This window comes from Beta vulgaris, chromosome 5, assembly GCF_026745355.1.
Source record: "Beta vulgaris subsp. vulgaris cultivar EL10 chromosome 5, EL10.2, whole genome shotgun sequence".
In the NCBI taxonomy this organism is placed as follows: Eukaryota; Viridiplantae; Streptophyta; class Magnoliopsida; order Caryophyllales; family Amaranthaceae; genus Beta; species Beta vulgaris.
Genome location: NC_079206.1, coordinates 22076362 through 22148450, shown reverse-complemented (window position 1 = coordinate 22148450; position 72089 = coordinate 22076362). Strand labels below are relative to the sequence as shown.

At 34.9% G+C, this 72089-nt stretch overlaps 6 protein-coding genes and 1 long non-coding RNA gene across 8 annotated transcripts; 4 read left to right on the top strand and 3 right to left on the bottom strand.

The window, feature by feature from the left end:
* Nucleotides 1-7526: 7526 nt before the first annotated feature.
* On the bottom strand, nt 7527-11972 carry LOC104893102 (B3 domain-containing protein REM16). Of its 2 annotated transcripts, none has more exons than XM_010679176.4 (6): nt 11807-11972; nt 11555-11682; nt 8910-9390; nt 8698-8778; nt 8406-8563; nt 7527-8077 (listed from the first exon to the last, which is right to left on the bottom strand). In XM_010679176.4, exons 2-6 carry the CDS (start codon nt 11666-11668, stop codon nt 7796-7798), a joined length of 1116 nt encoding a protein of 371 aa, XP_010677478.1. In that variant the 5' UTR covers nt 11669-11682; nt 11807-11972; the 3' UTR covers nt 7527-7795. The 2 variants fall into 2 exon arrangements, with proteins under 2 accessions (XP_010677478.1, XP_010677479.1); XM_010679177.4 differs by having other exon boundaries at nt 8698-8775; nt 11807-11971.
* A 2102-nt stretch (nt 11973-14074) lies between these two features.
* LOC104893303 (uncharacterized) lies at nt 14075-16170 on the bottom strand. The gene is made up of 3 exons (XM_010679402.2): nt 14938-16170; nt 14625-14850; nt 14075-14547 (listed from the first exon to the last, which is right to left on the bottom strand). The coding sequence occupies exons 1-3, from the start codon at nt 16168-16170 to the stop codon at nt 14075-14077; spliced, it is 1932 nt and encodes a 643-aa protein (XP_010677704.2).
* Nucleotides 16171-23962: 7792 nt separating this feature from the next.
* On the top strand, nt 23963-24332 carry LOC130591663 (uncharacterized). The gene is made up of 3 exons (XR_008969677.1): nt 23963-24002; nt 24103-24186; nt 24275-24332. It is a non-coding gene; the product is annotated as an uncharacterized LOC130591663 (long non-coding RNA).
* A 2119-nt stretch (nt 24333-26451) lies between these two features.
* On the top strand, nt 26452-27889 carry LOC104893100 (uncharacterized). Its single transcript, XM_057394597.1, has 7 exons — nt 26452-26739; nt 26823-26915; nt 26999-27094; nt 27169-27303; nt 27384-27490; nt 27587-27659; nt 27755-27889. Exons 1-7 carry the CDS (start codon nt 26659-26661, stop codon nt 27854-27856), a joined length of 687 nt encoding a protein of 228 aa, XP_057250580.1. The 5' UTR covers nt 26452-26658; the 3' UTR covers nt 27857-27889.
* A 9511-nt stretch (nt 27890-37400) lies between these two features.
* Nucleotides 37401-48491, bottom strand: LOC104893301 (protein FAR1-RELATED SEQUENCE 6-like). The gene is made up of 6 exons (XM_057394662.1): nt 48450-48491; nt 46427-47756; nt 45438-46087; nt 45091-45387; nt 44922-44990; nt 37401-37700 (listed from the first exon to the last, which is right to left on the bottom strand). Exons 1-6 carry the CDS (start codon nt 48489-48491, stop codon nt 37401-37403), a joined length of 2688 nt encoding a protein of 895 aa, XP_057250645.1.
* A 724-nt stretch (nt 48492-49215) lies between these two features.
* On the top strand, nt 49216-53607 carry LOC104893099 (hypothetical protein). Its single transcript, XM_010679175.4, has 3 exons — nt 49216-49495; nt 50248-50421; nt 53189-53607. The coding sequence occupies exons 1-3, from the start codon at nt 49430-49432 to the stop codon at nt 53408-53410; spliced, it is 462 nt and encodes a 153-aa protein (XP_010677477.2). The 5' UTR covers nt 49216-49429; the 3' UTR covers nt 53411-53607.
* A 1901-nt stretch (nt 53608-55508) lies between these two features.
* LOC125497823 (protein FAR-RED IMPAIRED RESPONSE 1-like) lies at nt 55509-57384 on the top strand. The gene is made up of 4 exons (XM_057394661.1): nt 55509-55556; nt 55817-56035; nt 56223-57009; nt 57233-57384. Exons 1-4 carry the CDS (start codon nt 55509-55511, stop codon nt 57382-57384), a joined length of 1206 nt encoding a protein of 401 aa, XP_057250644.1.
* Nucleotides 57385-72089: the final 14705 nt, after the last annotated feature.

The window sequence follows — 72089 nt, the reverse complement described above, 5'->3', positions numbered from 1 at the left end:
CCATCACCTTGTGAAGGCTCTCGTGAAAGTTCAGGCGACACTCAAAGCGAGGAACCTCATCGGGCTTGGCTAGCATCTCAGAGGCCTTTAGCGTCCAGATCTTGAATGTGTCAATGACTTCATTAAGAGCCTCCTTGGCATCATGGAAGACATTGGCCGCCTCCTCTTTCAAATGATCGTTTTTGGCTCTTAGAAGGATGTTTTCCCTTTTAAGTTGGATGCCGGCCACAAGAGCATTATTTCTCTCTTCCTCTAGCTCAGCCGAGATGGTGTCCAAGTCCAGCTGCCATTGACTCTTTCTCATAAGCAAGTCATTGATTTTGAGGAGATATTGCTTATTGCTAGACTCCAGCAGACCCGACCGTTTATCCCAGGCTTTCGGGATTGATGATGAAGAGTCTCTGCTAGATGAATGTCATGTATGGCCTTATCCCCAGCCGTGATCCATCTCCACCTTCCTACCAGACGGACTGGGCTCAGGACTTGTGTCGAAGTTTCTTTCTCATATATGGCCGGGGAAGAAGACCCGACCAATGGCTGAGCACTTTAAGTTTCTCTCTTCTCTTTTGGAACTCGACCATTAGGTTCCTCCATTTCAGAGCTATAAGAAGGGAGAATTATTCTTCGTCTGAGACGGGATGTTTGCTTGACGCGCGCCAGATTATCATGAACAGGTAAAGACTAGGTCGTCTGACTTCGTCGACCAAAACCATAAAAATACACATATGGTGAAATCCCCTTTTAGGGGCAAATGAGGTAACTTCCTCAGATAAAAAAGTATTAACCGTCTTGGGGCCAATGGTGAAATCCCCTTTTAGGGGTAAATGTTATAGCCTAAATAAATCAACGGCTCTTCGGGAGACACGTGGATCCATTAGGAGCGTCCACGTGCCCCTTCCAAAGGAGTAAAAGAGGCTTAAACTCTGCGTTCTACTAAGAAAAGAGTAAAAGCCACCTTTCGGCTTGAAAGAATATTCAGGCTCAAATCCCAAAAAATGGTTGCATGTGATTGGCTGGAGTTTACCATCCAATTATTGCTTGCCACATGCCGATGTCTAATTGTCTGAATAATTAGGTGCCCCTATATTAGGGGTGACCTCAAATGGCAACATTCAAGACCCCAACATTATAAATAGCCTCTAAAAATCAAGAAAAAGGTAATTTTTTTTAACAGTGTGCCCATACTCTGCAGAAATTATCTCTCACTTCCTCTTTCTACTTTTCGTTTACACTCCTGATAACCGACTTAAGTTTCGAAGGGAGAACCACCACTCAAACCTCCTGGTTTGGTCCCTTCTTTTGCAGGTTTGGGAACGGACTTCATGTTCGGATTACGAGATTCAGACATCACTGCACAAGTTTCCATTGAAAAACAGTGTGAAGGATAGGAGTTTACTTGCCGATCAAGTAGCACTAAACACATATGACTTCACATTTGAAAATTGTTTACACCAAAAACTCAAAACATGCAGCGTTATTACTTACTACCACTTACCAACTAGCCCTTAAAAATTGGTTCAATTAAAATGTTAGAAGTTTCGAAAAATTAGCTTTGAAAGACATAAATCAATAGTCCCATTAGTGTAGTAAGATCCCAAATCACTTAATCTCCTTTATGATTCCTTCACCCCAAGGATTACCTTGCAAATCAAGATATAATCATGAATGAAAGATGACCAAAAGAAAATCTCTATATAAAATTTTATTTTATTTCCTCCATTCAGAATTATAACGAATTTTAAGGCGCGGGCTATACCACATGTAATTATAATTTTCATTTATTAACATTTTACTTTATAAATATAACATCAAAAATTACTTGTTTTGTTGGTTAAGACTTCAGTGTATAAGCTTGAGGTCATGGGATTAAATCTTATAAGTTGTATTTTCTATTTCTAAGGGATAGTGTAAACACTCTAAGGATAGTGTAGTTCCTTGCTTATGAACGCCTTTTAATATATTAGTACTAGCATTTTTTGCACACTATTCGTGTGTGTCATATTAATGTTTTTTTCTCAATTAGTTATTAATCAATGTTACAAAAAATTGATTCAAACATACATTTATAATTATTTTTAATTTTTTAATATGTTTTTCTTAAATCAATTTTTCATTGTTTTTAGTTATCTAATTTGTTCATCATTATTTTAAATATGTACTGAGAGAAGAAAGCTTGTGATCAAATAAAAAATTTGTATATCTGGTCCAATAGTAGAATATTAATAAAGTGAAAAAGTTTGATTTATATAATAGAGATTACCGAATAATAATCAACATTAAGATTTTAAAATATTATCATTATAATTATTAATATAAGACTCAAGTTTTATATTTTTCTTCTGATTCTGTCAATCAAGTTATGTTGTCAATTCAATTTTTTATCAGAGTTTTTCACATAATATGTAAGAAGAAGAATCATGTAAGAAGAAGAAATCATTCTTCTTAATTTAATATTTAACTGAAATTACAAATTCAATTCCATTGTTAAATTATTCAATATATATGACAAGTAAGAAGAAGAAAAGATTATTTAATATATATGACAATTTAAATTCATTAAAGATATTATCAGACTTTTTGTAAGGGGACACCATCTTCCTCCCCCTTCACTTATATAATAGATATATATATATATATATAATAATAATACTCACACTTTATCTTGTACTTAACTCCTTAATTAATAATTTAATTCATTGTCCAAATTCTAGCGCAAAACAATAACAAAGAGTCTAAATTAAACTGCATTAGGAATGCCCTCATTTAATTTCTTTGCGGAACAAGGGATCAAATCCCCCTTATGAACTCTTTATTTTTCCTATTTGAAGTCTTTTTGCAAGAAAAAATTATCAAAGTAGGAAGAACTTTTTGTAACAAAGGGAGTATAAACAAATATGATGTCTAACAAAGTTTATCAGGACTATATACTTATTAAACTAAAAAAAGTCACCATTCTCTTTTATTTTCGGAACAGGGATATCTGCGTATTTGCTTGAACTTGTGTGTGTTTTGTTATTAATGCAAGTGTAACTGATGAATTACAGGCAATTAGCTAAATTGGGATACCGAAAATTGCATCATGTAGGCATCTATCTATACAAATATACTAAAAGTCGTGTCTAAGGAAGTCTATGTCCCACGTAACACTCTACTCAAACTTCTAATGTGAATGCTTTGTGTCCATGTGTACTCCTCAATTAATAAAATACTAGCTATATATGCACGTGATGCTTACGCAAAAATATTTTTTCTAGTCGGACTTCCGCATTCTCACATAACTAACTTTATGTGATGCGGTGAAAACTTTTTATGACAGCGCACATTGACAATTGTTTTTCAATGTGATAAACAAATAAAGTATGCACATACAATCAATATATCATTTTAAAAATAGATATAAGAACACCGAGTATTTTAATTTGTTACGTTTGAATTTTATTTTATTTATTTCTTTTTCAAGTTGATTTTTTTTATCTCTTTATTTTATTGCTAATTCAAGTTTATTACATATATTTTGATCATATATGTTCCAAAGATGCCTTCTATATTTGTGGGCTAATTCTTATTAGTTTTGAGTTTTTGAATTGGTTTGTAGAAAAAATTTAAGTAGTTTTATTTTTGTTAAGTTACTTAGGGTGCGTTATGCTCAACTAAAAAAATTAAGTTTTAGGTCCAATAAGTTCAGATAAGTTCAGATAAGTTGCAATAAGGTCTAATAAGGCCATAAGAGCAATAAGTTCCAATAAGGTCTAATAAGGTCCAATAAGGTCTAATAAGGTCCAATAAGTTCCAATCAGGTGCAATAAGTTCCAATCAGGTGCAATAAGTTCCAATCAGGTCTAATAAGGTCCAATAAGTTCCAATCAGGTCTAATAAGGTCCAATAAGGTCCAAATAGTCAATGTTTAATAAACATTTGTATTATTATCCATTATTTTGTTATTCATAATTTCATATCACTATTAGCTGATTATGTTATTATTAGAATTTTGATTAAAGTACCACAACGATTATATAGTATTATACTTGTATTAGTGTCTATTATTTTATTATTTATTTGTATTATGTCTATTATTTTATTATTTATTTGTATTATGTCTATTAGTATTTTATCATTCATATTACTATTATCTGATTATGTTATTATTAGAATTTTTCATTAAAGTACCACAATGTATAGTATTATACTTGTATTATTGTCTATTATTTGATTATTCATATTGCTTTCATATTGCTATTAAATAATAGTATAATCATGATCAAATAATTAAGGTTAACAATAATAATAATAATTATAATTACAATATTTTGCAATTTCTCTTTAAATAACTAGAGATAACATGTTTTCGTTACTAATAACAATGAAAGATATAAATGTTATCAATTGATTGCTTCATTATCATCACTGGAGTATCTTTCTTCATCAGTGATTTTGACCATTTTTTTCTCTTTCTTTTTGTTTTCTTTTTATTTTCTAGTACATTCACATAAATGAAAGGAGAAGAAATGAAGGAAGGAGTTAATGCTATATATCTACTTACCTTGACATTAATGAAAATGAAGTGCGAATTTTTTATATGTGCCAATTTTAACTTGTTAGCAATAAATGTTAATTAACTTTTGATTTTCTACTAGTGCTTTATAAAATCAAAACAAGAGTATTAAATATATTAGTGGTCAAAGTTATGTATAGGCAAATATATAAATAGTAAATATTTTTTGTTAAATTAATTATCATAAGAGATAATTAATAATTTTTCTTTAAAGGACTAATTTTAGTAATTATTACATCATAATAAATTTTGAGAGGTAGTATTTACGTTAGGGGTAATATTTATGTTATTAATAGTCAATTTTTTTGTCTAATAAGGTCTAATAAGTTTCAATCAGGTCCAATAAGGTCTAATAAGTTTTAATCAGGTCCAATAAGGTCTAATAAGTTTCAATCAGGGCCAATAAGGTCTAATAAGTTTCAATAAGGTCAATAAGTTCCAATAAGGTCCAATAAGTTCCAGTCAGATTCAATCAGTTCCAATAAGTTCAGTTCAGGTTCAATAAGTTCAGTTCAGGTTCAATAAGTCCAGTTCAGATAAGGTCCAATAAGTTCAGGGCCAATAAGTTGAATAGAACGCACCCTTAATGTGTGTTGTGAATATTAAGAGGTTTATTTTAAGTTTTACAAAATCATGAGGGTTTATGAGTAATTTGATAGGTGAACACATTACAAAATCATGAGGGTTTGTACAAAAAAAAAGGGATAGATATTGTGTAATTGCAAGGTCTTGAACACTTGAACTTTGAAATGAAAGATAAGAGTTTAACCATTAATACACTATGACTATTGTATGATGTTTGAAATAAAAATACGATAAAGTCTGATAATAAATATACTTGACTAAAAAGACTTAAACAAGTATATATATCTCTAGCACTCTTATTATGTAACTAACATGAGACTATTGATGTCAGATTTTCTTACCACAATTCCTTTTAAGATATTATTTTCAAATTTAAACCTTTTAGATTTTTTTACTTATCACGTCATGAACTCATGACGTAAACTTTTTAATTTCTTAATGGACAAAAAATATGAAAAGTGGCAAAAGAAATTATTAAATTAAGAATAATAATATATTTATTTATTGTAACTAAACTGAAGTATCGTCCAGGCCATAATACTAGTTTGATACTAAGAGATGTCAAATAACATTTGAGTATTAAAAAAACGGTTATTTCACCAAATACCCCCGACAAATCGCTAAATTTACAATATACCTTCAATGTTTCAACAATTCACCATATACCCCTGACTTTTCATTTCTGTGCAACAAATACCCTTTTTTAACTGTCGTTAACTCACCGTTAACTTTATTTACCATTTCGCCATAATTAACTCATAACCCTAAAATCTAAACCTAATCTAAATACTAACCCTAAACCTTAACCCTAAGCCCAGCCCAACCCCCCTTCCCCCTCCCCCTCCACCATCACCCCACCCCTCCCTCTGCCCCCACCCTCCCCTCCCCCTCCCCTCCCCCTCCCTCAGTCGCAACTCCCACCCCCTCCCCTCCCTCTGCCGCAACCCCCACCCTCCCCCTCTGCCGCAACCCCCACCCCCTCCCCCTCCCTCTGCCGCAACCCCCTCCCCCTTCCTCCCGCAGCCCCGTGAAGCTCACAACGTTCTCCCCTCTTTGCTTTCGTCGTGGAACCCCTCCCCTTGCTAGCCAAATCTAACCCAAATCTGACGAAATTCGAGGGTGGGGGAGATCGGTGGTGTGGGGGAGGTTTGGTGCTCAAAGGTAACCGGTGTTCAAAGGGGAGGGGTGGGGTGTTTGAATGTAGCCGATGTTCGAAGGTAGCTGGTGTTCAAAGGGGAGGGGTGTGGGTTTGGTGTTCGAAGGGAATGGGTGAGGGGTGGTCGGCGATGAACGGACGCGCAAGGGTGGGGAGGCCGGCACGCGCAGCGTCTGTGGGGGTGGGGGAGACCGGCAAAAGCAGCGACAGTGGGGGTGGGGGAGGTCGGCACGCACATCGGCGGTGGGGAGGGGAGGGGGGGGGAGGGGTTGGGGCAGGGGTGGAGGGGCAGGGTGGAGGAGAGAGGGTGGGGGCTGCCAAGGGGTAGGGTTAGGGTAAGGGGGAGGGTTTAGGGGTAGGATTAGGGTTAGATTAGGGTTAGGGTTAGGTTAAATTAGGATTAGGGCTTAATGATGGTAAAATCGTAAATAAATCCAACGGTGGGTTAACGACAGTTAGGAAACGAGTATTTGATGGACAGTTTTCGAAACTCAAGGGTATGCGGTGCATTTTTAAAACATTGAGGGTATATGGTGAATTTCTTGATTTGTCAGGGGTATTTGGTGAAAAATCCGTTAAAAAAATTCAAACGATGATATATAAACTTACTTTCGGAGTCGATAAAATAAGGTGCTCCTAGTTTATTATTTCTTATTTATCAATGGCTTTGACTTGAGTTTTACGTCTATTTGGAAGAAAATTTGCATAAAAAACTCAAAATATCTATAACGATTGTAAGAGATGATCAAAATCCATTGCTAAGGTTTATCAAACCTATTGAAGGTTAGGCATGGACATTTATCCAAACAAGCAATCGAAAAATGAGGCTGCATGAATCAGAACAACCTAAAATTTAGGCTATGTTTAATTCACCTGAAATTTTCTGATCTGAACTTATCTGATCTGAACTTATTTTTTCTAATCTGATCTAATCTGAATTTATTTTTTCTGAATTGGTCTGATTACAAGATCTTATCTTTTAGATTTCTCTCAATCTATAAGAAAAAATATAGTCATGTGGGGTCTTGTTTGATTCATCTCAATGAGTACTTTATTAATATTCAATTATTATAATTTTTACTAATATGTAATGAAAGATATTTAATAATAATAATGAGTTTTTAAAACTGACTTATCTGATCTGATCTGAACTTATTTTTTCTGATCTTATCTGATCTTATTAGATCTGAAATAAGCAAAAATAAGGTGAACTAAACATAGCCTTAGGCAAGATTAAAAGAAAACGGATTATTCATATACAATGATCAAAAAACAAAATGATCCAACCAGTGTGCAACAAAACTTGTGCGTAAATCAAAATCCGTAACTAGACGATTTTTTTTTTGAGAGGAGACGATCTAATATAGTTAGCTATATAAGTGCATGAGTAGACCTACTGTGTAAGTCAAAACACAAAAGATTTCAGGCAGATATCATCTTTGGTACGCCTACTTTCCAACATCTACAACTTTGTGATCAGATTGAAGAACTTAATTCAATCTCTATGGAAGCATAGCGCGTATGATTTGAACTTCCAAGGGAATAAAAACACAGTTTTCTTCCAATGGCTTATCGATACTGAAGACACAACAATCAAATTCATACAAGGAATTCTTCTGAACAAAGTTTTTCCAGCCAGTAGTGATTGTTCCACTAGAATTCGACCCATCATAGCAGCAGAAATACAACTGTGGGTCATAATCCAATTCATCCTTCAGACGGAGTACCAAATGTTTACTACTCTTGGCCTTGACAAAGTCACTCCACCATTGTTTTGGAATACCCTGCATATATACACCCACCAGAAAAATATACTTAAGAATAAGAAAATTAACTATATTACAAATATTGCACACATGAACCAGTCTTGTGACTTCAGGGTCCAAAAGGGTCAAATTCCACCATCAAAAAGTTCTTCGTGAAGGACCCTTTAGATTGGACTATATAATTGTAAGGGTTGAAGTCATTTGTCCAGTTGGGTAAACTAACAAACAAAAACATTGCTACATGATTTTGTCGCACAAAGTTACATGTGCAGCGGGCAAATGGGTCGAATGGCCATACCATAAGTCATAAGTGCAAGTATTTGGGTTTTGCAAATGAAGAACTCACCAACTTCATCGTTCCAGAAACATGTGAGCGTGATAAAGCTACAAAAAAGCTATTTTTTGTGAGCCTTTGTATCTCTTTTGCTTGTTGCCTGACCCTTTCTATCTCCTTCGCTGTATGTTCCCTGCTTCGCAGAGGATACATATATCCCCCTTCTGGTTCTAAGATCACATTAGAAGAGCACGAATGCATAATAAAAGTAAGAATTCCAAGAAGTGGTATTAAGTTTTAATCCATTAAACTATTATAACAATTAACAACAATACACAATTGGTATTATTTAAGAGCAAAGTACCTATTTTTGGTATCACTCTTCTACTAAATAGTAAAGGTGGGTCGTCTGAGTCATTGGATTCCATCTCTTTTAAACCTCCTACTATTGAAAAGAGCACGAATGCATAATAAAAGTAAGAATTCCAAGAAGTGGCCGGTATTAAGTTTTAATCCATTAAACTATTATAACAATTAACAACAATACACAATTAGTATTATTTAAGAGCAAAGTACCTATTTTTGGTATCTCTCTTCTACGAAATACCAAAGGTTGGTCGTCTGAGTCATCGGATTCAATCTCTTTTAAACCTCCTACTATTGAGCTATAATAATCATTATGTCTGATCTTTTCTCCTTCACTTTCAATTTCCTGCTTAAAGCTTTGGGTATTCTGAACTGGTGAGCAACTCTCTTTTGTTCTGTTGGAGACAGATTTTATGACGAAATGAGATGATTCCTTCTCACATGATGTTTTCCCATCGAAAATTCTGACTTTGAAGTAAGAGTTGTTTTTGTATTTAAACACCAAACTGTCGTTCTCTTCCAAAGAGAAAGCAGTCACAAAGTCTTGCCAACCCTCTCCGACAAATCGAGTTGTGTCGTCATTCGTTTTAAGCTGAACATCCCATGTATCAATATCGGCACTCGGCCCCTTGAGAACCACATTATGATGTAACTTCCCCTTCACATTTTCAGAGAAATATAGGGGAATCTCCTGATCATAATTTTATCCAAACAAATTTTCCACATTTAGTGTTGGAGAGTAAAGCCCATATTAGAATGAACATTGAAAAATAAAGGAGTACATAAGCATAGGTCAATCATCCACATAAACAAGTTAGAAGTCAGGACACATAAGTATCATTTTCAAATATAGATCTGAAAGCTGAAAACTACTCCTAAATCCTTTTCTCTAGTAAAGATGAATTTGCCCAAATAGTTGAAGGCCAAATAACAAGGGTGATTTATCCTCAAATCACTTTCATAATTTTATGAGCAAACTTTAGTTAGACTTTGTTTGAAGGTACTCTTTTTAGGTGATTAGTTGGCTTCCTTACATAAAAGTTTACCATCTAAATTCAGATCAGATGGTTATGAGAAGATTACTCAAACAATCATTGTACCATGTAACAATAATGCTAGATTCATTGATCGAGATTAGAAAACTATTTACAAGATATATTTGCTGAATATGCTGTTCTATTAAATGCAATTCTCTCACAATCTTGAGAAAGAAAATATATCCACTGAATATTCTATTCTATCAAACAATCACTTCTTTTTATGGGTGTTTCACCTTGTAAATCAATATACAATCATGAACCAAATATGACCAAAAGAAAATCTCTAGAATGTAGTTTTTTTCCTCCTTTTAAAGTTATAATAATAATAATAATTATAATAATAATAATAGTAATAATAATAATAATAATAATAATAATAATAATCACACTTGCTCTAGTACTAAACTCCTTAATTCCCAAGGAGCGGGAACCGCCATTCTAACCCTTCTTGGGGGATTTCATCCACAAACGCAAACTTTATGGCTAAATGATATTGCTCATCATCATTTAGCTATGAATAGTATAACATAGGAGGCTATTTTATCCATACTGAATCCAACACAGATATCTATTTAGCGAGATGGTATGCCACACGATTTCTTCCAAACATAAATGAAAGAGCCCTAATGTATATTTAATCAAATGGTCAAAATTCTAGCACAACAATAACTAATAGTCTAAATTAAACTACATCTCTCAGTTTCTTTTTATTTTTCCTATTTGAAATCTTTTTGTAAGAAAAAATTATCAAAATAGAAAGTTTTTTTTTGTAACGGAGGGAGTATAACCAAATTTGATGACTAAGAAAGTTTGGAAGGAGTATATACTTATCAAACTAAAAAAAGTCACTTTCTTATCTCTATTATACTCCCTCCATTTCCTAAAGATCTTCCTACTTACTGTTTCTACAGATACCAAGGAAAATCAAGTTGTGTGGGGCATGGTGTGAGTATAATAGGAGAGAGAAAGGGGTTAAGATAAATAAACAAATAAAAAAGGGTTAAAGTAGGAGAGAGAAAGAGAGTAAAATTGAATTAATAATGTAATGGTGGGCCATATGATAGTGACATGAGAGGGTAAATAGGTAAATTTATTTTGCCAAATAAAGAATAAAGCAAAAGAGGGAAGATCTTTTGGAAACACCCTTAAACGGAAAGAGGGAAGATCTTTAGGAAACGGAGGGGTATAAGGGAAGGGGGAGCAATGTTATCCTCTTTTGAAATGCCTATTTTGCCCCACTTTCCTTTCTAAATTACAAATTCATTTACAAATCAAAGGGGACTTCAAACAAAAATACCAAAAATATAATTATAATAATCACTCACAAGTCAACTAGAATTATAAAATTGCATAATTTACAAAAATTTAAAAATTCACTTACAAACTACAACCTATTAAAAATTGACTTGAAATCAAAGTGTCAACTTTCTTTACAATTTATATTACTGTACTTAATTCAAAAATTAACTAAAAATTATAATATTAGGAATCATAAATAAATTCAATAAAATTTCTATTTTGTTCAAAGAATTTAACTTTGAAAAGTAAAAAAAAAAAAAAAAAAAAAAACAAAAGGAATGGTGAGAGACTTAAGTGACAGAAACTAAACCAATCAAATTTTGCAACTAAAAACAATTATACTCGTATGTCTAATGTTCAAATTTTGACTCTTATGCCAAAGAAAATCGAGTTTCTGTTTCAAAAACAATTCAAGCAAAAAATTCTAGTTTTTCTTATAGGAGGAGGGGTATCTGCGTATTTGGTTGAATTGTATAGACTATAGTGTACATGAAAATAAAAGGAAATGATTTTTACCAGTCCAGAACGAAAATCTGCATGAAGATCAACTTTAAAAAAAGGATTCAAGTTTCTCCAGTACAAAATTTCCTCCCTTGTTCTTGCGTTGGTGCTACTTCCCCTTCTTAGCATTTTCTGAATTCTGCCTACACAAATTTTATCAGATACTCAATACAAGCAACACTTCCAAAAAGAATTACAATTAATACAATAATTATAATGGAGATCTTTTATTTGGAAGAGAAACAAAAGGTTCTTATTAGTTCTTACTGCGGAGCTCAGGCAACTTTACATAAATCACTTCATTTGGGGAGTGGGGACTCCTTGGAAAACCTGACCAAAGAAGTTGTAGGCCTATTTTACAGAATACTTGCACACTCAAATTTATCTCTCATACCTAATTTTTCGAAGTTCTAAAAATTATATGAGTGTATTTGTATATGAGTATATATGCAGTTTTGTCCTTATGAATACGAAGCGTTTTCTTGTTTTATTTTCCAAATTCTAGCATTAGGCTATATTCAGTTCACCTTATTTTTGCTTATTTCAGATCTAATCATATCAGATTAGATCAGAAAAAATTGATTCAGATCAGTTCAGATTAGAAAAAATAAGTTCAGATCAGATCAGATCATGCTTATATTTAAAAACTCACTATTATTACTATTAAATATCTTTCATTATATATTAGTAAAAATTATACTAACTGAATATTAATAAAATACTCATTGAAACGAATCAAACAAGACCCCACATGACTATATTTTTTCTTATAAATTGAGAAAATCTAAAAGATTGTCTCTAATCTCTATTATATAAGCCAAGGGGTAAGCTACGGTGTCCTCGTGTAACATTATTTTTTTACCCTTCACTTATCAAAAAATGCTAATTATAAAATATTCAATTCCTTCTTAATCTATATTTTTGTGTAATAAATAATAAGAAAACTTAAGATTACCTAACTTATAATAAAATGTAATGTACACATAATATCTTTCCCAAAAAAATATGCTTAAAAGAGATATTTTTGATTGAAAATTAATCTAATCTAACTAAAACAATTTTCAAACAATTAAAAAGTAAGAACTTACAAAGTTTCTTTCTAACTAAACTTCCAATTGCAATCACAATTTCAAAGAACATACATTAACATAAACATACCAAGCTTCCTTTTATAATTGTCTTATGTGTCGATTAGGATAATTTATCATTTTATTTATTTAAAGGCTCATAGTGGTTGTTTGTGTTAGTTGGGATAATCCATCTCATCATTATTTAAAAATATATTCGTAATTCAAATATATCAAAGAAATAGGCTTATACCATTCAATTTCTCAATATAATGTTACACAATGAATTACACATATATTAAAGATATTAGCATATACGGTTTTTTCACCAAATACCCCCGAGTTTTCACAAAATTCACGGGGTACCCTCGCACTTTTGAAAATACACCGGGTACCCCTCAGTTTTCACATAATACACCCAAATGCCCCTACTGTCAACCATCCGTTAGTCCTCCGTTAGACAAAACTTATAATTCATGAGGTACCCTTTAAACAAAACTTATTTCACCAGGTACCCCTTAATGTTTTCAAATACTTGAAGAAATGTAACGGTCAGAAATTGATTTAAAAACTAGCCGTTATGTCTTTTACCTATATATTGTTGATCTCCCTCTTAACATCCTTACCTGAACTCTCTTCTTATCATCTCTCTACATTATCCTAATGAATTCTCTCTCAAAAACTTCTTCTTCAACACAAGAATCTACAAACCTTAGAGTACCAAATCGAATGTGTAAATGTGGCAAGAAATTCGCAATTAGAAGTTCTGATTCAAGTTTAAACCCACATCGATTGTACTTTAAGTGTGATGTTTGTGAAACTTTTAGGTGGTGCAAAGGTTGGGTGGAGCAAAGTGGAGGTTCTAAAAATGAGGTACAGAGCATGGGAAGCACAGAGGATGAGAATATGCAAGAAGAATTGAAGCATTTGAAGAAGAAGATTAAAGAACAAAAGAAGTTAGTTAGGCTTATAATTAAATTAGGTTTACTTATGTTTGTATTGCTCCTCTTTATAATTTGGAAGTAGGTTTTGTATTTGTTCTAGGCACAACATTTGGAAAATAAAAGTTGCTATTCATGGTAATCGTTGTAGCATACATATGTATCCACAACCAAAAAAGTTATGTAATGTTATCTTCATTTACAAAAACTGACTTCACTAAAACACCAAAAAATGGAGGTTAATCATTGTTTCTTTACAAAAACTTAAATCACCTAATCACCCAAAAATATGAATATTCAATTAGAACCCACAAAATATGTTTAAAACCAAGGTTCTTGTTGTTGTCAGCTTGCTTAGGTGGCCTTTCTAGCTCTCTTCTGTGCCTTGGAAGTACTAGCCCCACTAGCATTGTCAGCAGCTCTCTTTCCACCTTTATCACCTCTGCCACATGTCCTTGCATTGTGACCCAGTTGCTTGCACTTGCTGCATTTAACAGAGCTGTGTCTCTTGGCCTTCTTTGCTTCATTTACTCCTCTTTTCCTCTGCTTTGGAGGTCTGCCAGCACCTCTCTTCCTATTTGGAGGGTTGATGTAAGGTAGATTGTAAATTTGTAATCTGGCCACTGAGAAGAATCAACCATGGGATGGATGTGCTCACCATAGGTGGCCTTGTAAGCTGCACCCTTGTAATAATCAGAAACATACTCAATAGGGTCAATCCTTTGATTGTACATGACCCTTAAGGCATGCTTGCAAGGGATCCCACAACCTTGCCACTTGCCACAGCCACAACCGAGTCTTGCCAAATTGATTGGAAATGTGACATTGTCATCTGTCACTTCAAATTCTCCTCCTCCACATGGTGTAGCATGACAGAACCTTGATTCTCCACTCCTAGTTTCAAGGACCTTTGTAGCATACTCAGTCAACTGCCCTGGCTCCATGTCAATGGCCTTGTCAAACCTTGCACCAATTCTCTTCATGGACCAAACTCTAATGGCTGTGAAATAGAACATAAATATTAGACATGAATAATATAGTAAAATTAAAAAAAAATTACAAAGTTATAATGAATACCTTCAAGTAGATTCAGTACAGGTAAATCTCTGTGAGCTTTGGTGCAAGCATTGAAACTTTCAACAAAGTTTGTGGTATTGTGATCACAGGAGATGGATGTGTCAAACATGTACCTAGACCACTGCTCTGAGGTGGTGTCTAAGTAAGCTGCAGCATCAGCATCAAAAGCCATAATCTTCTCCATAGCCTTGTTGAATACATAGTTGTTGTAAGCATTTGCAGCAATCTAGAATAGCTTAAGGAAGGCTGTGCCACTCCAGCCTAAGTTTTTGCAGTTCATGTAAAGGTGCTGGCAGCACACCCTCCTACTTGCCTTGGGGAACACCCCATGAACAGCAGCATCAACACCTCTCATCCTATCACTAATGAAGCACCAGTCATCCTTGGTGCACCCTTCCTTCTCAAAGCAAATCCTTAAATTCCTAAAGAAGTACTCCCAAGATTCCAGACTCTCAGTGTCAACTATCCCATAGGCAATCAAAAAAATCTCATTGTTACCATCCACACCAAGAGCTGACAGTAAGATACCCTTATAGTATCCACTCAAATGTGCCCCATCAATGCCTATCAAAGGCCTACAACCTCTTAAGAATCCTCTGACTTGGGCAGCAAAGGAGAAAAAACAAGACTTGAACCTAGGTGCCACCTGGCCTGTGCTCCCTGTCCAACTTATCAAGGCATATGATCCTGGGTTGGTGGCTTTAATAACCTCTGCATACCTAGGCAGCAAGCTATAAGCCTCAGCAAAACCCCCATAGATCTGCTCCTTGGCCATCACCTTCACTTTGTAAAACAGCCTTTTCTTCACTATCACCCTAAACCTCTCTTGGGTGATCTTTTGTAATGCTTCTACTGGAATTTCAGGACTGCTTTTAATCACATCCAGTAAGTGCTTGCACAACCAACTTGAAGATATCATGGGGTTCTCCTCCAACCTTCCACAGGTTGTGTGCTCCCCCTTGATAGTCTTTATGGCCCAACTTATCTTGTCAGTTAACCTGGAAGCATGTATTCTCCATTCACATGCTTCCATGATACAAGCAGCAGTAAATCTCTTGTTGTCAGCCTTCAGAACACAAAGGCCAAACCCCTCTTGAATGCAAAAGTCTCTCAAAACCTCTAGAAAGACCTCCCTAGTTGGAAAGAGCAACCAAGGCTCTAGTACTATACTACCATATGGCTGCTCAGTCCATATTTTCCCATTCCTGTACACCTTGTCCATGGTTGAGCTTCCATCTAGGTAGTCCTCAAAACCAAGCTCACTGACATCATCATCTAGGAGGTCATGCTCCTCTTCCACCACAAAATCTCCTAACAAATCATCATCCTCAGATGATTCTTCTTCCTCCCCAACAACAAACTCATCATCATCACTGCTCTCAGCATCTCCAACATCACCAAAATCTAGCCCAGACTGTCTTCCTCTTCTTCCAGTACCTTTCCTCCCTGTCCCCTTAGCTTTTGGAACATAGCTTCCCTGCTTTTTAGCTGTGGTTTTAGGGACTTTGTAACAAGAGGGCCTACTCCTTTTACCCTTCCCTTGCATTGATGGTGGTGGTGATGTAGGCTGGAAAAGTGGAGGTGAAGATGCCTCAGAGGGGGTAGGTTGTGATGTGGTTGGCTGTGAGGGAGTGGGCTGTGAAGGGGTGGGCTATGAAGGGGTTGGCTGTGAAGGGGTGGGCTGTTCTTGTGTGGGTTGTTCTTGTGTAGGCTGTGAAGGGGTGGGCTGTGAAGGGGTGGGCTGTGAAGGGGTGGGCTCTTCTTGTGTGGGTTGTGAAGGGGTGGGCTCTTCTTGTGTGGGTTGGGAGTAAATGGGTTGTGAGGGGCAGGTTTGTTCTTTTTGGGCATTCTTCTTCTTGGGCCTTGGTGTGAGTTTTTTCTTCTTAGGGGTTTGGGGCTTAGTTGCTGTTGTCTTCTTCCTAGGTGTTGTTCTTTTTGGGGTAGTCTTTTCTTGGGTGGGCTCTTCTTGTGTGGGTTGTTCTGTGGTGGGCTCTTCTGTGGTGGGCTGTTCTTGGGTGGGCTCTTCTGTAGTGGGCTGTTCTGTGGTGGGCTGTTCTGTGGTGGGCTCTTCTTGGGTTTGAGGCTCAGGTTCTGGTTGAGAAGTGCCAGGAAAGACCTCATCTGCTCCTTGGGTTGAATACACCCTCATGTACTCAACCTCATCAGAATCAACTGACAGTACAGGAACCTCAACAGCAACACAGAAATCCTTAGCATACAACCTCTCTTCCTCCAATCTCCTCTGCTCCTCCTCTTCCTCTTGTCTCCTAATCTCCTCTTCCCTCTCCTTTTTTAAAATCTCCTGCACTCTCCTAATATTCTCAAGCTTTTCCCTCTCTTCTACATCCTTCTTTGCAAGAACAGACCTAAAAACTTGGCAAGGGTCTATAGTCTCCTCTACCCATACCTCAATGGTATCCTTGCCCAATCCCCATACCCAAACATTCATCAAATCAGAATCAGTCCTCAACTCTATTTTCTTCTTAGTCCTAGGATTTTGAACTAGCAACTTAAACAATTTAGGCAAATACACATTTTGCTTCACTGATTCCTCAAGACAATCCTCAAATAAACCCATCAAATAACACAAATCAGTGTCCTCCACCCTAATATCAAAATCATGGGTACCATAATGTACCAACAACCACACAGCAGTCATCCTAATAAAAAGATAAACTCCACATCAAACACAAAGTAAACTAAAATTTCAAAAAACTTGAAAATAATACAGTTACAAAAAAAAATCTAACCCTAACATCACACAATAACACAAAACATTATACATGCAACTATCAGATGTTAAACAAGTTTGAAAACACTTTAGAATGAACAAAAGTAAGTAAAATTTTACCTTTTGAAGAATTTGAACCGTCGTTTAAATTTTTTTCAGTTCTTCGCGATTTCAGTTGCTTTTGCTTTTTCTTCACTCTTTTCTTCAAATCTTTGCACTCAAAAACAATCGCACCAAAATATTCCGCAAATGCGCAAGTACTAAAACAAGATTTTTCTTCAATGCCTCGAGTTTTAGGGTTCCATGGATGACCCAGAACAGAGGAAAGAAGTTGATGGGGTGAAAAATTTTCGAACAGACTTGAAGATGTCTGACAGGGGGGGTTATGATTCTGGCGCCACAAAATAATGGCATTTTTGTAAATAACAACTAACGGAACACTAACGTCCGTTAGCTGTAAGGGCATTTAATGTTATTAAACAGTAACTGAGGGGTACCCGGTGTATTTTCAAAAGTGCGAGGGTACCCCGTGAATTTTGTGAAAACTCGGGGGTATTTGGTGAAAAAACCGTAGCATATATCATCCAATAATATCAATTTATAGTACATTCTGGTACAAGTTCATTTATCACATTGAAAAAAGTATATTGTGAATGATCAAATTAAACTACAATAAAATAGTATAAGTACATTTAGTGCTTTCAATGTCAATATTAATGTTAATATGTTTTCGCACGCATCGCGTGCATATGAGACTAGTTGTGAATAGTGTCAAGATTCTAAGTGAGAAAGATAAAAAAATACAAAGGGACTATTATTATTTACTAGTACATTTGTTCAAAAGGATTATTATTGTTGTTGTTGTACTTATTAATTATTAATATTGATAATTATCATTAATCTTGTTGTTACCATTATAAATGTCATTGTTATCATTATATTAAGTTATTTTTTTGTTATTAAATAATAGAAAATTAGCAGCCACGTATTAAGAACATAAGATCGACGCAAAAATAAGAAATATATATAATATGATAGCTCAAATCCATGACAACGAAACTACTAAGTTCGGATTACATTTCAAAATAAGCTAAGTGTGAGATACAAATTATAAATTTAGATTCGGTACACCTCTTCCTACCGAATTCCGAATCTCTCTAGCTATTTGAAGTTGCACGCTATTTATTTCTTTTATGCGCAAGTCATAGTTGTTTGTATATCTTATTTTATTTTATATGGAAAAAAAGAGTTGAGTCTGCTGACTTCTCAAGTGTGAAACATTTTTTTAAGGGAAAGTGTGAAACATTGTATAAGTGCTCTTATAAATTAATGACTTGAGTTATATAATTACTTTTAGTAATAATAATTATTATTATGATTATAATTATTATTTTTGTTCTTATAATAATATAATAATAATTATTATTAATAAAAGTTGTGTAAAAGTTGTAATAGAAATAAAATGATAATAATAGTAATACTGTAAAGAAGATCTTATAATGTATTGCATAATACTCCCTCCGTTTCCTAAAGATCTTCCCACTTACTGTTTCTACAGATACCAAGGAAAATCAAGTTGTGTGGGGCATGGTGTGAGTAAAGTAGGAGAGATAAAGGGGTTAAGATAAATAAACAATAAAAAGGGGTTAAAGTAGGAGAGAGAAAGGGAGTAAAATTGAATTAATAATGTAATGGTGGACCATATGATAGTGACATGAGAGGGTAAATAGGGAAATTTGTTTTGCCAAATAAGGAATAAAGCAAAAGTGGGAAGATCTTTTGGAAACACCCTTAAACGGAAAGTGGGAAAATCTTTAGGAAACGGATGGAGTAATGAATTACAAAGTAATAATATAATAGTAATAATCTATTGGGTAATATATTTTATAAAAGATAAGATCTTGTAAATCAGATCCGTTCAGATCAGATCAGATCAGAAAAAATAAGTTCAGATCAGATCAGATCAGAAAAAATAAGTTCAGATCAGATCAGATAAGTTCAGATCAGAAAATTTCAGGTGAACTAAACATAGCCTTAGTTGTTACTCCACCCCTCAGGGCCAAGTTTAAGGTGTTGTTTGGTTCTCTCTGTTTTTTTTTTCTTTCTCACTATTTTGTGCACATTTTTTAATGTACATTTTTGAACTTAAATATTTTTATTTTATATTAGTAAAAATTATAACGATTGAATATTAATAATATACTAATTGAGAAGAATCAAACAAGACCCCACACGACTATTCTTTTTCTTATAAATTGAAAAAAATTTGAGAAGATTCTTTCTAAGGGTCTGTTCTCCCCAGCTTATTTTCAGTTCAGTTCAGTTCAGTTCAGTTCAGTTCAGATCAGTTCAGTTCAGACCAGTTCAGTTCAGCTCTTGACAATACTTTTACTCTCACATATCACTATTCATTTCAGTTCAGTTCAGCTCAATTCAGTTCAGTTCAATTCAGTCCAGTTCAGTTCAGTTCAATTTAGTTCAGTTCAGCTGTTTTATGCCGAAGAGAACAGGCCCTAAGTATAAACAGCGTCAAGATTCTAAGTGAGAACGATAAAAAAAAACAGAGAGAGTAATTAAATATAGGATGTAATATTTTTAGGAAATTGTTTTTTCCCATAAAGTTTCAATTTATAGGAAGTGGCAAAACTTCCATGATAATCATAGATGAGTAAAACTTCCTATATTTTTTGCCAACAAAACTAACTTATTACTCTCTGTGTCCCAAATATAGTTCTCATTACTCTTTTTTCACGATAATTTATGCAAGTAGAATCTAAGAAAGATAGTAAAGATTTTTTGTTTATTTAAATAAATATTGTATGGGAAAAGATGATTTTAGGAGAGAGAATGGAGAATAATTGGTGAAAGAGCATTAATTGTAACATTTTGGTTGAATAAACAAAGGAAAAAACAAAATTCAATAAGCAAATAAATGATGGGACATGATTTTTCTAGACAAATTATGGAAAAATGTGAAATTAATTATGGAAATGAGAACTATATTTTGGGACACCCAAAATGAAAATTTGAACTATATTTTGGGACGGAGGGAGTATTTCCTGAGACGTTCCACATTCCGTATATTATGTATGTCAACCAAACAACACGTAAAAATATCAGATTTAATGTTGAAATATTAAAATAAAAATGACATTTTAACCCCATTTATCACCTTTCCCTTTCCATCGCGCCGGGATACCAACATTCATGATTCATGGCTGTAATAGCAGCTTCAAAGAGTGCTATTATTAACTAATAACAAGATAAAGAATAAGAGAGAGAGATAGACTGAAGATTGTAGAGAGATAGAAGAGAATAGAGATAGAGCTAGAAAGAGATAGAAAGGAAGATAGGATGTGAGATTGTTATTAATTTTTTGAATGAATCCCAAGTATAGCTACTGTTAGCTACTTATAGTGAAAAATACAAGCTAACAGAATTTCCTAACAGATTGCTAATAACAGAATAACTGTATTAACAGATTGCTAATAACAGAATAACTGTATTCTGTTACAATGGCTTACACTACTACGGGTGCTAATAGAGTTTTTTTGACCAATTATTTCCCTTTGTTTAACCTGTATTGTTTTTCCCAAAGCTCATGAACAGCTCGATTAGTATTTTATACTCAAAAAAATATTTTATATTGGAATCATCAATGATAATAGAATCATTGAACTCACTTTATATAGACTTTCGCAAAATAAATTTCCCCCAATGAGCTCGAGCCCATAATTGAACCCGAGTTTGAGCCGAGCTCGAGCATGAAAACGAGCTCAGGAGGCGAGCTTGAGCAGCTAAAACTAATCACGACTCACGAGCTCGAGCCGAGCCCATGAAAAGTTAAACGAGATCGAGCTGAGCCCAATGTTTTTTGGGCTCGGCTCGTTCGCTAAGCACCTCTATGTCAAACGGGAAAGGAAAATGGGAGTTCCAAAAGAAGGACCCAATCTCAAGGCTCCGCTCATCCAGCTTATATGGAGTTGGTTTATCTTCCAAAGCTCGAAGAGAAAGCGATAGTCTTTAAGAAGGACCCGAAGATTCCCAATTATTATTAAAATTGCTATTTTGAAAACGATCTTGCTATTTATTGCCTGTATTTAATAAATATCATCCGTATTTTTTATACATATTATGTACCTTTTAAGCAATGATCCGAACTAAAATTTAATTTGGCTCTACCATGATGGACCCGACCACTTTTTTTGGTTCTACCATGGAGGAAACCAAAAAAAAGGGAGCCTCCAACATGTTGGGATTGAAATTTTGGTTAAGTTTCATGAGCAGTGAAAACAAATTTTGAAGAAAAAGCTGTGAAAATTGAGGAGGATGAAGACGACAAAGGAGGGAGAAGAAGAACTAATTTTTGGGTTTTTTATATTTCATTTCAGGAGAGGAGGAAGGAGATCAAAAATGATTTTTTCAGTTTTTTTTGCTGGTTTTTCGAGGGCAAGGGTGTGGTGTGGGTTGGCCGGGGGTTGGTGGCAGTGGTGGGGCTGGGGTTGGGGTTGCAGGGGAGTTACGGAAACTAGCAGGATAGGAGGAAGGAGAAGAATGGAGGAAGAGGAAGGAGGAGGAGGAGGAAGAAGAAGGTGGTTGCATGGGAAAGGTTGCAGGTGGTGGTGGTTATGGAAGGTTATAAAAGAGGAAGAAGAAGTGGAGGAAGGAGAAAGAAGAATATTAATACGGTATAAATTCAGACGATGTTTGGGTAAATCCGGGCGGCAAATAGCGTGAGTGCGTGACATTTTGAAAATATTTAGTGAGAGATCTAACAAAATAAAATATAATTATGTTTTTCCTTACACATTAATAAAAAAGACGATCAAAGTAATGAATATGAATTCATTTTTTCTTTTTTTAAGAAAAAAGTCAAGTATAAGATAGAGTTAAATTCTATATATAATATTTAGGTAAGTGAGATAAAATTAAAGGTTCTACTGAATAAGAACCACGCAGGTTAATTAAAAATTCTACGGAATAAGAATCACTCGTAGGTTAACCTAACTTAATTTAAGGGATGTTGGTGGTCCTTTAGTGTAAGGTGAGAATTGTAAAAAGGATATGGGAACAAGAAGGGGAATAAGAGTAGATGGGATCATCCTGTATTTAGGACGTATTAGAAAATTTTAGGATGAATTTAGTCATTGAGATGATTTTTTAGTAAAGTATTTGAGGGCCTAACTTATTTGAAATTCATCTTAAATCAATTATCATTTTTCATTAGAGGTGGCCATTAGGAGGACCTAACCATGCTCAACCCTGAATCGACCCATGTAAAAAGTGGTTCGAATCGACCCGCTAGATGGCTGGGCCTGAAACGGTCAGAAACAGGACAATCAAACGAGTTTTCATAGGCCAAATTGATGAGTGGGGAAACTGGCCCGACCATAGCCTTGACCCGGATTGTGGACATGATTCCATCCTAAAGCGGTCCGTTAACTGTACCCAACCTTGAACTAGCCCGTCAAATCAGTCGAGAAAATACATAAAAAGGCTTCATCCTCAATCCAGTATTCAAAAACTAGTGTATATGGATGATATTGAAAATTATTTATTGTAGATAATAGTGCATATATAATTAAAATTTTAAAATCAAAACGAATTTTCATTCAAGCAAATAAGAAAAACACCGAATTGATATGTCAAACCTAAAATCGCCCAACATAGACTCAACCCTAAACCAAAATGAACAGACCGAATTCAAGTTTGAGAAAATTCAACCCTAAACCTGAATGGACCGGACCGGTCATCTGACCACTCCAATTGAGGTACACGCTGAAACGGGAAATCGGTCCAGCTCGTGGAAATTGTGGGAAGGAGTTTCCTTAAAGTTGGGTTTGAAAAAAAAGAAAAAGCATGAAATGACAGAAACTCTGGCATAAAGTGACGGCTGAGGACAAAAAACACTCTGTGTATTTGTGTGAAAGAAAACGGGAGGAGAGAGAATTATCAGTACTCTTGACTGAAAGATAAAACGAAGAGAGAGAAAGCTTTGGAGAAGGAAAAAAAAATCGTCGGAGAAGACAAAGAAGAAACATGCGCCGATAATGTAAGTAAAATTTGTGATATATATATAAATTATTTAAAAGTGGTATTATTATATATTTACTGGTGGAAACATCTGAATTCTATATTTATATTGATTTAAAAAAATTCATGTAAAAATAGTGATTTTTGGTAAATTTAAAAAATTAAAATTGTATAATTAAGTGCGCGAATAATTGAATTTATATTTATATTAAGAAAAAAGAATTTGTAGTAATGCAGTGTGAAAGATAGGAGTTGATGTGAAAATAAAAAAAGTATAATATTTGTAAATATAATGATGGTTAAAATCAAATTTGAAATGTTGATAAAAGTGTTGAGAACTTGTGTTCGAAATTTTGTAATCTTCATTTTAGAATAAATTTCAATTTGTATGGTGAGAAGAGAAATCATGTCATGAGAACCTGGAAAAGAAAAGTATGTTTAATTATGATTTAGAGGTTAAATATAAATTATTGTGTAATTTCTGCTGGTACTAGATATTATAGAATCTGCTAGTAGATAGTATAGTTTGCATTCCGACTATGAATCTGAATATAATTGTATGTATTTTGTTAGTGTAATCAAGGAGTATTGCAGAAATGGCGAAGAAGCAAAAGGTAAAAATTGTTGTAATTTGGAGTTATGAGTGCTTTTAATTTATAATGTGATTATTGTAAGTTTGTAACTGATATAGCTATTTAATAATTTCAAATGGAGGTGTCTGAATTCGATGATGTGCATGTAAGTGATGACAATGAAGAATCTAGTACCGAGGATCTTCATTCAGACGGGGAAAGAGAGGTACATTTGATGTTCTTATTGGCATATATATATATATGATTTTGTTATTTTTTTTGTAATAATGATATTATATAGAAATGGAAAATAGGTAATAGGGAAGAAATCTGGAAGAGCGTATAAAGAAATAGAAGTACGAGTGTATCGGGTAAGTAATGTTATTGAAGTTCTTATTATTGAAGTTTTGATTACACGGTGAATAAATGAAGTATATAATATGTAATGCATGTAACTTATAATAGGAGAATGATCTAAGCATAGGTGGATGCTTGAAGGCAGAAGGCAAAGTAATTGCTACACAACTGCCAGGAATAATAAAAGAGTAATGTTATATGATGATTAGATTGTGTTTTGTTATATATTTAAAAAGTTGATTTTGATATGTTAAATGCTCATATATTGTTTATTTTCATGTAGGAGAGTAATATGAATTGTAGAGTAGAGAAATTTGGGAAGGTTGTGAAGGGATTTGATGAGAGGAAGCGAAAGCTAGTGACGGAGATGGGCTTTGGTGGTCTTTTGTTTTTCGCTGGTAAAAGTTTGCCTAGGACCTTTTGTTATTGGCTATGTACAAGGGTTGATGTTAAGAATAGGGTGTTGTTGATGCCCGATGGGCTAGAATTCCCTCTTAGTAAGACACAGGTTTATTGGGTTATGGGTATTCCGGCGGGGCCGAAGACTGTACCATTCTACGGTGATGATGATGAGGGTTCTGATGAGGTAATGAGGTTTTTTGATGTATATGGGTATACTAGTCGTTCTGGTGTTAGGGGAATTAAAGCTAGTGATTAAACAAATTGTTGAAGGTGAAATATCTTCAGATGCTGAATTTAAGAAGGCCTTTCTGATGATGGCCTTAAATGATCTGATATGCCCTACGACATGTCAGAGATTGGCCGTGAGTATGTTGTATGCTGCATTTGTAGCAGAGAGAGCTCATGAGTATGATTGGTGTAGTTTGTTACTGGATCATCTCATGAATGCGATTGGTGGATTTTCAAAAAGATTCTACCTTGATGGATTTGCTAAGGGGTCTGGTGGGTGCACTATGTTCTTAGCGGTAAGTCAATGTTATAATATTTGTAGTATTTATGATGTAGTAGAAAAATGTTTTTGCTTTAGTAATTTTGATCGGTTGATGTAGATTCTATATCTTGATCGGTTGCGCCGACCACCATTGATGTGGGGGGCTTTTCCAAGGATACGGGCGTGGAGTACCGTAGATGTGAACAAGGTGAAGAAGGAAGATTTGCTGGCCACTGGTGATTATGGCAAGCTTGGGGTGTGTATATTATGAATCCGTATTGCCTATTTGGTTGGGTTATTTTTATGCGTTTAGAATATTAATGTAGATGCTGAAAATGTTAATTAGGGTATTGATGTCGCTTATGGGGGAAGACATCATCTGGAGGCTCGGGATGTCATGCCAACAGTAGAAGATATTGAGGTACTTTTATATCTAGCAATTGGTTTTGATTGAAGACATCCTCTTCAATAATGTTTTTTGAATGCAGGAAATGAGTCGTTGTAGTGCTGGCATTAGCACGAAGAGTAAAAGAAGGAGAATGAAGAAGAAAGCTCCAGTGCATGAAGATCCTATGCATGAAGCTCCAGTGCATGAAGGTCCAGTGCGTGGTCCAGTGCATGAAGGTCTAGTGCATGAAGCTCCAGTGCATGAAGAAGTTGCTGAGCAGCGGCCGGAGTTGGAAAACGAGACGGGCCCCAATGATGGCTTAGGAGAATATGGTAAGTAATGGGTTTAGTAAATGTAAAATTGGATGCATCTTGGTGAAGTAATTAATAAATATTGGAAATGATGTATTAATGTAAATGTTTACTAATTTTCCCAACCCCAACCCCATACAGAAACATTGCATCTTCGTGAAGTAATTCATGTTATTGGTCAGAATAATAATGTCGGTGAGGATGACCCAGTTTGTGGAAGTCAAGGGGAGGGGTCAAAATACTGTTGGGAAGGTTTTGGTGAAATGTTTGTGAATAATGTTGTTGGTGGCAGTGGCAGTGGCAGTGGTAGTATTGGAGCTATAGGTGAGCAGGTTGGTGGGAGTGGAGTTGTAGGTGAGGTTGTTGGTGGCAGTGGCAGTGGAGCTATAGGTGAGCAAGTTGTAAATAATGTTTTGATGAGGATGAGGTTGGTGGAAATGGTTCTCGAGGTATAGGTGAGCAGCAGGGTGTGGGGTTGGTGGGTGAACGGGTTGGAAATAATGAGGATGAGGATGAGGGGGTAAGGGGGATAAGGGGGGTGAGGATGAGGGGGGTTAGGGGGATAAGGTAATTGAGTATGAGGATGAGGATGAGGGTGGTCGAAGTCGCAAGCAACGAAAGACTAAGTGGTCGATTAAAAGAATTGAAGGTTATAAGGAGACATGGCGGCCATGCCAATACAAGCAATACAAGAAAAAGCTAGGGAGGTTTGTAAGGGATAATTATCGGAGTGCGCTGAAGACAACAGATATGATTAAGTGTGACGAGAACTACGCGTCTTTACAAAGTTGTGCTTCTGTCGCACGTCCTAGGGGGTGGGTTGACGATAATGTAAGTATTATATCGTATTTTTGAAATGTATTTGTGTATAAATAAACATGTTAAGATCCTTAATGCTACACATGTGGTTGCAGTATGTTAGGTTGGCAGCAATTTTATACACGAAAGTGTGGGAGAAACGTTTTCCAGGGAGGAGTAGGAGGTTTATGATTGACCCGACATTTGCGGTTAGATTGAAATTAAGTGCTTAAAAAAATGCAAGGAATGTTATAATTAGGAAATAAGTCATGTGTGTTATGTTACCTTGTAGATACGAGTACTCCAGGATGGTATAAGAGATGTAGAGAAACTTGTATCGTCTTATGCGAAGCAAATGGTTGGAACTTCTTGGAAAAGGATAGTACACGTAAGTACTGAAAGTTGTGTATGTATTTGTTAATGGGTATAGTACAATTTGAAATTAATTGAACATTGGTGAAGGTATTTGTTCCGGTTCTTGAGAATAAGCATTGGTGGTGCACGGCTTACTCTCCAAATAGGGGAGAAGTGTTGGTGATGGATTCATTGGAGCCAAAGAAGGCACCAGATTGCCATCATCTCAGCCTCACAACATTGGTAAAGTACCATTGACCTTTTTAAGAGAGTATATATTTATAATGAATGTGGTAACAATGAAGGAACAAATATCATTGTAGGGGTATGCTATGGATACGTTATTTAGTGCTTTGGATCCATCTTGGAGAGTAGGGCGCATACATACTTGGCCGACTGTGAGCTTGGACATGAACATCCAAAATGACACGTATGATTATCTTAAGTTATATTTCGTGATTGAAAATTTAAATATTTATACAGGTTACAATATAACGAATTGTATTTTTTTCATGCACACGGATAGACATAGTTGTGGTGTCCATATGCTCATTGCGATTAAAGCTTGTGCGGATCGTTTTGTGGAGAGAGTTGTTGTGGTATTTGTTTCTTTATCCAAGTACTTAAGATATTTTTTTATAAGTAACATAAGTTTACTCACACTTAAATTCCTTTGTATCCCTAATTTATAAAGGATAATATGTCGAAGGAACGGGAGCGGCTGCTATGTGAAGACGTTATGTCAACGGAGAACGAAGCAAGAAGTAGTGTTATTGATCTATTAAGTACATTGTGAGTTGGTGTTTGAAATTTAATTGTAAATGGCCATTGTAATTAACAACATTGGGCCAATGGGCCCTTTAGTAGTATGGGACCTTTGTTAGTTGGTCTTCATATTACTATTATTAATTTATAACGAGGAAGAGCTGGGCTACTAAGGAGTTGGTCATTGTAATTAGCAACATTGCAATTACAAATTGGGGAATTAGTATGCCATAATCATGTATTACTTGGATTTTTTAACGAGTAAGAACTGGTCTACATATTCGACCCCATGAAATCATTATTCAATCCAGTCCAGAAGAATTTAATATTCAGTTACAATAAGTTAAGTGATTTATTGTCCATTACACCATAATGAAATTTAAAACTTAACACAGACCACTTTGTGAATTGACTATATACTCGAACTTCATTTATGTATTTCAATTGTTGGGAAGAGAAAATCATACGTAAATAAATCTTCATTACGTATTTAAATTGTTGGGAAGAGACAATCAATTAGTGCGGAGAGATCATTATAATGATAGTGTCGACGAAAAAAATTTATAATGGGGAATTATACCATAATAAGGATTCACGTGATTGAGAACACAAATATTTACAGCGCATATATTATACAGTTGTCCAAATTTTTAGACATATCATAGTGGTTGACAACAGAAATTTTAAATATATACATACAACTATATTAGGATAAATTAAATATAAAGACGTATTAATTACACCACTTGTCCAAATTTGATAATGATAATGATCATGTAAACAAGTTAAAATTAGGATAAATACTTACATACTACTATATTTATGTCTTTATGACAACAACAAAAACCAAAACAAAAAATTTAGATTAAAGAGTAGTGAACAGTACGTTTTTGCATCATTCAATTTTGTTACAAAAATATGTAGAATTAAGGTATATTTTAGTAACTAAAGAACGTAAACTACAAGCACACCCAATCTGTTGACATGGTTGCATGTAGTGTCACAACATCATGACGTATAATATGATTAGCCATATCCGCCCTCTTCTTAATGTCATACCTTTGCCATGCAGGTATATCTTCATGACGAGGACGGGAAAACTCCCTCCATAACCTGCATGTTCTTTTGATTGCTACTTGTGTATCCCAATCACACCTTGGTAAAATCAATTCTCTCATTACGTGTTCTACGGAGAACATAGGGTGGGCTAAAGGTTGATCATTTCCATTTGGTCCCTCCATTTTTCAGTTTGTACAAAAATATTATGGTAGAGGTTTTTCTTACTTTCTTTGTTCTTGGTTTAGAAATGTAAAAATAGAGTAACAACCGGTGTTTGGTATTTATAAACTAATATATTATTAGCTGGTGTCTAATCAATAGTCACTCTTCATTTCTTACTCTACTCTACTGTGCGTCATTATCGTCCACAGTTAATTTCTGCAATTTCACGCTCTTCAATGTTAATCTGTGCCACTTGATCTGGGATAATTAATCTGGACCATTTAACAAACTGGTAATTTCTTATGGCCAGAAAATTTAGCCAGAGATTATTAATTTTTTTTATACAGTAATTGCAAACAAAAAATTGACATATATTATAATGAAAACTCCATTCACAAAAATACCATGTAAACAATTATAAACCATAATTCCATACAAAAAAAAACTATATATATCATAATTCCATAAAAAAAAAAACTCAGATCACCAACTACAATTATATTTATCTACGTACTATATACTATATAAAAACTTAAAGTAAAGTAGAATAAACTTATATTTACGTAAATAACTAAATAACATACTATATAACTACACCCGGTTCTTTTTGCTGCATCCTTCGTCTTCAACCAAGCAATCTGTTGCCTTCCTTTTCCCCTTCCCCTTCTTCATGTCTGGAAACATGTCTTCCCCGAAGAGAAGCGGAAACCCATCACAAAAATCACCCAATCCCTTGACATCCTTGCATGCAGTTGTACGGCGTCGAATCTAATGATATCCCTAGCAATTTCCTCCCTCCTCTCCATTTCAACACTCTTCCACACATTTATAGGGGGGTCTTCAGGACGGGTAAATTCATACCATAACCTGCAAGTCTGTTCCATTTGATCTATTGGAATCAAGATGACATCTGGGATAATATCTCTTTCTGAATCCCAGTGACACTTCGGAATAGTATGTTCTCTCATTAAATATTCATTTGAGAGAACAGGGTGGGCATCCGGTTGATCAGTTCCTCCCTTCCACACTAATTTTTTTTTTCTTTAATTGATGCTCCGTCCCCAACGAGCATCTGCCTCTCTTTGTTTGTCACTCAAGTTTTCTTCTGACTGTGGGTTTTTTCCATCCATTTCTCCCTTCTTTCTTTCTAGTAGGTTTTTCCAACTGGTGTCTTACTTTCTTTCTTTTGTGTTTGTGTTTGTGTTTGGTGCAAAATGAACAAGTTTCTTGGTATTTATATAGAGACGTAAGGTGACGTTCCAAAGTATGACATTTCATTTATTTTTTTGTTGGGAAATGACGTTTCATTTAATTACGTGACTGTTAATTGTATTTCCCCACTTTGGGCCATATAATTGTTTAGTCATCCATAAGTTAATTAAGAATTATAAGAATTACAGGCCCATTTTATTTAGAACCCCAATTTTTATTGATTAACAGGCCCAATTACTAACTTAATTACATCCCCTATTTTTAAATTTAATACAGGCCCATTTATAACTTAATTAACGTCATTATCATTTGGTTCATATATTTGTTATGTATGGGGTTTAACTTAATTATGGAGTTGTAAAAATAGGGACATACATTTGTCATGTAGTAAATTGTCTTGTTTCTTGTTTATTATATGCACATACTTGTTGTTTATTATATGCATATACTAGTTTGTAATATGCAAAAACTTGTTTCTTATATGCATATACTTGTTTCAATTATGCAAATACTTGTTTCTCATATGTACATACTTGTTCCAATAATGCAAATAGTTGTTTCTTAAATGCATATACTTGTTTCTCATATCCACATACTTGTTTCAATTATGCATATACTTGTTTCAATTATGCAAATACTTGTTTCTTATATGCATATACTTGTTTCTCATATGCACATACTTGTTTCAATTATACATATACTTGTTTCTCATATGCACATACTTGTTTCAATTATGCAAATACTTGTTTCTTATATGCATATACTTGTTTCTCATATGCACATACTTGTTTCAATTATGCATATACTTGTTTGTCATATGCACATACTTGTTTCAATTATGCATATACTTGTTTCAATTATGCAAATACTTGTTTCCTATATGCATTAACATGTATTTATATGCATACACTTGTTTATTATATGCATAAACTTATATCTTATATGCATACACTTGTTTATTATATGCATAAACTGATATCTTATATGCATACACTTGTTTATTATATGCATAAACTTGTTTCTTATATGCATACACTTGTTTATTATATGCATAAACTTGTATCTTATATGCATAAACTTGTTTCTTATATGCATACACTTGTTTATTATATGCATAAACTTGTATCTTATATGCATAAACTTGTTTCTTATATGCATACACTTGTTTATTATATGCATAAACTTGTTTCTTATATGCATACACTTGTTTATTATATGCATAAACTTGTTTCTTATATGCATACACTTGTTTATTATATGCATACACTTGTTTATTATATAAATACAATTGTTTATTATATGCAAATACTTGTTTCTTATATGCACATACTTGTTTCAATTATGCAAATACTTGTTTCTTATATGCATATACTTGTTTCTCATATGCACATACTTGTTTCAATTATGCATATACTTGTTTCAATTATGCATACACTGGTTATTATATGCATTAACTTGTATTTATATGCATAAACTTGTATCTTATATGCATAAACTTGTTTCTTATATGCATAAACTTGTTTCTTATATGCATACACTTGTTTATTATATGCATACACTTGTTTATTATATGCATAAACTTGTTTATTATATGCATAAAATTGTTTCTTATATGCACACAGTTCTTTATTATATGCATAAATTTGTTTCTTATATGCATACACTTGTTTATTATATGCATAAACTTGTTTCTTATATGCATACACTTGTTTCTTATATGCATACTCTTGTTTATTATGCACATACTTGTTAATTATATGCACATACTTGTTTATTATATGCATATACTTGAAATATATTTAGAACTATGTTTTAATTAATTACATGCCCAATTTATAACTTCATAACTTTAACTTTAATTAATTAGCGGCGCAATTTATAAATTGATAACTTTAAATTTAATTAATTACAGGCCCAATTTATAACTTGATAACTTTAACTTTAATTAATTACAAGCCCAATTCATAACTTCATTACAGGCCCAAATTTTTTTTTATTGCATGCCCTATTTATGACTTTATTGAAGCCCCCATTTATAACATAATTACAAGCAATGTCATTATCAGACTAACGAATCCATTCTATTACAAATGGGTAAGAAAAAAACCATATAGTTCAGTTTAGAAATCTTGGCCCGTATTATTGTCATGTAGTAAAGTGACAGTTTGGCCCATGTTTGTTAATGTAGTGAAGTAATACATGTAAATTTGGGCCATTTCATAAAATGTGGGCCACAATGTAACAATGAACTCAATATGGGCGGACATTTGCTTAAATAGATAATTTTTTAACAACAACATAATACTAACTACAATTATAACATAGAAGTAAATAGAAACAGGGAGGAGAGAGGTACAATTATAACATAGTACTAAACATGGACACTCCCACTCCATTTGTTCGTTTTCATTGCATGGGGAACAATACTTGGTGTTTTGTTAGTTTGACCATTAAAAAATCGCTATTCCACCTGCAACACCATCTGCATCGGCCATTGAGAAATTTTTCACTTTAAATTTACGCAAAGCAATTCTTGCCATTACCTTTGACGCCTTGCACTCTGACAAAATAACTATATCAGGTGTATGTACACCCAATATTTCTTGTAGTTTTGCTGGAAATGTTTTCCGACCTATACCACGACAATTGCACACCGCAAAAGTTAGGAACTTCGAAATGTTGACTTTTCGTCGCTTACAAATAGTAGTAGAATTGTTTAATTTCTCCAAACTCAAATTAAAAGTACGACCATCTCTAACATCATTGGTCGTTTGGTGAGAGTTAACTATTACTCGTAATGCTATTTCATCACTTGTAAATGGGATGCGTATAATTGTTAACCTGTATTGGAAGCTGCGGATTGCCATCGTGTACTTAGTGGATTGAAGTACAATAACCTCAACACGTGGAGTGAGAGGAGAGCAAATGTCAATTAAGTGTAGGTTACTCATGACATCTACTCTCTTTGAATTTACAAGGAGCCATGTAAGTACACATTTAAGCCACTTCGGATGTAATGCTATGTCCCCAACGTCTGGACAGAAGTATGGCGTGATGACGTCGTCGCTGTCGATTTGAACTAGATCATGGGCATTGAAGTTCGTATTTGGGTGGAGGACACCTTGAAGAACGTCGTCTATGGAGATGCATTCCATGGACAACAAGTTGCGTGCTGAACTACATGGCTTTACAGCAGCGACACTTTTCGACACCCCATCGTGCTCGACATTATCCATGGTAGAGTGTAGTGTTCGTGGGTGGCTTTTAATTTCATTGGTTTTTATCAGCACATTATCCATGGTAGACGAAAGGAAAATTTTAGTTTGGAAGGTTATGTGTGGTTGTGAATAGAAGATTATGGGAGGCCTCCCACTATTTATCACATGGTCTTCGCGCGCAACAATAGAAAATGAAATTTCCAGTTTTTGTTTTCTAATTTTCGGCTCTATTTGGCGGGAATTTTCCAATTGTAATAAATTAACAAGGTTCCTAGTATATATGACACTTGGCAACTTATGAAGGATTGTTACATATTGTTTACTGCAACACACTTGTTAAAGATTAATAACACAGAATGTACGTTTCAGTCACGTCCAACAACATCTAATAAGTTTCAATAATTTCCAATAAGTTCAGTTTAGGTTCAATAACTTCATTTCATATAAGGTCCAATAAGCTTCAATAAGTTTACTGCAATAAGTTCAGTTTTCTGCAATAAGTTCATTTTAGGTTCAATAAGTGCAGTTAAGCTAAGGTTCAATAAGGTCAACTTAATTTTAATCAGGTCCATTAAAGTCAAATAAGTACCAATAAGGTCAATAAGTTCAAATAACGTCCAATAACTTCCAATCAGCTTAAGGGTTACCTTATCTGAACTGATATTAGTGATTGAACCTAAACTGAACTTATTGGAACTTATTAACGGTGTGTTTTGTTGAACTTCTATAATTAAGTTTCAGGTCCAATAAGTTCAGGTAGGTTTAGATAAGTTTAGATAAGTTCAGATAAGTTACAATAAGGTCTAATTAGTGCAAAAAGTTCCAATAAGGTCTAATAAGGTCCAATAAGTTCGCATCAGGTGCAATAAGTTCCAATCAGGTGCAATAAGTTCCAATCAAGTCTAATAAGGTCCAATGAGTTCCAACCAGTTCCAATCAGGTCTAATACGGTCCATTAAGGTCCAAATAGTTAATGTTTAACAAACATTTGTATTTTTGTCCATTATTTTGTTATTCATATTTTCATATCACTATTAGTGGACTATGTTATTATGATACTTTTAATTAAAGTATCACAATGATTATATAGTATTATACTTGTATTATGTATATTATTTAATTATATATTTGTATTATGTCTATTATTTTATTATTCATAATAGTATTAGCTGATTATGTTATTATTAGAAATTTGTACCACAATGTATAGTATTATACTTGTATTATTGTCTATTATTAAATAATATTATAATCATGGTCAAATAATAATAATTGTTAATTAATTTATGATTATCTACTAGTTTTTTATAAAATCAAAACAACACTATTAGATATATTAGTGGTGAAATTTATGTTTATGCGAATATATAAATAGTATACTAGTGATTGAAACTTATTTGACCTTATTAATAAGTGTTTGTTTTAAATAGATTTAAATAGGCATAACTTAATTATGAAGAGGCACACTATAAATTTAAAATAGTGAAGAGTCGCACCACTTCAATACTAAACTTCATTATCTAAAGGGCACAATTGAAAAGACACGTTTATGTCGCACCACTTCACAACTAAACTTATTATCTAAAGGGCACAATTGAAAAGACACGTTTAAGTTGTGTATAAATAAGGCAAAATAATCATTAGTCATTCATAATTGACATACAAAAGAGAAAGTATAAGAGAACAAACAAGAAAGAAACATGGAGCGAAAAAACGAACAAGATAGAAACATGGATAGCGAAAACAAACAAGAAACGAATATGGATGGAGTGAACGAACAACAAATTAATGTTGTGGACGATACTGAAAATGTTGATGTCCCTAACCCTCGCCATCCTTTGCTGTCAATTGAACACATCATGAGACATGAAATTTTTGAAAGGTGTTCGGACGATGACAGAGGCGCACTTCGTGGCACATGCAGGCTATGGAGGCTATTCAATGATGAGTTCCTTGAATAATCTAACTGGATGAAGAATTGCATGAGGAGGAGAGCGGAGATGGCAAGGGACATTGTTTTTTTTAATGCCATTTCTCTCTACAACACACTTTCAACTGACTGGGCAGACTTCCTTGACGGGTTTCCTCTACTCTTCGGGGAACAAATGTTTCCAAAACCTAACAACGGAAAATCTAACAAGGGAACCAGCAAAAGGAAGCGTAACGATATGGACGAGGGAACGAGCAAGAATAAGAAAGCAAAATGTACCCATTCCGATGAGGGAACGAGCAACAACAAGAAGAGGAAGGAAACCGATTCGGACGACGACGGAACAAACAAGAAGAACAAGAAGAAGTGCGTGTAAACTAATATAGTTTATTCAATGAATATAATAAGTATATATTTTCTTAAGTTTGATAAGTTTGTTAAGATTCATAAGTTTGTTAAGTTTGATAAGTTTCTTAAGTATCATAAGTTTGTTAAGTTAGTTGATAAGTTGAATATAAGTTGTATATATGTATTGAAAAATTGTGTTCCTAAATTGTGTAAGTTATAAATTGTGTTTTGAAGTTTAAAAATTGTGTTTTAAAGTTGTGTATAAGTTGAATATCAGTTATAAATTGTGTTTTAAAGTTATAAAATTGTCTTCATGGATTTATAAGTTGTGTTCGTAATTTCACTTACATAATCATTTCATGCCCATCCAATTACATGTGATATGCGAAGTGGAGAGATTGCACTTAAAGCTATCTTCAAAACGTGACTATTAATTTCGTAATCAAACTTAACACATTACTACTATTACGTAACTAATAATTTCATTCCCATTACACTAGCCTAATAAAACATAAATAGTAATTGGTAGATTCCCATAACCCTTACATGTTTGGGGGACTATTAATCATGCACTTATGGGAATGCATTCAAAATAACTTTAGGCATTGAAAATAACTTTAGCGTTCATAAAGGTTACATCGTAAATGCTATACTTGTGGCCTATGCATTACTTGGGCATATATGACTGCCCCATCATAAATTTTTGCCTTTTTAACTCGCATGTTTGGGTTCAACGGAGTTGCATCCAACCACATGTGAACTTCTTGTATATCGTATCCTCGATTTCCGGCCTACTCATCCATGAATGTTCCAACAAACGACTCTTTCTGAACCCTAATTTTTTCAATATTAGGGTTCGTGCGTAAATCTTGAATTGTGAACACCACCCAATGCGACGTAGCCACAAGTCGTGGGTTAACGGACACAGCAACAAAATCCCTACCCTGTACATATTAAAAAAACAATTATTTTAGAAACTATAGTACACACTCATTTTTATTGTTTAATTAGTTGTATTTGGTAATAGAAGATTACTGACCCTTAAATATGCGAGAACCACGTCATTATCTCGCATATTCACCTTCAATGGTGTGGCAATTGGGCTCAAGTGCTTTGACCTATACTCCAAGAACAAATCCCCCACTTCGACCCCCGCTCTCCTTGCGTAATCGACATAAACAACACTAAATTTTTTCGTTACGCATATATCGTACACTGCCCAAGGTCATCAACGCGACCACCCTTGACGGTGAAGTTGCAGGTTATAGCATCTGCCCGACCTTCTTCTACGGTACTCTTTGAGACCTCACTCCCAGAAGAGCCACTTTCAATGGCTGCAACATCGTTTGAATTCTCCTGGCTACCTTCAGACATGCTATCTTCAGACATATTATCTTGAGACATTTTTTCGTTGAGTATAATTTTTGATTGTATGAGAATTGTGTGACACTACATTAGTTTTATAGGCACAATTGGTTAGTAGCATTTAATGCCCATGTCATTACTTTAACACTATCACTTATTTGATGTATATTGAATATTGTGGTTGATATATTAAGTAAACACACAACCTGATGTCAGCTGCAATTAATTGTAAAGGGTATAATTGTCTCAAACATAGTCGTTAAGATAAACCGAAATATAAATTACTTGGAACTGGAGTACATTAAACCTACAATAACGCATATTAGGCCCAAAATAACACAAGATTTAATGGCGTCCTTCCATGCTTTCGTTTTATCGGCGGTCTTCATATCATGAACTGCAATTTTCAGATCTCTCACTTCCTCCTTCAAACGATCTCTCTCTTTCTTCAGTTTTGCAATTTTCTTCGGATGATTTGCCCGTTCGACTTCAATTTCGAGCAATATAGCTGCCTTTTCGTTTGTCATGGCACCGGAGTCGACGACCTCTGAATCCCACCGGAAAAACCCGCAATCTTTTTCCTGCATTATATGTTTGACGAATTTACATTACTAAAAAAATATAATAAATCGTGGGTTTAATTTTAACAACTTACAGGCCACATTGAATATCCATGGAACTTTTTCCCGTAGTTTGGACCATATTTTGTTACTCGAAGAACAACATCCAAATTGTGATTGCATTTAATTCGTGGACTTCCCTTCGTGAATGAGGTTGACTGAGAACCAGATGAATGTGAGTGTTCGCGTGCCATAGGCGCTTTGGAACCCCAAAATTACAAACCGTATACTACAATTATCCAAAATATATAGGTTTCAAAGAGTCCATTAATAAATTTCGAAATATTACCGTTGAAATATTGTACAAGTGTAACAATACATTTAAATATTACCGTTGAAACTTACTTGCCCAAAATTAGGGTGGTATGAGGAAGTCCTCGGTTAACACGCAACACATATTCTTTATTAAAAAACATGTGTAATATCATCCAAAACAAGTGTTTTTTCATTAGGATACAGTTAAACTGTTGCAACAAACCATGGCAGCACATAAGAAACAAGTTACTATAACAAGGCAGATGTATATTTCCCTTAACTAACATGTGTTGTGTGAAATTAAACAAGTTCTTGTTTTAAAAGAACACTAAATTCAAACTGTGGCATAGTGTTGCGTACAATATTGTAGCTGGTTATTTATTGACCGTTGACGAAGTCAACATTCACTGCATATATTGCCTACAAATAGCTATAATTCTCACATTCTAATTGAAATTTCAAAAACAACACCGCTTTCATTTCCTTTTCTTATAAATTATATCTTTTGCCTATTTTATCAGTGATCCAGCATTTTTTAAAGATGTCAGAGATGTAGTGAGTGCTTCTATAGATTTATTAGAGCAATTAGCCGAATATCGAGATAGTATCTACACATCAGTGGCGAAATTGGAGGAATTTGAGAAAGAAGGAAAATACCACCCACTCCCACTATACGTAAAATAACCAACTGGGTAAGGCAACTTATAAGCTTGAGGAAATTATGGCAAAATTGTTGAAGAATTGGAATTAGATTCGAAGGATGAGTAGAATCATATACTTTTAAAAGTTCATTTATTTTGTGTTTTAGTTTTAACTTAGTACGTTATTGTGACCAATGAATTTATTTGAATTACAATTGTACTCTACTTTAATTTATTTGAATTACAAGCGTACTCTAATGAAATTTTTATTTGCATGACTGGTGTACTCTATTAAAATGCCTGCGTTTTGTAGTATAAAACAAGTGTATATGAATGACAAACCAATGTATGGTATATGATTATATCAGTGGGATGATAAGTGTTCAGAGACAACACTTATTTAACAAGAAACAAGTGTCTATGACTAAAGTACCAGTTCTCTTACATGCAGAACAAGCATCTTTTAGACTAAACAAGTGTTTTTGAACATATAGACTAACAATGTTTATATTGAATTTGGACAAATTCCATAATTTCAAATTCCATACCATACAACAATAGATTTCATCCATTCAGAATTTGAAATGAAATCTTGCTATCCAAACATAGCATTAGGTTTATTGAACTAGTAGTGATGACAATCGATAGTCTATTGTTCTAGTAATGTTGAAATATATATGTGATCACAATAGAAACTCTATTGTTTTAAATAGAGATGTGATCACAATAGAAACTCTAATGTTTTTGTAAATTTCAAATATAGACATCATCACAACACCGAAACACTATTGTTTTACTAAAGATCTATTAGAAACTCTATTGTTTTAAATAGAGATGTGATCACATTAGAAACTCTAATGTTTTTGTAAAATCCAAATGTAGACATCATCACGACACCGAAACACTATTGTTTTACTAAAGATATAAAAGAGATGTGATGACAATAGAAACTATATTGTTTTAGTAATGTTCAAATATCGACTTCTTCACGATCGAAATGCCATTGTTTGACTTTATTCATGTTTCTTTCAAAAATACTTTTTATCTTCCTACATAATTAAATTGTTAGTTCATTTTTTTATCGACGCTATTACACTTGTTTCTTAATTAAATACACTTGTTTCTGAATGTAGAACACTTGTTTTGTTATTTAACACAGTAGTTTGTATTTCGAAGACAACTGATATTTTTATATGACATACAGTTGTTTATGTTCATTTATACTTGTTTCTTAATCAAATACACTTATTTCGAATTCAAAACTACTTGTTTTTTTTATTATGATTTTAAGTAGTAATTAGGATAAATCTTCTATAATTATTCTGTTGTTAATTAATTGCAAAATATAGTACTTATGCAAATATTATTTATTATGAAGTTTTATTGTTTATGATTGTAATTAGTAATTAGGATAAATCTTCCTAAATTATTGTTTTGTTAATTTATTGCAAATCTAATGTTGCAAGGTACTTTATTACTCCACTTGTTTATGAATACAAATTCCATAATCTATAATTTTACTAATTAATTAGGCAAAGCCACCCATTGCGTATCGCCGGAGAAGACTCTATGGTGCGTAGATAGGTGCATCCCCCTACTTATATGTAAGCGTTATATCTAATTTCTTATGGACGTTAAATATTCGGTTAAGACATTTGCATTGTAATGGATATTAATGATTTCTTATCATGTTTTAGAACTGTTGTTAATTGTTATGTTCTTTATTTGCAGTTTCGTTATTATGTGCACATAAATTTGTTATTTAAACTTATATAATTTATTTGCAACGTTTTGTAATAACTGGATATCGAAATAAACTTTGGTAGTGAAATTAATTGATTATTATATTTATAAAATTGTTCATTATATAAGGTTTGAATGCAAACTTTAAAATGCAAATAATAATTAATCTTATCTTAATAGAGATTAAATAAAAAGTATGGGAATTCTCAAAATTATTAAAATATAAAACAGATTGACAAATTCATTTTTCGAAATCTTCTACATATTATTCAAAATTCAAACTTTCATAAAAGTAACAATTTAAAAATTTTATACAGATCTAATAACAATTTGGAGGGAAGAGGGGAGAATTTGGGAATTAAATCTTTTATTATGCTCCTCTTTTGCCGTGCTGTCAATCACATCATACCTTTTCTTCCTCTTTTGCCGTGTTGCAGAAGTTATAGGCAGCCCATCAATCTTTCCTAGGCCCTAGGCCTTCTGCTGGACACAACACTCTTCCACACTCTAATTTATAATTTTGTGCGGGTCCGACACTTTTTGTTCACCTAACATTTTCAATTCACTTATATATATGGGCATATGACATGACAATGAAGCCCACTCCCAAATTAATTTAACACGTAAACACTTTTTATGTTTCAAAGGCTCAACACCATTCCCCTAAATAACGTGTAACAACATTAACCCTTAACCCTTAACCCTTACAATCCCATTTTCCTAAATCTACCCAAATTAAAGTAGTCCTAGTGTTTTAATGGCAAGCCCACAACCAATCCTGGCAGTCAACCTAATTGGTTCGCAAAATAGATTGCAACTTAAATGTGCAACGGTCGACAATTTGTTATTGGGAGGCTTCCCAACTTCTATGATATCTGAATTATGTGGCGAGAGCGGATCAAGTAAAACACAATTCTGCTTACAACTTGCTTTGGTTACTCAGCTACCACCAAATCGAGGAGGTGTATTCGGTTCAACCATATACATTCACATAAATAATGTTTTCCCTTCAGTTCGCCTCAATCAAATGCTTACAAGCATGAAGGCGAAATATGATGATGAGGCAAATAACTACATGTCACTTGATAATGTTTTAGTGAAACGAGTTGACGATTCCAAACAATTGTTAACTACACTAAACACAATAGAGCAAATGTGTGACGCACATTCGCATACTTCAAGACATGTGCGGGTACTAGTGATTGACTCAATAACTTCGTTATTTCAATGTGACTACGGCAACACCGCAATTGATATGCGTGCAAGATCAAAACTGTTTTTTACTATCTCAGCTAAACTAAAAAGTATAGCGAATGCATACAATGTAGCCGTCATTATCACAAATGACATTAGAGATGCATTTGATAGTACCGGATACACAACAAATAATTTAATATTAACATCTTCCAATCGCTCAGTTGTTCCTGCACTTGGTCTAGCATGGTCGAACTGCATCAACAATCTTTTTTTCTTGGTAAAGAAATAAAAATCGATGAAACTTATAGGTTTTTTAGAACTATTTTCTCACCCTACTTACCAAATTTAGAGTGTACTTTTTCAATTACCACATGTGGAGTTACTTAAAATATATGTTAATCCAATTTATCTTTTGTCATATATCTATTTCTCCATTTAACCCACAACCTTCTCACCAACTACGTATTAAATAAGGAAAACTATTCATACAAGTGGGTATTAAATAAGGGAAACTATTCAAGGTTAACATATAACTAGGGATGGAAATGGATCGGATTCGGGGCGGGTGGAACATCACCCGCATCCACCACCCGCAATTGTTTACTCCACCCGCATCCATCCATCCGTCATCCATCGGGTGAAACGGGTGGGTCGGGTGCTAAACGGGTGATGATATTTAGTATATTTTTAAAAGAAATTAGTGACACAATATGAAATAATTATATCAAACACATACAATATAAGTAATTTACACGTAAAATTTAATAATTGGGTAATGAGTTGGATGTTAAACGGGTGATGGATCGGGTGACGGATGAAAAAATTCTCACCCACCACCCACTTTCCATCCATTTAAATTCGGGTTTTCATCCATTTAAAATACCGGGTTAAGCGGGTGATGGATCATCCATCACTCATTTCCATCCTTACATATAACAATTAATAGATGCCTTAATTTCACATTAACCATCACACCTCCACAGCTCATTTTTATGTTCTTAATATCTTCTCTCACCACCACTTCCTCTCTCTTAAGCTTCTACACATTCCTAGAAGTAATCATCTTCTTCTCAAACATGGCATCCATCATAAAAATGATTCAACCACTTAGAGATGCTGCCAACGCTGCTAAAACGAACGAGGAAGCTAATATTTGCAGATTACTTGCAAATTCAATTGCCGACTGTGGCCCTTACGCATGGAGTTTTTTCTATTCCGGCAAAACAGCTATTAAACTCAGCAGCAAATCATACGAAGCCTTGCAAAAAGTTATGAAGGATGCGGAGAAAATGTTCAATCCCCCTCAATGTAAGTCCCCTTCACCCCCTAAATGTAAGTCCCCTTCACCCCCTAAATGTAATTCCCCTTCACCCCCTAACTCCCCTTCATCCTTAAAATGTAAGTACCCCAATTGTAAGTCCCATGCACCACCTAACTCCCGTCCATACCCAATAACAAGATCATTTCGTAAGAGATTGTTAGAAGCAAGAGGGATTAAAATTAGTGAACCAAAAGGGATTAAAATTACAGAACCCACTGAACAAGGGAGAGGGAAATCGAAAATTAGTGAAACGCCCATGACAGGGCAAAAGGGAAAACAAAAAAAATATGTGATTCATTCATTTTGTTAAAAGAACCTTGTATCGAAGATAAAACCTTGCCATGGGCAGGAATGTTCTTTGGGAACGGTAGTTATTATGCGCAAGGTTTGAAATCCCATGAAATATTTATTGAGGATGAGGATGGAAATTTACGCCCTCTGGAGGTGTATGAAGATGTCCAGTGCTCTAATTGCGAAGAGGAAGAAGAGGATAGAGATTACTGTCTTTGCGAACATGAAGAAGATGATAGCGATTCCTACGATTTCGACAACCCCTATCACAACAATTCTCCATGAGGAGGTGTGCGCTTAGCTTACTTCCATGAAGTACTTTCTATAACTCAGTTTCGTTAATATATGTAATCTTCTCATTAATTAACATGTTTAACTGTGTTTCTTGGTGTACTGTTATGTTGTTTGTTGGTGTACTATTATGTTGTGGTTCTGGGGGATTCGTTACATATATATATAGTATTCTTGCTGTTGTGTTTTCATTGAAATTCGCAGTTGTGTTTTAATTGATATTGGTCTTTGGTAAATAAGTAACTGTTCAAATTGTTTATGGTGATGTAATTGTTTTTGTGTCATTGGAAATTAACTATGTAGTTGTGGTTTGCTATGTTGAAGTTATAAATGGTTTGATATGTTCAAGTTATACTTGGGTTGATATGTTGAAGTTGTAAGTGGTTTGATATGTTGAAGTTCTAAATGGTTTGATATGTAATGTGTCGTAAATTATAAATATGTGACAGGGTTGATTTATATTTCGTGATTTGCTTGTCTTTTGCAGCATTTGACGAATGCGGAGTCTTCATACATAGACGCGCGTACAACCCGCAAGACTTCGTCATTTTTTGCCTGATGTTGCCTTCCTTTTAACATGTAATTATTATATTTTGGAACTATTTTCCCACCTAAACAATTGTCTTAATTTAACACTCAAATGCTTAATTGTCTTGTAAAATATCAATTACAATGTTGTTTTGGATAACTTATCTTTTATGCAAATCTGCAATGTGATTAAGTAATAATGTGATTAAATAATCTGAAATGTGATTAAGTAATGATTAAATGATTTACCATTGGAGTTGTGAAGCAAGCCCAATTACTACATTTAGCTAATTATTCTAAGTGGGGCCTAAAATCTGGTTACATTAGTCAAAGCAACTTAATCTAAGTGTTGCATGTATGATATTTGGGCTCAATTTTAATTTTTGTAATGTTAGTTGAGTCACATAGTTAATTATTGGGCTAACGGAGTTAAATTGAAGCTGATTTAGTGCTTTATTAGGCTATGTTAGTTTAATTTATTGAGTTAAACATAATGTTGGGCTTATAATCTTATTTACTTGATTTTTAAGATGATCTAAAATATTCAATCACACAAGTTATGCCTAGCTAACTTGCATTCAAGTTGCGACTCTTTCTAAAGAAGCTTGTATTGTCTTCAAGTGATATACATGTTATGTCGAAATTGAGATAATACAAACAACTTGGCATTATGTTACTCTTAAGCCTTAAGGTATTTTTATTAACTATGTCAGGTTATCACTATATTTTAGTAATTTGGAAAGCTAAGTGTATCATTGGGCACTCCTATCACCAAGCCCAGTCCGAAATAAATACAGCAAATAGAAGAGGCCAGTGGGTCCAACATAAATAAAACATGGGCTTTTTCTTCGACCTGCCCCAATATGCGAAGATATGATTAAGTTGGTATTAACTCGACCCTGACCAAATATTAACCTGTCCCCCTAATTCATGACCTTCATCGTCATCGCTCTCTGAATTGCAGGCTTCTTCATCATCATCAACCTAAAAAACAATGACAAATATAAACCCAATTAATCTATATACCCTGCAAATTTCAACACATGCATAGCAAGTTAGCAAGATTGAAATAAATAGTCAATACCTTGCCATCTTTGTTCCCTTTCTTCTGTTTTTTGGATCCTTGCCCCTTCTCGATGCATGAAGGGAATCGAACTGAGCGCGATCCTTTACGTGCCTTCCGAGGGGGGTCCTTGACGCCCTCCTTCATGTTTACCGAACCAGGAGTAACATCCTGTCTAATTGTATTATTACCCACAGATGAAGGAGTGCCTTCTTTTGGTCCATTACTAGTCAACTTCAATGCCTTCCTCTCATTTATGCGATCATCAAGCACCTTAAGTGCATCGACTACTAGATCAACTTCACCACAATAAGCCGCCTTCAAGCAAATTGGGTCGAATGGACCATCATTTTATCATAACACATTACCTCTTCAGTTTTGGAGGGATCATGATACGCCACTTTTATCATCGTATGTTTTCGAATGACATCCTTCCTCCACCGATCAAGGATGTATTGTGAAGGAATTTCTTTTATGTTCAAAACATCATACAAATTAATGATGTGCCTACACAAAATACCATGACACTCAAACATCTTACATTCACAACATGCCAAGACCGTACCTACGTCAATTTTCACCCGATAGTTCCTTCTCTTATTCGTAGGTACCTCCTTCTTAGTATCCTTGCATATAACCCATATTCTATCTGCAAATGTGTGCTCCTCTATATTGTATGTTAATTTTTGAACCCCTCTCCAATGGACATACAACATTTTGAGACACTCCGCTTGCACTTCCTTAAACTTATCATCTGTGTATAGTTTTTGGAACACAACCTCCGCTTTACAATCAGTAGCAAGTTGTCTTACGTACCTAATACTATTTGCGTCTGCTAATTTCTCAGAATTTGCCCTACTCTCCATAGCATTGCAGTATTGTTCCGCAAAATCACACAGCTTCGTATTCTTATGCACATAACCGTCAAAAAAACTATTAATACTTTCTGAACGTTGCGTCGTCTTCATACCAGCCCAAAATATGTGCTTCATATAGCCGGAGCCCACATCATCCTCTCCTTATACAAACCTACATTAACACAAAATTAATCAATAATACTTTAACAACAATTACCTACTTACTCCTCCACTACAATTAAATATACATATACACTACCAGCATCTAACCACCAATAATGTTGAATCATATACTATAACATCTCACCACAAATTACGTAACAAACCAGATGCTACTAATTTAATGATAATCATCATGTGGTTTCCAAAATACCCAATCATTTCTAAAGCATGCTACTGCTATGTAAAAGGCTATGTATAACATGCTACTGCTATGTATAACATGCTACGCTAAATAAAACGTGATTAACATGTTATGCTAATCATTAGTATATAATCACCTTCAAGCCACTTATCTTCCCCGAGTCCGTATTTTGATATTGCAGCACACCATTCAACTTCAAATTTTTCAGCTAAAACACTGTCATATATGGCATCAAGAAGTACCCTTTTGAACTCCTTATAAAGCGCGTACTTACCCAGCTTCTTACCAAACTTCATAAGAATGTGCCATAAACACCAACGGTGGCTAGTGCCGGGCATAACATTCACCAACGCCTTCCTCATTGCAGCATCTTGATCGGTAAGAAAACAATTAGGCGCTTTACCACCCATACACTTCACCCAAGTACTAAAGACCCAAGTATAAGTTTCAGCATCTTCGTGAGATACTAAAGCACATCCTAGTAATATACTTTGACCATGGTGATTTACTCCCACAAAATTAGCAAAAGGAAGTGCATAATCATTAGTAAGGTAAGTAGCGTCAAAACATACAACGTCCCCAAAATACTCATACGCTGCACGACTTCTCGCATCAACCCACAATACATCTTTCATGTGACCTTCATCATCCAAACGATGCATGTGAAAGAATTGTTGGTTATCATCTGTCATTCTGTCAAAATAACTCAACATGGCATTAGCATCTCCGTCCTTAAATTTCAATCTACGCTCCTTTGCTACTATGTTACGCAAGTCCCTCTCAGTTATTGGCATATTCTCGAGTCCATTCCTATCCGTAGCAATGGATTTGTGTATCTGAGATATACTCACTCCAGCAGCTTTATCATTAAACAACTTCCTCCGCACAGCACAACTAACTTCTTCTTGTCGAAATTTGCTTATGTTTCTAACCTTGCTAGGTGTAGGATTATGATTTTCATGTTGTAATATTGCTTTCCTTATTTCCCATAGCCCTTCTTCATTTACACTAGCATATATCATCACAGGACAATTGCACTTCTTCGTCTTCCTACTAGATACGTCCACACCCTTTTTCCCAACTGTTAACCGCTTACCATCCACCGTTCGCTTCCTGTCTGGTTCACCTTCACACTCACATCTCCACGTATAATTACGCAAAACCTTCACCTTCTCTTTCTTTTGCATACTACTACCACCACCTACCCTACGAACACCAAAACCCTCTTGTTTCCCGTATTTCACAAAGCATTCGTCAATCTCATCCCATGTACCAAATACCATGCCAACATTAGGAACATCAACCTTATTATTTGATGTGTTATTTGATGTAAATGATCCACTTACACATTCCTCAACAATGTTATCCTCGTTGCACAATTCAACTAACTGTCCTGACTCCTCCTCCAAAAATATGTCAGGCACTTCCTCATTCAAATCAAAGTTAACTCTTCTACTTCTTCGCTGCTAATACAATCACATATATTAATTATCTTCAATTAGACAAACATATTAATATTCTCCAACTAAAACACATTCTTCAAGTCAACTGTTTGACAACATATCTTCAAGTTAGTTTGTTTCATTTTTTTTTTTCAAAAACACACTCTTTTAACACTGAACCATGTTTTTTTATATTTTAAGTCAACTGTTTGTTGTTTGGTATCCTACAAGTGTTTAGCATATCCAACTAGTGTTTGTAGATAACTAACAATGCTCGTTTGGTTTGCTATTAATGTTTTATTAAAGTTTCTTTAAAAGAAAATATCTAAACATTAATATGGCGCAATAAATTTATCCCTTTGCAACTATAATTTACTGACCAACTGGGTATTTCTATGCAGCCAGGTGAGCCAGCCATAAATTCTATGATCAAACCTGCAATTTATGTAAACATTCTCTTCATTTAGGAAGACATATTTATTACTACACTCACTTTTTACATATTTATACTTCTTTCTGATTTTTCCTATAAATTATATACTATTTAACAAACTATTTACATAAAGGTTTCTCCCCTCATTGTCTTCTTTAAATATGAACTATTTACCAAATTCTTAAAATTACTTTTAACATATTTATTACTTTTTTTTCCTGATTTCTTAGCCATTTTATTAAAATAATGTGGGATAGAAACAAAAAAAATTATAACTGTTTTACCTGTTCATGATTTGGTATGCTGAATTCAATATCCTCACCCATCGAAGCTTCTTCTCAGATATTTTTTTTCGTCTTTTCCTCTGTTTTTTCTTCTTCTCAGTTATTACAGATTTTTTGTTGGAAAGTTTTGACTCTTTTTTTTGTTTTCTAACGGGTCTTTTTAATCTTAGATTTTTTTTGTTTTCTTTACACTTCCCTTTTCTCTGTCCAACTTTTCCCGCTTTCCTTCTTGTCCTTCCTGTCCTCTTTTCTGTCATCTGCTTTTTCCTCTATTCTGTCATTTCATGCTTTTTCGTTTATTTTCGCTTTTCATCAGCCAAACTCCTTCCCACATTTGTTCTTTGCAGTTTAGTCCTCCTATAGACAAAATAAAACGCTAGCTGCTAGCGTTTTATCCCAGCTCATGTTTTGTCACCATGAAAATTGAAAAGGTTACATTGCGTGCGAATTCCAAATGTGACATTGCAAGTACTGTGTCTGTGGAGCATCCGAGCATGGCATCCACTTTTAAATTAATTTTGGGTGTTTCGCATAAGTCATAACCTTAATTTATCTTTTGAGTGGACTATAAATCTTTTTTTTTTTATGACGTGACTTTTAATGTTATTCTATCAAATATTCTAGTAGTAATTACCAAGGTTCTTAACTTCTTCCTTTTAAAAAAATAAAAATTCTTAACTTCTTATCGCCGCCCTTTTATTTTAATTCACAGCTTTTCAACCCATCAAAACAAATCCCATTAAAGTCAAATTATAATTACTCGAAACAATTAATTACATTACAATCTACTACTACTTGTTATTACTACGTAAAATGAAGAGAACCAAAGAATCAGAGCAACAGTCCAAAGTTTCATGCGCGAAGCAACCTCCCACCTTGCAGTTTCTCTTCTTCTTTAACTTTATATACTGAAGTGCCTTATTTACAGATTTTTGGGTACCCATTAATGTGAATTTTTTAGCTTGAGTTAATTTTAAAAAATGGTGGGTATTTTTTCCAAGTTTTCTGGCAGCAAAACTGGACATCGGAGAACTCAAAGCGCAATTGTAAGAATCTATATTTTTTGCTCAACCATTTTATTTGTGGTCTAGTTTTTTCATCTGGGTTTGATGAAAGTTCCTGTCTTTCATTATATTTTCATTGTATTTTGTTGATTTTGTGTGTGAATTGGACTATAAGTTGTTTAAGGGTACTTGATGTGGTAAGTAGACCTGATTTGAACGGCTAAAAATCTTTTTTTACTGTTGTGTTTAGGTGATTTTGGACTCTTAATTTATTGTTTTGTTTGACCTTTTATAAGCAGATTTTGTGGGGTTTTCCCCTTTTGGTTTGATTTGGTCAGATTTTGTATTTTTATCTTCTCATCTGACTTTCTTATTACCTTCCTTGGATCCATATTGAGATTTTGGTAGTTGAAAATCTTGATTTTGGGCAAACAATTTGATTTTGTTCCATATGCTGATTATATTTGATTGTTGAGTCTTTAGTTACCAAGAGTCATTTAGCCAGGTTTAGTCGCGTTTCTTACTGTCGTTTGATCCATCTATTTCTTGATGATCATTTACTTTTGGGACGAGCAAGTCACTTAATATCCAATATCATCAAAATATCTTTTTTGGGGTTTGTGTGTAATCATGACTAGAAGTTGCTTTTGGTGTTTTTTCGCCAAGGACTGGTGTGCTTCATTGTCAATGTCATTGGTATTGCTCTTTCAGTATGCTGCTTCTGGTAAATTATAGCCAATATGATGTTCACTGATTCCTAACTATTTGTGTTTTGTCTATGTGATTTGGTGCAGGGCGAAAGGGAAGTCTCACCCCCTAACCCTGAGGACACTGGGGCTGATGTTGCACATTCTGTTGTTCATGGTATTGAAGTAGCTGTAGAATTTAAACCTGTTGAACACCCAGTTGAGCCTCTTGACAATGACAAACCTGTCATGTGTCCACTGCCGGAACCTTCTATTCTAAATGTAAGTTCTAATTTTGATAATTTTCGGAGTTTCTTACAATCTCTGGTGTCATCTGTCCTCTTTACTCGTGAGATGGTTGTCTATGCGTGATTCTTATTTGGTTGACATGTCAAGCATGAGAAGTAGATTATGTGAAGTAATTATAGTTTGTACAAAATGGAAAAAGTTGGTTATGGGGATCTCCTTAGGTAAATGGAACTCCCCATGGGAATACCAAACAATTTATAGCACGTGAGAAAGAGAAATTCGTAGGAGATAATACTTTCCATGTCCAATTAAACGACACTGAGTGATATGTCATACTGAAAATGCTTTGTTTATTACTTCTATAATTTTTTTTTTTTAGCATTTTTGTACAGGAGGGTTTATAACCCTAAGGCATGATATGTGGTATGAATTCTAGTTGCTTGGATTTTAGGTGTTTGGGAACACTTATAGCAACTGGCCCCGAAAAGCTCTTTTGAGTTATAGCATGAACATCTCAGATGAACACTCAGAAGACAAAAGTTGGCTGTTATCTCGGACCTTATCTTTGAATTTTTGGATGGGAGCCCCTTATAATTTTGAGGAAGTATATTGAAAAAAGAAGCATATAAATTCACGATGTGGGGATCTCTTGTTTGAAATGTACCTTGGTGATTTACATTGAGATGAAGGTATTTCTATGAGTAGCATCTTCAGTATTTAGATAGTTCTTAGAATGGGGTTGAGGATGAGGATGCTCGCTTGAAGTATGTTTGATCGAGGGCCTTTACTATTACAAGCAGTCCATGTGTTATAATTAGATATTTAGATGGCTACATGTTAAGTGTTTTGGTAGTAAATCTTGAGAAATTAAGTTTGAGTTTCATGGCAAGGATTTTGGGAATGGAGGCAGTTCAATACAACAGTTTATTGAAGTAAGGATTAACCAACTATAAGTGTGTTGGTAGTTTCTCTAAGGTGTTATATATTCCAGAATCCTGTCGTTATTGTCCCAGAAACTGTTAAGTTATGGCACCTTATGTTCTCCTTTTGGGGGGCTGTTTGTGAACCTATTTGAGCAGAGCTAAGTCACATGTGTGGTTTTGATGTCAATTAAAATTGATCATTGCAGGCCAGCTATTTCAAGTGGATTTCAGACTATGTTAACTTTTATTTAATCTGTTTCTTTTATATGGCCTTGTCTTGAATCAGAAGGATTGAGTGGTTAGTCTAACCGTGTTCGCCTGTAATATATATAGAAGCTTGCTGCCTCTACCCTCACCGTCTCTACTTATGCCTCTTCTTTCTTCCTTTCCCTACCATTACTTTGATACTAAACTACTGTCTTTGTCAAGAAATTGCTGCTAGAATAATACCATCTGTTAAATGACTGAAAGCATCGTGCTCTTTCTCGAGGGTGCTCTCGTAAAAATTGTTTTTCTTTATTTTCATGCCTTTATTCCCATTCTGTCTTTTCTTGTTATCGTTGTTGCAAACTATGTAGCCAACTTTTGTTTGTTGAATTGAGCATGCAACAACTGCTCTTTTAATCTGTGGAAAGAGGTCTTATGAAACCATTAGTGATAGAGATATTGACTTTGCTCAGTACCTAGAGTTGTAAAAACTGATCCCTTCTTCTGATCTTTTGTTGTTTCACTTTAATGTAAGCATATGTGAGCTAAGTATAACTAATTGGCTAACTTCAATTTGTACAAAATATGATCATATTTTTAGTGCCCTCTTTTATTAGCAAACTGAACCAAGTATGGCTAGAGGTAATATGTACTCAACTACTCATTACAGAAAGATGCACATAACTTTTATACCCTTATCCACTAGTGACCTAGTGCGTAAATAGGTGTTTAACTTCTCTTTTTTTTTTTTTTTTCCTTGAAAAAATAAGGAATTTAGCTTTCCTATTATGTGTTGGATGATTCATTGTTAATTAGGATTTCATTTGTCATAGTTTATTGGCTTAGAAAGCTCACTAGTATGCTATTTGGATTGGTGGATTTCCTTTAATCTCTTGCCTTTCACAAACACACCCCAACGATGAAGAATGAAAAGAAAAAGGATCTTCCTTATATAATGAAGTATGTGTCATGTGTAGTGAGCAATTATTTATTATTGGCGAAAAGATCATGCAATATTATAATGTGTGGTAACTGGTATATGGGCTGGCTTTCCATCCCAGCAAGTGGTCCACAGTCTATCCTTAGTGGAGGTGTCATTTTGGAGGCAGGGTTTTATTATTCCATGTGGTAGACCACTTCTGGTTGTTTTGGTGCTGTCATTTTCATTTTTGAGTCCATTTATGTTTCTGACTTTCTGTTAGTAGTTTGAACCAGGAAATTGGTTTTTATAGTGTCATGTGTATGCTGATTGAAGAGCAAATTTTCAGTTTCTTAATTGCTATATAAAGTAGAAAGTAATAATCATGAGTAGCTTGTAAAACCTTTAGATAAAACGTTCTGCTGTTAAAGCAGGGAACTTGATGAAATTTTTGCATATAATTTTAGTTCAGAATGAACTGTCAAGCCTCGATGACCATTCTGAAGTGTATTTGAGGTGAAATAAATTAATAAAGATCCCTATATAGCCTAGAACGTGAGGAAACCTGATGTCTTGATATGTAAAAGTCTGGGGTTTCGAAACAGAGAAACTTCAGGCTCCAACCTTTTCTGTGCTTCACAGAAAAGCCCTAATGGCAAGGATCATATTCATTATTCCCTGCAAATTACCAAAATTTGTGTACATTTAGTCTTATGATCTCTTTTATTTATGCATAATGGTGCGTAAATAGGATGGAAGAATATGGAAAGAGCGGATTTCTGCTGCAAATGTGCGAAGAAGATCATCTGATGTGCCACTTAGGAAAGAAGGGTCATCTGGTGATCCCGAAGCAGCTGCTGGGACTAGATCGCAGCCCGCTTTTCCAAATCGCATGATGCTACCGTCAATAAGTGCCCCTGAACATAATCTTGTTAAAATGCTAGAAGAATGCAATGCCTCTGGGATCTTATAAGTATATATATGTCTTATACTTGGATTCACTTGTGGTTCATATTATTTTTTGAGGTTCAATGCTGAAATGATCACTGTGAATTCATATCTCTTGTATGTGGAGGAGTTGGTTTTCTTGCGACCCGTGTAATTCGGTTGTCATTCTGTCAAACAAATATATAATTGCTCAATGAAGCTGCCATTAATGTTTGTATCTAATGTATTGCGATGTGGCGCCTATTACATTTTTTAGTTAGTATATCAGTGTTCTTTTTTTAAGAAGCTTGTTTGGATTTTGTAGTTATGTCTGCGGACAGAAAAGAAGGGAAAAGATGGAAATTAGCAATTCTTGTGTTTGGCTTAACTGTTAAGATTAGAACTCTGGTGATTTAGCTTATTATAGGGATATTTATCTTGTTATATCGGTTTACATCGAGATGCCACATATTTTTTAGAGTACTGAAAGGAAAATCCGAGGTCAAACAGACTACGCTATATAAACAATCTCACTTCCCCCTTCTTACATAAGAGAACTTTCCTTTTCATCCTTTGATCCTTCACCCACATCTTATCAGAAGGAGGTTCACCCCCTTTGTTGCTTGTGTTGGAGGGAGATTCTCTTATATAAGAAGGGGGAAGTGAGTTGTTTGGAGGGAAAAACAAAAGACATAAATGATGTGGGTCCCACCACTAACAGAGTTTGGCAAAATCCGTTAAGTGGTGGGAGTTAATAAAGATTTTGTAAAGTTTAGGTGGAAATTTAGGGAAAAAAACATAAAGGTGGGAGTTTCTAAATAAGTGAAAACCTAAGGTGGTTATGTGCAAATTTTCCTTATAAATATGAGTGTATCTAAATATGTTTAGATAGTTTTAGATGTTGGGTCTAGCTTAGTTGTTGGGACTGACTCTTCAGTATCTAAATTATTAATGAATAAAAAATTTGAGTTCACAAGATTAAGTTGGGACGTAAAAGTTTAAAACCTGATTTTCTAAGTTCAACCAAGTCAGTTTCAAGCCGAGCCTTAAACGAGCTCGAACTGAGCCTCACATTCAAAGACACAAGCTCGAGCCGAGCTCCGTTTTTGAGGCTCGACGAGCCTTGTTTTGGAAACTCGAGCCGAGCCTAACACTATTCAGGCTCGGCTTATTCCTACCCCTGTGTAAGACTCTTTTAGGAAGACCTCTCCAAAATTAGGACTATTATGAGTTAAGTGATAGTTGAAACCTTTTAAAAACGATAAGGTTGTTGGTATCAATCTTTCATTGACGAAAATACTGATAAGAGCCTTTTGTGCTACTTCCTATTGAATCCCAGCATTGAATAGTTATTTCCTTTGGTTTTTTATTCTATCTACTATCTAGTATCTCTCTTTTTATTGAGGAAAAATGGATAAAAATACCCCCAATTTTGGAGCGTCCGCTTTAATACTCCCAATTATGGGTTATTTTTAAATATCCCCAGCTATTGGGGATGTCCGCCAAAAATACTCCTTTTATTTGCTTTCACCGGAAGAACTGGTAAATACTTGCACGTGCTTTACTTGTGATCCATTTTTGCCTCGTTAATTCACCAACTGCCCCACCCTCTCCTCATCTCTCTCTTCCTTCTTCAATGGCGTCCAACACCACCCTTCCCAAGTTCCCACACCCCAGCATGGACGTATCAATAAAAATTTAAGTCAAACACTATCGATTCATCCAAAATAACATGCAATAAAATCAAGTATTGTAATATCCTAAAAACTTAAACGTGTTTAAGTAAATAATTAATTTTAATGAGTAGTTAAATTATATTTTATTTTATCGTTTCAAATAATTAAGCAAAATATAATAAAACGAATATAAAAGCTACTAACTTAAAAATGTTAATAACTAAGTGACAATCATTTATATTTTTACGATTTCATGAATCAAACAAGAATGCTAGTTTTTTGTCGTTAAATCACTAAATCACAAAATGTCCACATTTCACTAAAGTTTACTAAGCCACGTGAAGTAGAACTTCAGACAAATTAGAAGACGAGAAAGATAAGGAATTTTTGAAGAATTTATTCAAGTTAATTAGGACATAGTTAATTTTTAAATTACATTGATCGAGCAGTAGCGCTATGGATTCGATAATGAAGGACGGGTACGCGGGTGAACATGCAGTTCCCACAGTTGCGGAGGTAAGTAGAATTTGTAATTAAAAAAATTTGTTATTTGCGTTGTAGTAATAAATGATGAAATGGTAGGAATAAATGGCATTTATTGAAGTAGAAAAAAAAGGGTAATTTTGTCTCGCAGCGAATAACTTCATGTAGTTTTGTTTCTATTGTAATAACTTCATGTTGCAATTTACCATTAATTTGGTATAGTAATTAGGGAAAATATAATATTGGAATTGATGTTTCATTTAAGTGTGGATATTATAATATTGGAATTGCAGGACATGAATTGTCATGATAATGATGAATTGGCTGTTATTGAGACACCTGATCCTCATAGTTGTGGGTCAAACACTATTGTGCAACCACATGCAGTTGGAATGGTATTTGGCACATGGGAATACGATGATGATTATTTTAGGAGATATGGAAAGCAGGAAGGTTTCGGTGTAATTAAGGCAGCTGGGTCTTTGAAGAAAGTAGGTGTGAAAGGGAAAGAGGTGAGTGGTGCAGAAGTTAAGAAGGAGTTTAGGAATTACACTTGGAAATCTGAGTGTAATGGTAAACCTGACTTGAGACGAACATTGAAGGGGTGGGTTGCGGTTGGACGTAAAGGTGTAGAAGTGCCAACTAGGAAGTCTAAGAAATGCAATTGCCCTATTATAATGTATGTTGCATGTAATGAAGGGGGGGGGGGAATGGGTAGTGAAGAGGATCGTTTTGGATCATGTCAACCATAATCCAACACCAAGCAAATCGAGGTTCATTAGCATGTTTAGGAAGGAGGAGGTCAGTTGCGCTGTTAGAAGGCGGTTGTTTAATGATCACGCTGTTGGCATTAGAATATCACAGACTCATAGTAGCTTAGCGCGTGAACGAAATGGTATTGAGAATATGGTTATCACAGAGAGGGATCTTAGGAATATGATTGCCAAGGAACGGAAGTTGAAACTTGGGCCCGGAGATGCAAATGCGATGCTAATGTACTTTAACAAGATGGCAGCTGACAATCAAATTTTTTTCCACATTCATCGACTTGACGATAAAGGGTATTTGAAGGATGTGCTTTGGGTTGACGCTAGGTCGAGGGTGGCATACGAAGAATTTGTTGACGTGGTATGTTTCGATGCGACATATTTGACAAATGATTATGAATTACCTTTTGCAAACTTTGTTAGAGTGAACCACCATGGGCAGAGCATATTGCTTGGTTGTGCGCTAGTATCGCACGAAGATGCGGAGACTTATGAGTGGGTCTTTAGCACATGGTTGCTTTGTATGGGGGGTAAGGCACCCATTGGAATATTTACAGACCAAGATGCTGCTATGAGGAAGGCCCTTCGCAATGCTATGCCAGAGTCTGTACACCGGTGGTGCATTTGGCACATCATGATGAAATTTGGGAAGAAGCTTGATTCATATGCTAATTACAAAGATTTGAAGGAAGCGTTTGACGAAAGCCATATACGAGAGTGTAAGTCCAGAAGTTTTTGAGAGGAGTTGGCTTTGTGCGATAGAGAAGTATGAGCTAGGTGATGATGAATGGCTTCAAGGTATGTTTGTTAAGTGAAATTATCAACCAAGCTTACATGAGGTTTAGTACATATGGCTTATGTTGTAAGTGAAGAAATGTACTACTGCATGGTATGTTATGTGCCTGCATTTGTTTTAAAGTTTTTAGCATAATGACTCTTCAGGTTTGTTTCTGGAAAGAGATATGTGGGTTCCTGCTTACATGAGGCATCTATTTTGGGTGGGAATGAAGACAACCCAAAGGTGTGAGAGCATCAACAGTTTTTTCGATGGTTATGTTCACAAAACCACAAAATTATGCAAGTTTGCTGAGTAATATTGCAACGCGATGGAAGCAAGACCAAATGCGGAGAGGGAAGCTGATGCAAATAGTTCAAGGTATCTCCGTGTTGCTGTCACAACTTTCAAGACGGAGGTTGTGTTCCAAAAGTTGTACACCGATGCTAAATTTAGGGACATACAAAATGAATGTATGAAGGTGTTATACCTTGAATGGACTGGTAAGCAGGATGTTGGAGACGATTTGGTTGAACATACGTATGAGGATAGGGTTTGGGTGGTTTGCAAGGACACTAAAAAGGAGGTGCCTCTTGATAGGAATTGTGAATATGTTGTTCTTATAGACATGGAGACGACCGAAGCTAAGTTGAATGCAAGTTGTTTGAGTCTGCGGGAATCTTATGTAGGCATATAATATCGTTATATAATAAGTTGAAAATTAAGGAGATACCTGAAAAGTACATACTACGACGATGGCGGAAAGATGTATTCCGGAAGCATACAATGGTGAAGGTAGCTTATCACGATCCCTCAAAGACGGATGAAGTGCAGAACTATGATAGAATGATGGTGGTTTTTGACCCAATCTGCTTGAAGGCAGCCAACTATGGTGATGTTCACACTGTGTTGGAGACGCTCCAAGTACTGAACATACGCCTAGATGAACGGAATTCCATGAAGATAGCTAGTATGAGCTTGAAAGATTGCACTCCTACTTCTGTTGGTAACACACAATGGATGCAGTTGGCAAATGGTTCTGTAGGAGTTGGCAGCTGCAATAGGGTAGAGAAGTCCCCAAATGAATGTGAAGGTAGTCGCATAGAAGTTCACGTTGCCTCGGTTAAAGACCCCCCTAGGAAAAAAACTAAACGGGAGGTAGAATTAAGTCATGCGTTGAGAAGGCGAAGAATGAGAAGGCCAAGAATGAGAAGGGAAATAATGATGAAGGGAAGAATGAGGAAGCTAAGAAGAAGCAGCAACAAGCACCTAAGAAGGGGAAAGGGAAAGGAGTGAAACGCAAGGAGAGTGCAGACCCCTCTCAGGTATTTAGTAAGACCAAACTTGATTCAACTTGATGGTTTTGCAAAAAATTAATAAGGGGTTTTTTACACAAAATTAGCATTGAGCAAGGCCGTTGTTCATTACAGGATTTGGATTACGTAAATCCATCACCACCTTTGGAGCTGCAGTTGTGGCCTACTAGTGAGGTAGCAATAGTATCGTGTTGGTTTTTAATTGTAGTTTATGTTTTTATGTGTACTAATACTAAGTTTTTTACCGTTGGCTCATAGGTTTATCAATACAGAGACTTCTTCAACAAAGACTGCAATAAAAAAGTGATAAAAAAGTTGTACATTGGGAAGTTCTTTGTACTTGTAATAAAAAAAGTGATAACATAAAATACAAAACATAGTTGTTTCCTTATAATGTTTCCAAAACTTAGTACAGTAATAAAAAACTTAGTACACTAACAAAGTACTTAATACAATAATAAAGTACTTCATACACTAAAAAAGTACTTCATACACTAATAAAGTACTTCATACGCAATACAATAATATTTAAATGACATAAATAAACTAAAAACATAATACAATAATTGGTTAAAACATTAATACAAAACGGAATATTCATGTAAATTCATACATTACACATAATAACCCATACTACATTTGCGTTTGCATAAACTTTCTCGTTAAATTATTGGACTTTGTTCACTTGGCTGTAAATGATAGCACCGTCGTAAACATTTGAATGCTCAATTGTAGCATGTCGATGTAGCACATCCGTATCAAGCCATAATGTAACTTTCTCTTCAAACACACCTTGACTTGCTGCCCATTGTTCATAAATTTCCAACATTGGTGTATTTTTAGGCATGCGAAACCTCTCCACAGTTGGGCATGTCCGTAAATCTTGAATGGTGAAGGTGATGGTTTTATCTTCATTCATTCGAGGATTTACGGGAATCCCTTCATCGGTGTCCTATTATGTAAAGAAACCATACTTAAATATAAATATTGCCAATTACGTAAAACCAACATTGAAAATAATAATATGTTTTACCCTCTTGTAAGCAAGGACAACATCACCGGAGGTGTTGAATTTGTAAGTATTTGGACTCCCATCATGTTGTAACAATTTTTTATGGTAAACCAAACTCAAGTAAGCTAGGTGTACACGGATCGTTTTGCGTAATCATCATAGACAACACGTAGTTGTTTGTGCATGCTCATCCGATACTCAACACCGTCGTCATCTATATCAGCCCCCTTGACGAGGAACATGCATTTTTTTGCAAGAGGGACCCCTTGATGAGCCGAACTACCATTTGTTGAAATTGTGTCAGATCCAGTTGAGGATATGGACATTCCCTCCACTGAGGAGGAATTTGACTCGGACGAAGATGAACTCATTGTTATTAAAACATTAGTTCATTTGTCTGGATTAAATTTCCTGGCACCCCTTTTTATAGACATGGTTAATGCATTTAAGGCTAATAACTCCTAACTTCAGTGGTTGTTGGCTCAACTTAGTCATAACATAAATAAGTCTAAGATAATATTTCAATGCCATAAAGTAATATTGATACTGTCGATTACATTGCTTGCATTTACTCCTTCACGTAAAGTACAATGGCAAATACAACCCAGGAAATGAAAAAAAGCAAAATTAGCGGATTTCTCAGATCTGCCACATTTTAGGACTTCGATCCTTAACTGTGTTATTTCATTCTTCAAATTTATATTGGACTCCAACAAATCTTCATTATTCTTCTGCAATTCTGTAATTCACTTCTGCATAACCTCCTTCTCTTCGTTCAACGCCTTTAATGCAATTGCAGCTGCTTGTAGTTCCATCTCCAACGCCGATACATACAGTCTCCACATGGTCGTCGTCCGCCCATTTGAAGAATCCACACTCGCCGTCATTCTAATCAGAAAAGTATGGATCACAATATTAAAGAAAAAATAAAATAGTAATAATAAAAAATTAAAACAAAATTTCGTATCTCACCGGCCAAAGGGGACAACCATAAAATTTCCGTCCGGCATTAGCACCCAATTTTTTTGTCACTCTGAGGACGGCTGTAGTATTGTGATTGCAATATACGGTTGATTTTGCGGAGGACCTCCACGTACGGGTGCTTGAAGTTGATCCTTTGCTATCCATTTCTTATTCGTAAACCCTCAAAACTATGCTTTCCAATTAAGCAGTTTTGGAAAATAATGGGGATTATTTAATTGGCTACGGTTACATTACAAGGACATTATGATTATTTAATTGGCAACGGTTCAATAATATTAAAATATTATGCAGGATCATAAAAAGGTTGTTCAATAATATGACAATAGTGTTTAGGATCATAAAAAGGTTCAATAATATGCAAATAGTGTTCGAGATCATAAAAAGGTTGTTCAATAATATGAAAATTGTGTTCAGGATAATAAAAAGGTTGTTCAATAATATAAAAATTGTGTTCAGGATAATAAAAAGGTTGTTCAGTATCTTTACATAGGAGTTGTGTGTGCTAATGTTATTAGGACACATGTATTGATTTGTTACCAGTCTATTCACTTTTTACGTTTTGAATATTAAATGTTCACGGATTCATAAATAATGTTTTACATTCATAATCATTGTCATAGATTCATAGATATTGTTCACGGATTCAAAAATCATGTTTAAAGGGATTCAAAATGGTTTACATGTTGACTGGTTTGTTTAAAAATAGTGTTGACTGGTTCAGAAATAGTGTTCACAGACGCATAATAATTGTTCCTCCTCTTCCAAATTATATACAATAACTGTTTGTTTAAAATTAAATTAGAGTTTAATTATGAAGAGGCACAGTATAGTTAACATAAACCCCAATTAGAGTTTAATTATGAAGAGGCACAATATAGTTAATATAAACCCCATGGGAAGTGAACAGTCACACTACATCAAAACTAAAGGGCACAATTGAAAAGACACAATTATGTTGTGTATAAATACGGCAAAATAATCAGTAGTTATTCATAATTGACATACACTGAGAAGAAAAAATTTAAGAGGGAGAAAACAAACAAGAAAGAAATATGGAGGGAGAAAACAAACAAGAGAGGAATATGGAGGGAGAAAACGAAGAACATAGAAATGTTGCGGAAGATAATGAAAATGCTGATGCAGAAAACCCTCGCCATCCTTTGGTGTCAATTGAACACATCATGATACATGAAATTTTTGAAAGGTGTTCCGCGTATTCAAGAGACGCAATTCGTGGTACATGCAGGCTATGGAGGTTGTACAGTGATGAGTTCCTTGAAGAATCTGCATGGTACAAGAATATGATGAATACAAGGGCCGAGACGGCACGGGACATTATTTTTTTTAATGCCGTCTCTTTGTACGCTAGATTGTTCATTGACTGGGCAGACTTCCTTGACGGGTTTCCTCTTCTTTTTGGGGAAGACATGTTTCCAAAATCGGACGAGGGAACGAGCAAGAAGAACAAAAGGAAGTGTACCAATTCCGACGAGGGAACGAGCAATAAGAAGAAAAGGAAATGTACCGATTCCGACGAGGGAACGAGCAAGAAGAACAAGAGGAAGGAAACCGATTTAGACGACGAGGGAACGAACTAGAAGAACAAGAATAAATGCGTTTAAAATAAGTTAGTTTTTATTACATGAATATAAGTTGTATGTAGTTTGTTAAGTTTGTTAAGTTAGTTGATTACTTTAATATAAGTTGTATGTAGTTTAATATAAGTTAGTTTATTACATGAATATAAGTTTTGTGTATAATCGTAAGCGTTTGTTAGATCAATAGTGTACTTTTTAACTTTGTAAATGAATGTTTTATGCAATATAATTGTGTTCTTATTTTACTTTTGTTGTGATTACATTCACATTATCCTTATAATGTTTGCATGTTATGTAAAGGCTACATACTTGCGTACACTTTTACACATTACTTCATTGTATGCATTAGAACTAATTTACAAACTTTAACTTCCTTTAATAATAGTAATGATATATATGCTAAACTTGCGTACACTTTTACACATTACTTCATTGTATGCATTAGAACTAATTTACAAACTTTAACTTCCATTAATAATAGTAATGATATATAAGCTAAACTTGCGTACACTTTTACACATTACTTCATTGTATTATTCATGCTAGTAACAAATAATTTATTAGAAATAATATGGATTCTTCATTCATTAGAAATAATTTACGTCCCGGTTATTTTCTTAAGTTATTTCATTCATTGTTCACTACTTTCCAGCACTCATAACTGATAGTTAAACAACTTTATATATTTCGTGAACACAATTTCTTTCACCTTGTACACGGTGACTACATTTTCTTATAACTTCAACATAGTATTACTCGTGCGCTGCAAACAAGTGTGTAATATTATTATATATTACTCCATAGTAATATCTAACTGCAAATAAACTTACTACCTTATTGCTCCATAGTAAATCCTTCTTTATGCCCACAATAAACGTATTACCTTGTTTATCTTCAAACTCCCTCATGGCAGAATATGCAAACATTTCCCCATCATCGAACCACCAACAGGGTGGTCCTTCACCGAATGTTCAACTAGGTCCACCATATATGCCATCCCCCCACCCATAGGAAAGCCGGAATTAGATTTCAACAAAATTAATTATTGGAGGGATAACTCCTACTTTGGGGAAGTTAATGCCACCCCGTGGAAACTGAGGAAGATCATACGCAATCCTCGACGTGATCATCCTGATTGCACTTTATACAGTCCCCTGAAGATGCAAGAAGCATAGACTCCGGCCAGGATTGGCCACCTACCTAACATAAGTGATCTTATTAAGGTACCAGATGCATTCAATGTGTTCATAGATTGGAGTATATGCAGGCTAGATGATGAAGGAAGTAAAAAGATTGTGCCTGATTTTGCTAGGTACATTGTGGACCCAAAATTCACAATTCCTGATTCAGGTTTCATATACTTGATGAGAACTCAGGTCGTTCAAGTTCTCATGGCCAGTTATGTACACAACCTTCATGTGATGCACATCATGGCCCCAATGTCACACATACGGATAACCATGTTTTCTGATACGCGCGTTAGGAGAGAGGAGGAGTGGCACTTCACTATGGTCCGACTAAGGGGGGGCATAAGTGAACTTAACCCTTTATCCCCACACACCCCACTTTTAATTTGGAGTGTCAGGGGTTGTGCGAGGCCTAGTTTCGTATCTCATTTCTGGACTATCTTCGGTGTTCATCAACCGGTGGTCATGGTTCTACTAGAAACAAGGGTGACGCAGCATGAGTTTGCGGAGGTTCATGCACTACTAGGCACATCCATGAAGTTTGAGTGCGTCAACGGCGTCGGCATTTGTGGGGGGATGGCTGTGATGTGGTGTGGAAACGACGTTAATGTGGATGTCCGCATGGCTGAGGGTGGCGCCCACGCGCAATTCGTGGGTGATGTTCAGGTACGTTTGATAGTTACTACTCCATTTTATTTCCATTGTCATTATTGTCTATAATCTTTTAAAACCAACTCCATTTGATTTCCATTGTCATTAATGTAATAAATGTGACTAATAGTTGCACTATTGTAGTCTAAACGGAACACCTGTATGAGGAAGAGGCTTTTCGCAGGAACAACGTGAAGACAAATCGGGTTATCAAATTGGATGTGGAACAACAACTTTGTCGTCGTCGTGGAACACGAACGAGTATTTAGTAACTACTTTGTCGTCGTCGTCATGGAACGACTATTTTCTAACAAGTTTGTCGTCATTGCCGAACGACTATTTTCTAACTATATTTTGTAACTAGTTTGTTGTGATGACATCCATTTTATTATGATTATTATTAGTATTATTATTTAGTATTATTATTATTTCATGGATTCATAAACTGCCTTCACCTGATTCTAAAATTGTGTTCATGGATTCATAAACTTTGTTCACAGATTCATAAAATTTGTTCATGGATTCATACATTGTATTCATGGATTGGGTTCACACATATTCATAAATTGTGTTCATGGATTCATAAATTGTGTTCATGGATTCTCAAATTGTGTTCTTGAATTCACAAATTGTGTTCATGAATTCACAAATTGTGTTCATGGATTCATAAATTGTGTTCATGGGATTCACAAATTGTGTTCATGGATTAATAAATTGCGTATTCATAAATGGTGTTCATGGATTCTCAAATTGTATTCATGGATTCACAAATTGTGTTCATGAATTCATAAATTGTGTTCATGGATTCATACATGGTGTTCATGGTTTCATACATTGTGTTCATGGAGTGATAAATTGTGTTTTTTTCGATTCATAAATTGTTTTCATGAATCCATTACTTTACTTCATAACTAGTTTCATGTATTCATAACCCAATGCAAAACATGGATTCATAAATATCATAACAAAAATATAATATCATATATTTACTTCACTGCCATGCAAAACACTAGCCCAACCCAATGCCCAATGTACAAGACTATAAAGCTGCCAAAGAAAGCCCAAGGAAACTTAACTCAAAGTAACTGCCTAACAATACCCCCAATCCCAATGTTCAAAACTATACAAATCATAACTAAACTAAGCCCAACCCAACCGAATGTCCAAGACTCTAAAAGCTGGCACACAAAGCTCAATGATACTGAACTCCACAGTAAAGCACATCCTTCACAAAGATGACATCAAAGCCTTCACACTTTCGCGGGCCTCGTTGAAGTCGCACATGACATCCTCACATAGCAACCATTTACGCTCTTCCACAATGTTTCCCTGTCCATTTCATAATAAATTAACGGAAACCTCCTCTATTAGTTGAATGTATGTACAAATTAACGGAACATTACCAAGTGTACAGTCTCGACAAAACGATCAGCATTGTGCTTGATAGCTAACAACGTGTAAACTCCGGAGCTATGCCTAACATACAACATAATATAAATTATTATTTTACATCAATGACTCCCATCATAATCTAATTAAGATAAACTTACAAGTCCGACTGCTGCTTCATTTTCAGCGTCGAACGCGGCCATCTGCTCACGTTCCCAATCTCCCAGGAACTGTCGACAACACTAAAATACCGGTCCATCGCGTAGCACTGTCCACATATATTAGTATATTGCATAATGCATAATGTATATTTCAAATTATTACCATAATACATAAATCAGGTGTACCAATTTCTCTAGTGATAGGTGATGCAGGTGTACAACTTTTTTTGTTTCCAAGGAGTCTATGATCATCACCTCTTCCCTGTTTACCGAGAAGGCGGCACACCACCAATGACCTTCTTCAATAACAGGGACAAAAACCTGAAATTGAGTTTACTTTTCAATATTCCATATTGTTCGTTGTCAAAGGGTAATGACATTGTACATACCACACTTATCCTAACAGATGACGCAACTTCCGTGTTCTTGATGCACGACTGGATAATCCTATCGACCCTTTCCCAGCTATCTCCTTCTACTTGCAGCACTCTTATCTACATGGAAAAAACAATTATGTATTAATGAGTTACTTGCATCTTTGTTGTTATTAAAATAACTAACCACAAGAACTGACCGCAAATGTCGGATCCAGCATCAACCTCCTGCTTCTACTTCCAAATCGCCGCCCCCACACTTTCACATAAAGACATGCAACAACTCGAACATACTACACAGAGAACACCAGACCAGACCAACATAAAATCGTCATTTAAAGGATGTACACTGATATGTTTGGCATTTAGCAGGAGACTTACATTGTCATCTAATCGGCCACGGGCCTGAGATAATGATCTGCAACAACTCAATGTCGCGTAGTTCCCATCAACATCAATTATAATTAGATTTCCCCGGCAATATTACATTAACAAATAATTCAATGTAATACTTTGAAAAATAATTGGATCTCATCAACTTGTAGTACAACTTACTTACATTTCGACATCAGATCAAATAATTTGTCCTTGTTGGTTGCCTTCGGACGCCACGTCTGCTCGTACTCCTCACTTAAAACAACCGATGTCTTTGTCTTCCTATGTTTACGGCTTCGTTCTCCAACCAATTCGGTCACTACTTGCGATTCTCCATCCGAATTCGCATTCGCATTACCTCCTTCATTAGAACAAGACCTCCTTTCATTATCTTCATCTTCACTTATTTCTTCAACCTCCTTCATTTTCCTCCAACTATACTTCGAACCCTCTAATACTGTCATACCTAAAATGGGTGCCTCCATTATTACCGAACCATACTTACACTCACCCACCACCTTCTCTAGTTGTGCTTCCACTTGTGCTTCCATGGAACCTGTCAGAGTATTATTACTACTTGAGTCTCCAAATGCACACACATTCAATAGCAAATTCCCATTTACATTAACATTCTCTAATCCTAGGGGTGCATATGGTGATGAACATTCATCAGGTTCCTCCACCTCTGACTGTTGGTGACTCCTCAATGATATAGGTGATCTTGGTGCAGATGTACACGTACCTATACCTTATGCATTTCCATCCTTTTGCATTTCCCTTCCATTACTACTGCCTTCTTCTCTGCGCAACTTATACTGATAAGGATTTAATTTAGAGTTTCCTATACGTCTCCCCTTCAAGGCCCCTTTTCTCTTACGTGTTGTTCTACAATTAGATATTATCTGGGGATCCACTTCATAGTATTCAGGCATCTTGTCCCTTGCTTCCAAAGGATGACGTTCCCCGTACGCAACATCCACACACTTCAAATTTTTATAAGCACAACATATCTTATTCCAGCTACTAACAAAAAAAAAAAAACACAACACAACATATCTTATTCCAGCTACTAACAAAAAGAAACACATACATATATATAAACTACTTACCCCGAGGCGACCATAATCACCTGATGCTTTCCTATCATCTTTCTTTGCAACGTTTATATCCTCCTTCGTTCAACCTTTCATTCGTGGAAAAACTCCCCACGATACAGGGTTCCTCCTCAATCGATCAAGGTTATAACACCTATGTTTACATAATAAATAATGGCTATATGAAAAAACATTTTGTCAAATAATACCTGGGTTTAGATAATAGATAATGCCTATATGATAAAACAAAACATACCGCCAAAAATATTGTGCAACCACCGGCAGCATTTCGCAAATCCATCAGCGTAAAACCTTTTCGCAAAATTCCCAACACATTTTATAAGATGGTCCAACACAAAACTACACCAATCGTATTCTTTTGCCCTCTCTGCAACACTTACAACTGGGAGCATCTTCACAGACATTCGATGACAACTTGTCGGGGCTATCACGTCATTCATCTCCATCATCATAAATGCCTTCTTGAATTCTGAGTCATCTTCCAAAGGCCCCTCAATAACTTCCATAATTGTCTTCCGCGTAACTCCCCTAGGTCCAGACGGGCATCGCGTAACAAATGATTCGCACAGTCTTGCAACTTCATTCTCCATCGCATCGTCCTCACAAACTTTAGGTACATGCCTCAGACCAATGAGGATACCAAGTACCCAGTGGACTTGTATCTTCGATAGAGGGAATTCCAACCCATCTTTCAACACTAGTACCCTCCTCTTCACATCTACCATTGTGCACAACCAATAACATAAATTCCTTGGCAAACCCTTATCCACAAAGTGCAATAATCCAACAAACCCCATTTCAGCCACCATACGCTTTTTTCTCTCATCAAATTGCTTTACGATTTGACCAAATGTCTCGACTCGGCAGTTGAAATTTACTTCCTGTTATCAGTAACAGTTTGTAGGCACACAATTACACATTTACGCTTCAAAATGCGCCTAAAACAAACATTCCCTTACCCTTTTATTGTTAAGTTGCACCCGCCTTGCAATCACTTCCCCACTCTCCTTCAACCTTCCGCCAACACTTATCCTATTAACCTGCCATTGCAATCTCTCATTCAGTACAATTCACTACACATAAAATTAAATCAACGTACTTCAACCACAAAAACTAACTACCCTGTATACTTCATCAGGAAGCCTATCCCTTGTGCCGCTCTTCCGCGATTGTCCAATTACCTTGAAAACAATCATATTCAATGCTTCAATACATTTTACAATCCTTTAATTAAATAAACAAACATAAAGGGGGATATTAGGTTACTTCGTCATCCTCGTCCTCTTCTTCATCATGCCATGTTTCACTCCCGTCTTCCTCCTCATTGCCCTCATTGCCCTACATGATTCCGTATAAATCATTTAGTGCTATAGCTACCATTCCAAATTCATATTTCACAACACAAAATATCACTTACCTTCTCATTAAGATGGGCCTTCCCCTTCCTACCATTACCACCTTCATCACCTAAGCATTTTTTTCAAATTAATTATCTTCATTTACAACTACAAGATTCTCATTTTTCGCAACACATTCAATTTACCAACTCAATGTTCACTAACATGCAATAACAACTAAGATTCAGCTTACTGCAACAGAGTTCATCATAAGATCCGCCATTTCCATTTATTTTCAAATAACACTTAAAATAGTTTTTTTAATTACATTTATTATGAACATTAAAGGAATTTCCACATTAATTTCGAAACTTAACTTACCTTCAACCATTTCCAAAACCAACATGCTGGGAAAATTCTCTTCTGCTGTGGAATATTCAATTCTTCTTCTTCAGGGTAATTTTTTTGCTTCTGCTGTGGATTATTCAATTCTTCTTCTTCAGGGGAAGATTTTTTTGGCTTCTTCTCACCGTCAATCTTCAAGTTTTTCCTCCCAATTTCATTTTCTTCTCCGAAATGTCTCCTCCCTGTCTAATCATACCTTTTAAGCGTTGTTTTTTCTATTTCAAACTTAGGAATACACGGGGATGAACCATTCCTCAGTGGAACGTTACAAATCCAATTTAATGTTTGAAAAGACTATATTACCCCCGATAGATGTTTTTTTGCATCTATTAGTTATACGTTTATCATTTCTCTTGTCCTAAGTGTGGAGCATCTAGGTGGAAGTTTGAAAATGTCCCTGCAAAGGTTTAAAGCTAGGAAATAGCTTACTCGATTCTTAGGAACTATATGACTACAATTGGGCCCCTTTAACTTACACAAATTGGCAAAAAGTTCCAAATAAGGACAAAATATGGGATTATGTGAAAGTGAGTGTTATTTGTTTTATGTGTTATCTAGATTTTATTTATTTTTTATTAATACATAACCAACTTTTTATTTAGAGCAAGTACATCCTTCCACCTGAATCTGAAGAGTGGGTATATGAAACCCTTGATCAATCCTGGAGAGGATTCAAATATAGGCTTAAAAAGCTACATTATTATGCATATGATAGCTATGAAGAGAGATTGAAACATCCGCCATAGGGAGTACCTGAGGCACATTTCAAAACACTTCTAGCTTATTGGGAGACTAATGCAGCAAAGGTAGGTTTAAAGCATAATATATTCTTATGATTTGAATTCTTTCCATGTCTAATATTTTTTTTGCTGTTAGAAAACAAGTTTGCAGATTCCGAAAAATAGCAAATTGTTTGACAATATGCACACAGTTGGTCCAGTATCATTTGCCATGCGTTATGACAAGATGGTTTGAGATACATACCATATTTAGCATAATATATATTTACATTGACCATGAAATGAACTGTACATATTTCATCTTGCTTTTTTCATTGTTATCTCACTTGCGTGAAAAAGGTAAGGCACCATCAAAAAGGGAGATGTTTGAAGAGACACGTCATCGAAAAGAAGGAAAAGTTTATGATCGACCTTATGATGATACGCAAAAGAAGATAGTATGTATTTTGTTATTCTTGTATTATGATTATGTATATTATTGATTTGATTATTTTATTTAAGCTTACTAACCATGTATTTTAATATATGTAGCAAGCCATGCGAGAACTGGAGGCATTACAAGATGATCAGAATAGTGAATCTCATAAGGATTCATTTGATGAAGTAATGGGAAATGCACCAGGTTCAAAACGATTACATGGACTAGGTGTTTCCCGTAAGATGCAAAAAGATAAAGAATTAAGTACATTTTTAAAATTGCCAGAGGAAGTCATTGACTCTATCAAAAAAGCTGTAACTACATACGTGCAAAAAGATTTGATCACTCAAAGAGAGGAAGTTGCAAAGGAAAGAGAAGCTCATGCTGCTGAAATGAAAAGAGTATCATATGAATTTGAGTCTCAAGCCTCAAAATTACAAAATATGAGCAAGGAACCTGAAGAACCTGAAACTCTTGATTCAATTGCTGCTTCACTTGGGCGACTACGGAAAAAAGACCCTAGCTTGACTGCAGAAATGATTGCCGCAGTATTGGTATCTACACTTTCAAGTGATGCATAAATAATTGTTGAGATATCACTCTCTTTATTAGTCATCGATGCGCATATATAGGTATGGTTTATAAAACTTTTTTTTTTACTTATTTTGTTATTATGTAGATTTAGAAGTATGATGTTTGATGCTTGTGAAATCATGTTGTTTAATGTTTGTGAGCTTTTGGTGTTTGATTACATGGATTCTGTTTTCTATTATATATATTGACTATTATTTTTCTATTTACAAGATGGTAGATGAAAGGAGAAAGGTAGATACAAGGATGGTAGGAAGGGCATAGATTGAAGTTCTTCTGGGTGGATTTTGGACAACTAAATTAAATACTATATAGGTTTTGTTTGAACTATTAGTTCTTTTTGGAGGTTCATTAGTTTTTTGAATTGATATATTTATATTATATATAACAATGGTATTTGTTATTAGAATGGTTGTTATGGATATTTCATTTTAATATTAAGAAAAACATAATTTGAAATAAATGTTTCATTTTTGTAGTTATCCCACATTGGTAGAAAGATAAAACATCAAAGCCTATTTAACTTTATAAAACATGGTGGCTTAAACAAAAGTCCCATATTGATTGAGAACTAAAAATCAAAGCTTCTTTTCTTTATAAAAGGGAAGGATGACACTTGAGAGTTTGGGTTGAGCTTGATGGGTTTCTGTTGGGTTGAGCATAGTTAGTCCAAGTCGAGTTGAGCTTAATGAGCTCGAGCAAAGCCAAGCTCGAGTTTAACGAGCTCGAGTCGAGTTTAACGAGCTCAAGTCGAGTTTAACGAGCTCGAGTCGAGTCGAGCATCAATAATTTTTATCGAGCACGAGTCGAGCTAGGAAATTTTGTGCTCAACGAGTTTCGAGTCGAGTCGAGTCAAGCACGAGTCGGTCAATTTTCGAGTCGAGTCAAGCATACCCCAGCTCGCGATCGATTTGCTCAATTAGCACCCCTACTACCATGTATGATTATTCAAAAGATAGAGTTGAAGGTTGTTGGTGATTTGTAATTTTAACAATTAATAATTAAATAAATTCTATGATACTATGCGAGGACAAACAAAGTGTATACTAGTATAACTAAGGAATATCCTAATAGATCAACGAGGACTATTCGCTCTTTCTACTAGTACTTCAACGAGATTACGACTATGAGTAGGGGTATCAAAAAGAGACTTGACTCACGGGTTCACCCGCATCCTATTCACATCCGACCGTTTCAATCAGACATAACCAGGTTTTTCAACCGATCCATTCCGATTACGAATCAACCAAACACAGTTATACCCGAGGATATCAGAACCCAACCCAATTTGTTACTGATTCAAACTTCATCATAACCCAGTCAGATACGGATAACAAAATATAAATTCAATGTACATCCGATCTAAAGTCA

Excerpts from the sequence above, each read along its gene's own strand:
- LOC104893102 (XM_010679176.4), bottom strand. The coding sequence starts at position 11,668 with ATGCTAAGAAGGGGAAGTAGCACCAACGCAAGAACAAGGGAGGAAATT. Across the intron at positions 9,391-11,554 it reads CAGATTTTCGTTCTGGACTG|GAGATTCCCCTATATTTCTC; the intron begins GTAAAAATCATT and ends AATTATGATCAG. Across the intron at positions 8,078-8,405 it reads TTTCTGGAACGATGAAGTTG|GGTATTCCAAAACAATGGTG; the intron begins GTGAGTTCTTCA and ends GTATATATGCAG.
- LOC104893303 (XM_010679402.2), bottom strand. The coding sequence starts at position 16,170 with ATGCAAGGGAAGGGTAAAAGGAGTAGGCCCTCTTGTTACAAAGTCCCT. Across the intron at positions 14,851-14,937 it reads TTCATGGGGTGTTCCCCAAG|ATTGCTGCAAATGCTTACAA; the intron begins GCAAGTAGGAGG and ends AAGCTATTCTAG. Across the intron at positions 14,548-14,624 it reads TGTACTGAATCTACTTGAAG|CCATTAGAGTTTGGTCCATG; the intron begins GTATTCATTATA and ends TCTATTTCACAG.
- LOC104893100 (XM_057394597.1), top strand. The coding sequence starts at position 26,659 with ATGATTAAGTGTGACGAGAACTACGCGTCTTTACAAAGTTGTGCTTCT. Across the intron at positions 26,740-26,822 it reads GGGGGTGGGTTGACGATAAT|TATGTTAGGTTGGCAGCAAT; the intron begins GTAAGTATTATA and ends ATGTGGTTGCAG. Across the intron at positions 26,916-26,998 it reads TGATTGACCCGACATTTGCG|ATACGAGTACTCCAGGATGG; the intron begins GTTAGATTGAAA and ends GTTACCTTGTAG.
- LOC104893301 (XM_057394662.1), bottom strand. The coding sequence starts at position 48,491 with ATGGGTGAGGATATTGAATTCAGCATACCAAATCATGAACAG. Across the intron at positions 46,088-46,426 it reads GGAAGATAAGTGGCTTGAAG|GAGAGGATGATGTGGGCTCC; the intron begins GTGATTATATAC and ends GGTTTGTATAAG. Across the intron at positions 37,701-44,921 it reads GTCATGAATTAGGGGGACAG|GAAAAAGATTGCGGGTTTTT; the intron begins GTTAATATTTGG and ends CATATAATGCAG.
- LOC104893099 (XM_010679175.4), top strand. The coding sequence starts at position 49,430 with ATGGTGGGTATTTTTTCCAAGTTTTCTGGCAGCAAAACTGGACATCGG. Across the intron at positions 49,496-50,247 it reads GGAGAACTCAAAGCGCAATT|GGCGAAAGGGAAGTCTCACC; the intron begins GTAAGAATCTAT and ends GATTTGGTGCAG. Across the intron at positions 50,422-53,188 it reads CGGAACCTTCTATTCTAAAT|GATGGAAGAATATGGAAAGA; the intron begins GTAAGTTCTAAT and ends GTGCGTAAATAG.
- LOC125497823 (XM_057394661.1), top strand. The coding sequence starts at position 55,509 with ATGAAGGACGGGTACGCGGGTGAACATGCAGTTCCCACAGTTGCGGAG. Across the intron at positions 55,557-55,816 it reads CAGTTCCCACAGTTGCGGAG|GACATGAATTGTCATGATAA; the intron begins GTAAGTAGAATT and ends TTGGAATTGCAG. Across the intron at positions 57,010-57,232 it reads CGAAAGCCATATACGAGAGT|GTTTGTTTCTGGAAAGAGAT; the intron begins GTAAGTCCAGAA and ends ATGACTCTTCAG.